This window comes from Hypanus sabinus, chromosome X2 (assembly GCF_030144855.1).
Source record: "Hypanus sabinus isolate sHypSab1 chromosome X2, sHypSab1.hap1, whole genome shotgun sequence".
Lineage (NCBI taxonomy): Eukaryota > Metazoa > Chordata > Chondrichthyes > Myliobatiformes > Dasyatidae > Hypanus > Hypanus sabinus.
Genome location: NC_082739.1, coordinates 9,668,006 through 9,740,094, shown reverse-complemented (window position 1 = coordinate 9,740,094; position 72,089 = coordinate 9,668,006). Strand labels below are relative to the sequence as shown.

The window sequence follows — 72,089 nt, the reverse complement described above, 5'->3', positions numbered from 1 at the left end:
GATGCTTTGGTTATAGGATAAAGCAGGCTACTTGATGTTATGTACGGGATATTGCAATCTAGATTGGTGAGAGCAAAAATAAAATGTTGCAGTTGTTGGAAATGTGAACTAAAACAGAACTCTTGGAGATGCTCAGTAGGTCATTTGTGGAGAATCAGAATCAGGTTTAACATCACCGGCATACTATATGTCATGAAATTTGTTAACCTTGTGGCAGCAGTATAATGAAATGTATGATCGATATAGGAAAAAACCGGAATTACTGTAAGTATATACAGTATGTGTATTTTAAATAGATTAAAATAAATCATGCAAAAACAGAAGTAAAATAAAAAGTAATGAGGTAGTGTTCATGGGTTCAATGTTCATTTAGAAATCGGATAGCTGAGGGGAAGAAGCTGTTCCTGAATCATTGAGTGTTTGCCTTTGGGCTTCTGTACCTTCTTCCTGATGGTAGCAATGGGAAGAGGACATGTCCTGGGTGGTGGGGATCCTTAATGATGGATGCTGCCTTTCTGAGGCTTCTCTCCTTGAATATGTCCTGGATACTGCGGAGGCTAGTGCCCATGGTGGAGCTGACTAATTTGTTGGATTATTTAATGTTTTTATTGCTCTTGGAGCTCTGTCGCATCTTCTTTCTGTCCACCTTGTTAAACCCACCCATCATTTTAAAGACTTTCTATAAGTCACTCCTCAGCATTCTCTTTTCCAAAAGTAAAGTAGACTAGCCTGTTAAATTGTTATTTTTTAGAAGCTGTAAATTCTCAGCTCTGGGTCATCATTGCAGCCATTTATTTGCATTTTCTCTAGCACTTTTTTCCCTATTGTTAGTGGTGTGTGGAGAATAGAATTGTGTCTGACCAAGATGCTATAATAAGTAAAGCACTGAATGTGTTAAGTTTAATTTTGTATAATACTGTTGTGCGTATAAGATGCCTCCAAGCCCTCAGCTAGGGGGGAGAAAACTGATTCCTTAGATATTTTAAGGTTGTAGGACAACGGCAGACATTTTATACTGTGCATAGATTTCTTTGGAGTCTCAAAATGGCTGCTGCAAGAGAGAGTGGGGAATATTTCTTCAAGCTGCCTGCTTCACGTTTAACCTACAGTAAGGGTTTTTATTTGGCAGGTGAATGCACAACTGTTTAACTGAGCCACGTCTACAAGATTATTCAATTAGCAGTTTTCTGTTTTTAAATTGGCTCCAGGCAAATGCCGATTAAAAAAAATCATTTGTGCCAGATTTTTTTTTGCTCTTTGGACAGACTTGTTGAACCATTTATCCTGAAATGCCCCCTTGTTTGTTTAATTCAGTGAATAGTATGTGACGTGAATTTTTTAAAAAGTCTTCACACATTTTAGCTTTCTGTTAGCAGGGACATGAATTCTATTTATCAAATCCCAAGTGACTGCTACATTCTCTCTCACTTGTTTCAGACACACAACACTGTTTGCTTCTTTAAACTTCTCTTGGTTTTCTCCACTACAGTTGTGAATAGGGAGAGTGGATACCGTACCTATTGGCCATTTTGTATCATAGCACCACCATCCTTCTACAATCCATTTCCCCCTAATCTAACCCCTGATCTTTTAGTAGGCAAGTCATTGTCAACTCTTGGGTTTGGGTTAAGGATGAGCAAGATCCCATTCTCACCTGATGTACATGGACTTAGCACTTTACAGCAGGGCTCACTATATAATTAGGAAAAAGGCAAGGCAGCCATTCTCTAATGTCAGGTCACCAAGTCAGGACAAGTTTTATTCAGTAACATGGCCTGCCTTGTACTCAGAAATCGCAAAGTGATGTTTCAAATTCCAAGCAAGTTCATCTCTGAACTCCTAGACCTGGGCCTCAACACTGGATCCTTGACTTCCTGACCACAATGTAGGGGTCAGCAGCAGGACCTCCACCAAGATTACCCTCAACACTGGTGCCCCACAAGGCTGGATCCTCAGCCCCTACTTTACTCCTGATGTCCTCATGACTGTGTGGCCAGATTCTGCTTGAATTCGATATACACGTTTGCAGATGACACCTCCTTAGGGGTCGAATCTCAAACTACCGGAAGGAGATAGAGAGCCTAGTGCATGGTGTCATGACAACAACTTTTCCTTCAATGTCTGCAAAATAATAGAGCTGGTTATTGACTTCAGAAAGGGAGGTGTGTACACACGCGCACACTCTACTATTTATAGGACGTCATAGATGCTGACTTCAAGGTGGTTGAGAGCTTCTATTCACTAGGAGTGAACGTCACCAATGGTCTGTAGTGGTCCAACCACATAGATGCCATGTCCAAGGAAGTACTCTAATGCCTCTACATCTTCACTGGCTAAACAAATTCAGCATGTCCCCTTTGACCCTCACCAGCTTTTATCGACGCACCGCAGAAAGCCAGACATTGCTGCACTGCCTGTCCTTTGTAGAAGAGTTCTTCAAACACCTTTAACCACATGTCCGTCAGACAGGGTCAGCATCGAAGCTGTTGGAGACACTGCAGGACAGGGACTCTTTGGAGGCCAAAGTGTGGTTCCCTGAGCAAGCTGTCCAAATCATCAGGCAGAATACCTCTTCGCCACATCTCACCAACAAGCACCTCACTTGGCTTTTGCTGATGGGGCTCTCACAGAAAAATCTCCTCTGTACAGCCAACACATCACCCCAATGTACTCTGTCCTTTGGACTATGGTGGGGTAGAGATGGTTGGCCACCTCTTTGCAGACTATGGGTTTACTAAGAAGATGTAGAGATGGGTGTAGGGATCCTTCTCTAGCTTCATCCCCAGCAGCTGCATCACAGGACTATGATCTATGGGCTGTTCCTGGGGCACATACTGAGACAGGCTGCTGGAAGGTGATCAAATAAGTGCAAGACCCCTTTGGTCTGCCTGAAACTTGTTGGTCTTCCAGCACAGTGAGATATCCTTGAGGGAATGCAGCCAACTGGCACATTTCAAGCTGCAGGAATATGAGCTGAGCAATACACTGAAGCTCGGTGCAGGCAATGAAAAGGCTGTATGGGGAAGACAGCAGTCAAGGCACCTCCACTGCCAGATGTGGAGATGCAGAGTTGGGTGGGGATGACCCTCAAACAATGAAAGGATGTATCACCCCAGGGAGGGCTGCATATGTGGTAACTGTGCTCTGGTAATTAGTGAAGATAATGACCACGAATGTAAAAATTTTGCATTGTTTCTGTTGTATATGTTATTATGAATAAAGTTTATTTTTGAATTAAATAAAAAAACATATAAAGCACCATGGTTTGGTATGGTAATTGCTTTGCCAGGTTGCAAAAACTACAGAGTTGTGAACACAGCTCAACATATCACCGAGACCAGACTCCCCTCGGACTCTGTCAACACTTCTCGCTGCCAACGTAATCAAAGACCTCACCCACCCTGGGCATTTTCTCTTCTCCCCTCCTATTGGGCAGAAGATACAAAAGCCTGAAAATATGTACCATCAAGCTTAAGGACAGCTTCAATCCCACTGTTACAAGATTATATTGCAGTAAACCACTGGTTCCTAATGAGGTCATAAATGGTGTCAAGTAGGTACAAACCTCCCTTTTCTCTTAATCTGTAGAACAGTACAAAATAACTCAAATATGATCAAACCAAAATTAACTCTTTATATATAGTTAGTTCTTAAACCTGCAGGATTGGAACCAAGAGCATCAAACTAGGCTTGTGCATAGCTGCCAACAGGTTTGATCTGAAGTGGTGTGAAGTGTTTGACAATCAGTTAGCTGTTAGATCCGTTAATGATTCTGGTACTTCTAAAAGTACAAGAATAAACCACCAATAGCAAGTCACCACATAACTGAAGATTACACAGGTTCTGTGAAATTGCTGGAGGGTCTAACATTTGACTTCTGTTCTTTGGAAGGCCGATGACATTCCTAACTTTATGAATTTTGGATTTGATCATTCTAGGTGTTACCACTTGACAGGCAAGGGCCAGGCCACATTTTTGTACCCGTGAAGAACACTGCAACTCTGTTCATCGTATTGTGCTCATTTTGACGTCTGCAGTCCAGCACTGTTACTTTCTTTCTTGCATCTTTCAATTTCAAACAGTTTGTCAAATATACCTTGAAACGTTCTGGTTTGTAATGCAACAAAAAACAGTCTTTTGGCGAACAACAGTAATATCGGCAACCAGGAAAGGAAGCAGGACTGTTTAAGACATTAAAATGGGACTGAAGTAGGGTCACTGTGATGCTGGCTCCTTGACTTTAAGATTATTGGGAATAGGGAAAGCTAGTTTGCTGTTGTATAATGTGAGGAGACAGATGTTGGCAAAGATTGACTTTTTATATTTACATCCAGGATGCCTGTTTTGGCACGATCCTCTTATTGCTGATCGATAACTACCGTTGAAAAGTGGTGGTGAAAAGCCTTTTTGAACTGTTGCAATCCTTTTGGGGGAATTGCATCTGCAGTCCTTTTGGGATGGTGTTCCATGATGAAGACCCCCATGGCGAGGAACGATTCATGATACATTTACAAATTAGGATGGGAACCAACTTTGAGGAGACCTGGTATTCTCAAGTGCTTGCTGACCCTGAGCATTTTGGGGGCTAGAGATCACAGGTGCTATCAGAATAGCTCATGCCAATATCTGCAGTATATTTTGTAGATGATGCAAACTAAAGCCATTGAGCATTGAAGGTGGAGCACATGAATGTCTACAGTGGTGATGAGTTTGTCTTGGATGCTGTTTTGCTGGCCCTTCACTCATCCAGGCAAGCGGGGTGTATTCTGGCCTTCTCCCCAGCTGTGCCCAATCAATGTAGAAAGTCCTCAGAATGTTAAAGGATTATCCAGCCTCTGATCTGCTTTTGAAACCAATGTATTTATGTGACAGGTCTAATTGAATTTCTGGTCACTGCTAAATTGGTAGTGAATAGAATAGAACTTCATTGTTATCTCTCAAGACAACGAGACCGTGGTGCTACTGCAGTCCGTGCAAAAACCGATATTTACAATTAATGTAGTATGGCTTAATTTTATTAAAATATTTACATGCAACAGGTGACTTTGATAGTCCATTAACACTCAAAGGCCATTGGCTAGCATGACTCAGCTGCAGGAAGAAGCTGTTTTTCAGTCTTATTTCTTGGCTAAGATGTGTCTGTATCTCCTCCCTGTATCTTTCTGATATTGCCTTAATGGAAACTCGCTTATGGTTGTATCATTGAATATCATGAGTAGATTGTCACTTTTACCAATTGGCCATCCATGCCTGAATGTTGCTGCAGAGAGGCATAGACTATTTCATTTGATGAGGAGTTGTGAAACAACGTGCACTCATCAGTGAGCATGGCCACTTCTGACCTTTCGATGGTAGAATGATAACTGATGAAGCAGCTGAAGGTGTTTGGGTCTAGTGCTCCATACCATAGAGCTCCTACTGTGATGACCTGAGATTGGGAAGTTTGACCTTTGACAACCATTTGTGCAGGGAATGGCTCCAACCTTTGGAGTGTTTTTCCTTTGACACCCTTTGACTTCAATTTTAACAGGATGTCCTGATGCCAGGCTTAGTGAAATGCTGCTTTGATATCGAGGTACATCACTGTCAGCTCACCTCTAGAATTCAGCCTTTGGCTTATGTTTGGACCAAGGCTGTGATGACATCTGGAGTGATCCTGGCCAACCCCAAAGCGGATATTCGGACAAGCTTATTGGTAAGTAAATGTACTTGATAGCACTGTCAGTAAAGGCTTCCTTCACTTGGATGATCACTAGACTGACAACCAACTAATTGGATTTGACTTGATCTTTGTGACCATACTGTTTTTTAAAATTTTATTTAGAGATTCAGCGTGAAACAGGCCCTTCCGGCCCAATGAGCTGCACCACCCAGCGACCCACTGATTTAACCCTAGCCTACTCGCAGGACAATTTACAATCACCAATTAACTGACTAACTGGTATGTCTTCGGACTGTGGGAGGAAACCCACATAGTCATGGGGAGAACAAACAAACTCCATGCAGTCTGTGTCGGAATTGAACTCTGAACGCTGGAATGCCCTGAGCTGTAATAGCATCATGCTAACTGCTACGCTATTGTGGTGTTTGGGTGTTATTATTGTCAAATATACCAAGATACAGTGAAAAGCTTGCCTTTGCATACTGTTTATACAAATCAAATCATCACACAGTGCATTAAGCTTGAAAAAGGTGTAAAAGCTACCAAAAAAGTGCAGTGCACACAAGCAATGAAGTGTAAGATCATAACGGGGTAGATTGCGAGGCCAAGAGTACATCTGATCATCCAAGAGGTCCTTTCAACAGTGAGATGAAAGCTGTTCATGAACCTGGTGGCATGAGCTTTCGGGTTTTTGTATCTTCTGTCCAATGTGAGAGGGGAGAAGAGAAAATGCCCAGGGTAAGTGGGGTCTTTGATTAGGCTGGCTACTTTACTGAGGCACTGAAAAGGATACACAGAGTCCATGGAGGGGAGGTTTGTTCCTGTCATATGCTGAGCTGACTCCAAATCTCTGCAGATCTTTGTTGTCACATGCAGGGCAGTTGCCATATCAAATTGTTCTGCATCCAGACTGAATACTTTCTATGGTATATATATCAATGAAAGTTGGTAAGAGTTGACAGCGACGTGATGAAGAGGCACTGGTGAGCGTTTTTGCTCAGTGTGGTTGGACCAAGCCAGGCTATTCGCAGCCCTCTCAACCACAACACTGTTGATGGAAACAGGAGCATGTGCACTGCACCCCCACCCCACTTCCTGAAGATAATGACCAGCTCTTACATTGACATTGAGGGAAAATTTTTTGTCATGACACCATGTCACTAAGCTCTGTAGCTCCTTCCTGTTCTTCAACTGATGTTAATTTGTAACATATCTGGTTGATTTTCCATATTTATTATTATATACCAATGTTGTAACTATTTTTTAAAATAGCTGGGGTAGAGATTCAAATGCAAGTCTTCAGTCCCTGAGATGTTGTCTAGCCATGTAGCCTTTATTTTATCCAATGCTTTCAGCCATTTCTTGTGGTCATGTAGAAATGTCAAGTAACGAATGTGAGTTCATTAGACAGGCCAGCTGTAGGTCAGCTGTACCTGGTACCTCAAATGGAGGTTGAACTGCCAGTACTCATGTGATTAATAAGGTTGCAATAACTCTGAGAAAGTACTGGAGTAGAAATTTGTCTTTTGTTTCATGTACCAAATACAGTATACAAGGTGGTAAGTTACGTGTATTGAATTTCAATTCTAAGATCTGGTTCTATTAACTATTTTTAGAGCCATTTTCCAATGTACATACATTATTATTGCTGAGAGCTTAATGAATACACCAAAGGTATAATTTCTACCCCAAATTTAAGTCATAAGGTAATGATTTATTAAAATGTATCCAAGTAAATCCTCTACTGCAAAAGATGTTGATCAATCATGTTCATGTCTTTGGAACTTATCTATAATTGTCTAATCAGCAAATCTCTCATTAGCATTGCTAATAGACTTTAGTTGCAAAGGACTTTATCTATAAATATGCATTATTTATTTTGAAGTTGTTTAATTTGTAACAATCCAACATTGTCCTATAACAAGATGATAACTCCAGTGTCTGGACAGCAACATTAAAGCTGTTAAAGTAGAAGGGCCAGACTACATCTAGGCTTCATAGTGGTAATGACGGATAGTAGATATCCTGTCTGCATTCCAAAGGCAGTCTCTACTGCAGGGGGGCTGTAGGGAATGGATCCACCCAGTGCATATATAAATGTGCTTCTAAAAAAGACATCATCAGGTTGTATCATCATGAAATAAGGGCAATAGGTGTATGGGCTGGAGCTTCTACAAAGAAATGAATTAATTCTTGTTTACTTACAGTTCTTTCATTGAAGAGGTGGACAGCAGGTGGAATTTTCTGCTTCAGCCTAAATCAAGTTCTGGGCTTCTCCCCATCTCTGTGGCCTCCTCTAGTTATGTGACTCATTGCATTCATTGTTTTCTATTGGTTCATCATCAGTAGTCATGCCTCCAAAACTCAAGACTTTCTTCCTCTCTACCCATCTTCTCCTTTGATACTTTTAAAGACTTGTCTACTTGCAAATTTACTGATACCTGTTCCAACACACTTTTCTGTGGCTTGATGTAAAATTTGAATTGATAACTCTCAGAAAGTACAAAGTAAATTTATTATCAAAGTACATATATGTCACCATATACAACCCAGATTCATTTTCTTGCAAGCAATCACAGTAAATATAAGAAATACAGCAGAATCAAAGACTACACCCAACAGGACAGACAAATAACTGGTGTGCAAAAGACAGCAAGCTGTGCAAATAAAAAAAAAGAACAATAAGTAAGCAATAAATACTGAGAACATGAGATGAAGAGTCCTTGAAAGTGAGTCCATAGGTTGTGGGAACATCTCAATGATGGGGTGAGTGAAGTCTTCCCCTTTGGTTCAAGAGCCTGATGACGGGTAATAACTGTTCCTGAACCTGGTGATGTGGGACCTGAGGCTCCTGTACCTTTCAGAAGTACCTAGTGATACGTGACCCCATTAAATGCCTTATACAAATGCAAATTGATGTTTTCCTTGTTGTCCAGCTTTGGTTTGCACCCATATGTTATTTGTTCTTTTATATTTTTAAGTAAATTGCCACTATTGTTAGAATATCATTTGTCCAAATGATTTGTCCACTATCTGAAGTTTACAGTGATGTATTTAACGATGAATAGGGTTGAAGTACTGGAACTGAGCTCAATCTCTTTACCTACCTCATTGTAAGAGAAAAGAGAATCTGAATAAATGGTTCATTTTGAGTTGGCAGTCAATAACTAAAGGAACAATGCTGTAGCCTCAATAATTTGCAATCTGTAGTAATAACATGAAGGGATTAGGGTACTTTAGACTGATGATACAATGGTTGTTAAGTGCTGAGGGGAACAAACATAGGTGGCAAGAGAACATGGATAAGTTAAATGGGTGGGTAAGAAGTTGGTAAAATATAATGTGAAAAACTGATGATATTGCACTTTGGGAGGAGGAATAACAGCAAAATATTTGAATGGACTACAAAATATTGTGGTACAAGGGGGATCTGAATGTCTTAGTACATGATACAGATGAAGTTGCCATGAAGTCTAATGGAATGTTGTTCTTTATAGGATGAAACATGGAGTAAAAGGGAGGGAAGTAGTGATGCACTGGCAAGAACACGCCTGGAGTATTGGCCACTGTTTCATTTCCCATATTTAAGCAAGGATGTGCTTGCTTTGGGAGCATGAGGTTAATTCCTGGGATTAAGGGATTGATGTGTGAATAAAGCCGAGTGGTTTGGATGTGGACTTGTGGAAGTTTAGAAGAATGAGAGGTGTGAAATGTAAAGATACTGAGGAAGTTGACAAGGAGTGGTGCACAGAGGATGTTTCTTCTCATAAGGATAAGAGGAATTTCTTTTCTTAGTGACTGTGGATATTTGGAGATCTGTGTATCAGAGCACTGTGGAAGTGGAATCACTGAATGTACTCAGAACAGTTCAATACAGATTTCCTGTCTGTTCCACTTTGTAACCAGACCAACTGTGCAGTTATAAATGATTCCCAGCAGGCTTCAATGATTCCCATTGGCAGTAAAACTAATCTGTAAATTCCACCTCCGCCCTTATCTCAGTCCCTGGAAAGGATAGACATAACTCCAGAAACAAGCCATTTAGACTTTTGAATCTATTCAGTGAAGATACATCTTATCTGTGAATTAGATCTGCCTTTACTCCATGTGTATATCTTTATTATATCTATATATATCTTTATATCTTTACTCCATATCTTTGAGTAAGAGAAAGGACTCCATTCTATTCTGTCAATAGGAAAGATTATGTTCTATTTTATTTTTCTTTTTGGTTTAATGTGTTAGTAAAAGATGCATGATTTTAGCAAGGCTGCCTATACATGTGCTATTAGCAGGTTTGGATACATGACTTCCTATTTCATCATTAAGTGATTTATCAGTGCATTGAATAATTGTAACTCCAATACAGTTTGTGCAGCAGTATGTCACATGCTGCCAATTTGTGTACTTGTCCATTATCCCTTCTCTCTGTCTTCTGCTGCTAAATCAATTTCCTGACCTAGTCAATAACTGGCCTGCAATTCTGTGAGCTTCACCTTTAGATAACATTCTTGTGTGCAAACTTTATTCAGTGCCTTCTAGAAAATCATATAAATAACATGTATTGACATTCAATACAATGTCAATTCTACTTTTTTAGTCACCTTTTCAAAAAATTCAATCAGGTTCACAAGATATAAACTGCCTTTTCAAATCCATTCTGGTTTCCTCGCTGGCCTGAAGAAGATGTCACTCTATTAGAATTTTCAAACAACTGATGTTAGTTAACTAGTGTAGAATTCCTCAGTTTCCATCTGTCACCTTTCTTAACAGTGTATTGATGTGTCACCTTTTCAATGATCTATTTCTGAGAATTTATCACTGTTTTGTCAGTATTCCTTAATCCTTAATTGCTGTCTGTTTTTTTTTTGGATACATGACCCTGATTCAATATTATCTTAACTTTTGCTTACATGAACACAGATGAAACTATTCAGCCAATCAGGTCCACATTGGCTTCCAGATGGAAAATATCATTAGTCAGACTCCCCTCTCCTCATCTGCAACTTGCTCCCTCTGACATAAACCCGGCAGTTTCCAATTTGCCATAATTTAAAATGCTTATTGACCATGGAGAAAGCTCATATAATCATGGGAAGAGCCCACACAATTCCACCTGGATAGTGTATTGCTCCCTCTTGACTCATTTCCTGCCTCGCCCATATTGTTTCTACATATCCTTTATCCTTATCCATATCTCTGCCTTATCTTTCTTTGCTTATCCTAATTTTGCAAGATAATCCTGACGTATGATAAAGAGCAGGTGTGGAAAAAATGACAGTGAATGTATTGACCTATTCTCACCTATCTCTCCACTTTGAAATCTAATTTCATTGATGGCATTGTGCGCTGATAGCACGAGATAGCACCTGGTGAGTCATAGCTCCGCGAAAGTAAGAAGCGATGCCATGGAAATGACTAACTCCATGCATTTCCTAAACCACAGAAGTCACTAAACGTCCAGAGCACTTTATTTGTGATAAGTCCCGTGAGACACTGGGGGTTCTCCATTGTCCTGTATAAAACTTCTATTTGCACTAACTCTTTTACCCTTTAATAAAACTCCAGTAAAAAGATGCATGGGCACACTTTTTATAGTTGCCATATTCTAATCCAGAGCCTGCCAAAACATGTTTTGCATCACTTGTGCTTGAATTCACTTGGGTGCCTGTTTCATTCCCCCTTTCCACAGTGAGATTAGACTACTCACCGTCCATATTATTTTGTCAGTCTCTCTCTCTCTTTCTCTCTCTCTCTCTCTCTTGTCTCTCTCTGTCTCGTCTCTCATTGCTGTATACTGAACTTGTTCTTTTGTTGTTGAAATAAAAACATCTCATAAATTTACTTAAAGCTTTTTTTTTAAGTTTGTATCGAGAAATTTTGTTCTGTACTGCACATTCACAGCAAAACTTCATTACACACATCAGAACTCTCCCTCACACACAGTGGTAGACCTTGACTTTGGAACTCTGTGAAACAGTCACATTGGCAGCAAGTCTAATATGATTAATATAGAGGACAAAATGGCGGATATATTTCATTAGGGGTTTGAGGAGATTTGGTACGTCACCAAAAACACTTGCAAATTTCTACAGGTTTACCATGGAGAACGTTTTAAATGGCTGCATCACCGGCTGGTATGGGGTGGGGTGGGAGTACTGCACAGGATCGAAGTAAGATGCAGAGAGTTGTAAACTCAGTCAGCTCCATCATGGGCACTAGCCTCCATAGTATCCAGGACATCTTCAAGCAGTGGTGCCTTAAAAACAGGGCGTCCATCATTAAGGACCCCCACCACCCAGGACATATCCTCTTCTCATTGTTACCATCAGGGAGGAGGTACAGGAGCCTGAAGACACATACTCAATGATTCAGGAACAGCTTCTTCCCCTACGCCATCAGATTCCTGAATGAACAATGAACCCATAAACACTACCTCACTACTTTTTAAATTTAATTTCTTTGCACTATTTATTTAATTTAACTATATATAAAAAATATAAAGTGTGCATGTGTATGTATGCATATATATATATAATGTATATTTACTGTAATTCAGTCTTCTCTCTATTATCATGTATTGCATTGTACTGCTGCAAAGTTAACAGATTTTACAACAAATGCTGGTGATATTAAACCTGATTCTGATTCTGGTTCCCCATTTTATCACTTCATTAGGGATAGTGTTGTAATGCTCCTGGATTGACTTGAAGTCTCCAAGAATTCGGCCATTCCCAGGACAACGCTCCAATCAAATCTGGGAGGAAAGTCACAACTAACCACAGGGTGGAGTGCCGCCGGAGGGGTGTGAGGCAGGTGGCTGAGAAGGAGTGCCGGGGCGGGAGAGAGGTGTAGGTGCAGACACACCCAGCAAGGTAATTTGATTCCAAACAGTTGTTTTATTGATTATTACAGAATGTATCTCTGGTGCTCTCTGCTCCTTCCCCTTTTCCCAACCATGATTCCCCTCTCCCTGCTCCCTTCACACTCTCAGTCCACAATAGAAACCTGTATCAGAATCAGGTTTATCATCACTCACATGTCAGTTTTTTTTTCGCAGCAGTGGGGTGCGATACAGTACTGTGCAAAGGTTTTAGGCACCCTAGCTTTTGTATCTATATGTGCCTAAGACTTTTGCACAGTACTGTACATTGAAATAGGCAGTGAAATGCATTGTTTGAGTCAACAACCAACACAATCTAAGGATGTGCTGGGGGCGGCCTGCATTCCAGCGCCAACATAACACGCCCACAATGCTCAGATGAACAACAGCAGCAAAGCAAGGCCCTCCAACCCACACACAGAGTCCTCCAAAACCAAGACAGGCAGCCTCCGGGTCTCCAACCTCCAATTGACTCGCAGACATCGAGCTTCCGACTTCCCCAGTGGACTCACAGTCTCGTAAGTGGGTTGGTGGATAGAGGAGGGCAGTAATAAAAGACTACTGCAAGAGGGTCCAGGAATGGCTGGAAGTATCGACGTTATTTGGCATCACAATGGAGTGGACGTCTGGGAAAAAGTGCAGGGAAGGAGGGGCATGGGGAGAAAGAAGGACTTGCATGGTCATTATTCACAGGAATCAGAATCAGATTTAATATCACCAGCCTATGTTATGAAATTTGTTGAGTTTGCGGCAGCAATACATAATAATAGAGTAAAAAATGTGAATTACAATAAGTATCTGTGTGTGTGTATATGTTTATAATATATAAAGTAGTTAAATTAAGTAGTGCAAAAATAGAAATAAAATAGTAGTGAGGTAGTGTTCATGGGTTCAGTGTCCATTTAAAAATCAGATAGCAGAGGAGAAGAAGTTGTTCCTGAATCACTGAGTGTGTGCCTTCAGTACCATCTGTATCTCCTACCTGATGGCAACAGTGAGAAAAGGGTGTGCCCTGGGTGCTGGAGGTCCTTAATAATGGATGCTTCCTTTCTGAGACACCACTCCTTGAAGATGTCCTGGGTACCTTGTAGGCTAGTATCCAAGATGGAGCCGACTAAATTTACAACCCTCTGCAGCTTCTTTCAGTCCTGTGCAGTAGCCAACCCCACCCCCACCATACCAGGCAGTGATGCAGCCAGTTAGAGTGCTCTCCATCGTCCATCTGGAGAAATTTGCAGATGTCTTTGGTGACATGCCAATTCTCCTCAAATTCCTAATGAAATATAGCCACTGTCGTGCATTTTGTAGTTGCATCGTTTTGCTGGGTCCAGGATAGATCCTCAGAGATATTTTATGTTGCTGGCACGGTATGTCTGTGAAGCAGTCCTAAGACCCATCTCTAGAGAGGCAGAAGCTGTATTTACGCCTTTAACATTGAGTAGCACTGTGAAGTAAAAAAAAATAAATCAACTTAATGAAAATGTCTCAGATTGTACTGATATTATAATGATGATGTGATAAATTTACTGGACAAGCAGTCAGATTTCTGGACTATTGATCCAGAGAGAGGGGTTCAAATCTAACCTTTCCAGCTGAGGAATTTAAATTCAAGGAGTCAAATGAACCTGTAATTGTAAAAAAAAATCTAGCACCAGTGACCATAACCATGACAGCACTAATTTGTTTAAAAAAATCAGTTTCACTTATATCCTTTGGGGAAGGAGCTCTTTCCTCCTTAGCCAATCTAGTCTAATTGGGACTCAAAATCTACCAAATGTGATTGACATTTACCTGCCTGCTCAGTCCGGGGGCAATCTGAAATCAACAATAAATGGTGGCTTTACCAGCAACATTTACATCCCATGACTAGATAAATATACAATTCCTTGAAATCGTAGAAACAAAGAATTATGTACACCTAAATTCATCCGACCATTACTTTATTGCATACGATTCCTTCTCCACATAACTATAGTTATTCTGGCCTCAGAATGAAAAAGGAAGTTACACAAATTTAAATATAATTCTCTGATTGGCCCATATATTTCAAAACGTTCATGTGTCTCAGCTATGCCCATCGGTTCCTGATAAATGACAATTGTGTAGGTTTAATTATTTGTCCATATTTTATGTTAAACCCAGTGTTTTATCAGGAGTGTGGCAAATTTTAAGGACAGTTGTTATGCATCTACCAGATTTAGCATCTTAAGAAAAATTGAATATGCATTCCTTTGTACCACGTTTAGACTGCAAGTTGATTTTATATCTTGGATAGATGTTTACACACCGGAAGTGCAGCGTATCAGTAAAGCAGTCATGAATATTTCATTTAGCTTCTGCTATAATGTATGGAGAAGAGTTTTGAAGAATACACCTCACAGTGCTCTGAACACATCATCAGTGATGTACCCTGGGGTCATTGGGTGATTCGGGTCTTTCAACATCAGACATTCTCACCCAGACGATTTAGCCGTGGTTGATGACTTGCGTTCAGGTAGCATGTGCTGCAGATACCCCCGGACTTGGCCTCAACATCACTGAGCCACTCTGCTGCCTCAGTGATGTTGCCGATGGCTCTCTGCCTCCTTGTACCAGCGACACCCAATATGCTGAGGGAAGAGACTGTTCAGCGAAGCACCAGTAGCCCACTTCAATGGGCTTTCACTTTACCTTCCATCCCTGCCTCCGACAGTCACTCGTACCTGACAAGCCTCCTCTCGTGGCTCTCCTCCAGACACCCCTCCCACGGCACTGTCAGCTCCAGCAGTGCCTCTGACCAGGAGGATGTCTGGTCTCAAGGTGGTCTTGACAATGTATTGTGGGAACTTCAACTGTTTTTCCAGGTCAGTCATGAGTGGGTGCCAGAATCCCTGTGAGTGGCTTTACTCTTGCTTCTGGTTGCTCTCCAGCTCTCACAAAGGTGATGGTTTGATTACAGGGTTGGGCCCGTTTATTGTTACTGATTCTTGTTTCCATGAGGGTCTTTAGTACCTGGTCGTGTCTCCAGTGGTATTGGCCCTCAACAAGAGCTTTCAGGCAGCAGCTCCAAGGTTCCTGTCCTGGAACACATCAGGCAGTGTGGGGCATCAACCTTCCCCCAGCTATGCAGGTTGGAAGGGCTAGACAAGATGTCGTACACCACCGGGACAAGGAAATTGATTCGGTGTAGCTCTACTTGCCCGAGATCAGCCCAGGCCTTTCTCCTTTCCATCGCCTGCTTCCACCAGGTCCAAGCTCCCTGCTGCTATAAATATGCACTTTTTAATACAGGAAATAATATTTTTGGGGTAGTAAGATCATAAGATATAGGAGCAGAATTAGGCTACTTAGCCCAATGATTAAGGGATTAATTAAGGGATAACTGTTGACTAGGAAATGAGAAACAGTTCCAAATAGAGCTCGCTCACCTGAGAGAGCAGACCATTTTATCATTTGGCCGAAGATGGCACCTACAACAATGCAGCACTTCCTCAGTATTGCATGTATCTGTCAGCCAGATCAAATGTGTTCAGTTGATCTTCTCTCATTGAAATGCTGCTTGTCTGCTATAACATATACATATGCCGTATGTCTGCATGTACCCGTGTGTGTGTGTGAGAGAGAAAAATCTTTGTACTTGATACCATCCAATTTGGAACCATTAGCCAAAATATCACCACAGGAATTTTATCCTTAAAAATAATATTGATTATGATTTGTGCATTTTTTAAATAAAGAACTATGTTCCCAGAAAAGCAAAAACTGCTATTATATAACTGATACTTGTACTCAGGAAATTAATATGCTTGAACGATAATATTAAAACTTTGACAGCCTCCTATTCCAGGTTCTATATAGCTATTATGAAACAATTTTAAACCTAAATAATTATAATAATTTGTGTACTTATAATAATTTGGTTAAAGCCCGTAGCTATTGTGCGTTAATGATAGGTTTTAGAGTTTGCTGTCAATCTGACTTCAGGCCTCTTAAGCAAAATGTTTTGGTTGAACAGCATTTTTACTGACTGAACAGCTGTTGGTCTGTTGTCCACTGAACCTACAGGTCAACGATTGATTAATTGGCATTTTGGAATAGACTGCTAACAAGACTTTGCTCTTCTGAGTGGGTTTCATTAGTGTAAATGAAATCTACAGCAGAGAAGCCAGCATTTTGGTCCAGCTGCCACACACTGTTTTGAGCCTATCAGCAAGTACCTTCTCTCCTCCCCTCCCCCCTTTGTGTATTTATTCATCTTCTCTTTAAAGTCCCACAAGCAGCCAAGTACGTTTCCAGCTACTGTGCGATTGCTTCAGGAACAAATTTTCCTTTGCTCTATTTCAAAATGGTCATATTGGAATTATAAACGAAGTGTGGCAGAGGATAACAGGCCTTTGGCTTTGTTTTTCATTAAATTTATTAATTCAGGGGAAAAGTAATCATCACAGGCTGAGCCAGAAATTAATTGCTCATCCCTAATTGTCTTTGAGAAGATGGTGGTCAGGTGTTTTCCTGAATTGCTGCATTCCTTGTTGTGGAGTGGGTGTATCCGCAAGGGAGGTAGTTCTTCAATTTTGACCCAGCCACCACATAGAAACAGTGATATATTTCCAAGCCAGGATGGTATGTGACTTGGAGGGCAACTTCCGTGTTTTTGCTGTAGTGCATCCTGCAGATAGTTCAGACAGCTGGTGCTATGCGTTGGTGGCGGTGTAAGTGAATGTGCACCCAGTGGCCTTCTGTGTTCTGGATGGAGTGCTGTTTAAGCTGCCCCACATTCAGGCGACAGAAGCAAGAGAGTGGAGATCAGGCAGAAAGCTGGAAGGAAAGAATGGAGAAAAAAAAATAACGTTTAGAGGGGTAGGGAGAGCACAGGGCAGAGGAAAAGTGATGTAAAGGACATTGGAACCTGTTAATAAACAGTAGACAAAAATAGAGTTACGATAGAGTGAGGTGAGGAAGAAGATCAATCAAGAGGCAAGAAGAATAATAATAGAAAAATTGAGAGCTACATAAGAAGGAAAGGTTAGATAGATTTTAGAGTAGGTAATAAAGTTGGCAAAACATCATTGGCTGAAGGGCCTGTCCTGTGCTGTACTGTTCTATGATGGAAACCAGAAATGAGTTAAGGGAGGGGTAATCAGAATCAGGTTTAATATCACTGGCACATGTTGTGAAATTTGTTGTCTTTGTGGCAGCAGTACAATTCAATAAATGATAATAGAAAAAATGTGAATTATAGTAAGAGTGTGTGCGTGTGTGTGAGAGAGAAAGTGTCAAGGCCACAGTCCTGGAAGAAATGCGAAATGCAAAACACCCATGAGTATGTCAGGAAGATGGCCTGCTAGAAGAATACCTCAGACAGCACGCAGGGGATATGGAAATGGAAGTGGGTGAAGCAGTGCCAGAGGACCAGAGGCCATGGCAGGACAAGCCACTGCACGGGATGGCTGACACAAGAAAGTCCTACCAATGGCTGGAAATGGCAGGGCTGAGGGACAGCACTGAGGTACTGCTCATGGCTACACAAAAACAGGCGCTGAGCACAAGGGCAGTAGAAGCAGGGGTCTATCACAACAGACAAGACCCACAATGCAGACTGTGCAAGGAATCCACTGAAACCATCCAGCACATAGTAGCAGGGTGCAAGATGCAGGCAGGGGCAGCACACACTGAACGGCACAGCCAAGTTGCAGGAATTATATACAGAAACATCTGCACTGAGTATGGATTGGACACTCCCAAGTCCAGATGGGAAACACCCAAGAAGGTAGTGGAGAAAGACAGAGCTAAGATCCAGTGGGATTTCCAAATACAGACTGATAAACAGGTACAGGCCAACCAACCTTGTCCAGACACAGCAATACTGGACAAGGAACGGAAGAAAGCAACAGTAATAGATGTGGCAATCCCGAATGACAGTAACATCAGCAAGAAAGAATATGAGAAGCTGGAGAAATACCAGGGGTTGAAAGAGCAGATAGAAAGGATGTGGAAGGTTAATGCCAGAGTAATTCTGGTGGCGATAGGAGAACTTGGAGCTGTGACACCTGGGTTGGGAGAGTGTCTCCAACAAATCCCAGGAACAACATTTGAGATCTTGGTCCAGAAGAGCGCACTACAGCAAGGATATCGCGCCGAGCATTCAAACTTCCAGACTTCTGGTAGAGAACCAGAGATTGAGGGGAAAATACACATACACACCACCCATAAGGGCGAGAAAAAAATTTAAAATAAAATAAGTAAATAAACATATATAAAATAGCTAAATTAAGTAAGTAGTGCAAAAGTAAAATTAAGAAAGTAGTGAGGTAGTGTTCATGGGTTCAATGTTCATTCAGATATTGAATGGCAGAGGGGAAGAAACACTGAGTGTATGCCTTCAGGCTTGTCCCCCTCCTCCCTGATGATGACAATGAGAAGAGGGCATGACCTGGGTGATGAGGGTCCTTAATGATGGATTCCTCCTTTTTGAGGCATTGCATCTGGATGCTAGGGAGGCTAGTGCCCATGATAGAGCTGGCAGAGTTTGCAACTTCCTGCAGTTTTTATGATCCTGTGCAGTGCCCCCCCACCACCCCCGATCAGATAGTGACGCAGCCAGTTACAATGCTCTCCATGGTACATCTGTAGAAATTTGTGAGTGTCTTTGGTGACAAACCAAATCTCCTCAAACCCCTAATGAAATATAGACATTGTCGGGCCTTCTTTGTAACAGCATCAATATGTTGGGCCCAGAATAGATCCTCAGTGATTGCTGACACCCAGGAACTTGAAATTGCTCACTCTTTCCACTTCGGATCCCTCCATGAGGACTGGTGTGTGTGTTTCTCAGGCAGAGAAAGAGAGGATAGAGGGATAGTAAGAAGAAAATGGAGAGAGAGAAAAGCAACAGAAAGAGAGACAGAGAAACCAAAATAATGATTGGTTGAAACCAGAGGAAAGATGCAGAAAAAGACAATAGACAGAAATGTAGAAACTGACAAAGAGATGCAAATAGACACCGATAGAGTGCAGGGAGAGGACAGAAGATGCAGAATGTTACTCTGGCATTGTCTTTCATCCAGGAGCTAATCTGGAGTGGGAGGAGGGTGGGCAAGGGATTGCACTTGAGAGCATGCAGAGCATTGCCCCGAAATCTCATTTTCCTAAACCCAGGCATGATGTTGGTTCTCCTGGCTTTGCATTGCCTTCACCTTGGAAATTTGCACCATGCAGGAAATTTACACATGCAGGAAGAGCTCCATTTGTTGCTATGGGTGACACTGTTAATTTTCATGTGTAACTATTGCCATTTCTAGTCAAAGCAGGGAAACAGATTTCAGAGGCAGAGTTTAGCACTCAGATGTTTATTCATTGTGTCTTTTACAAAGCCATAGAATTTATAGCACAAGTACTCCTTCTGAACAAAGTATGTTAGAAATTTTAAACTCTGTCATTTCAAATGGGTGGGAGTGATCAACTGGAATTTCCAGATGGATTGATAGGTTTATGTTAGGCATGGATATTAGGGTGAGAGGACCATGGTTTAGATTCATGAACAAATCAGCCATGATTTAATTGAATGGTAGAAGAGGCTTGAAGGGCTGAATGGTCTCCTCCCATTCTCGTGACCATTGTTAATTGATTAATCTATAGTGGGGCTTGTACTTCACAGGAGTATCTTTGCAGTTCTAATTAACTATCCTCTCAATTTCCTTGGAGTAAGATAGCCTCCCCTTAAATGCAGCCAGGCATTTTCCTACCTTGAAAGCCTGGAGCTGATCGCAAACCCCAGATTTAATTCAGACCAGCATGACCCCACTTGGAAGCAATCAATTGTACTAACAGGGCTTTTTGTCCATACTGGATCCCTGATGGATACAGGAGCTCCAAGGGTCTGTAAATGAGTCTGTTTTGACGGCTGCTTTTAGAGTGTCAGATTTTTATTTGGTCTAGCAGACTGGAAAGGTTGTCACATTGTAAAAACATCAAATATTTGCACTAATCACTGCTTCCCCACCCCCTACCCTCTTCTTTCTTTCAGCAAGTCCAGAGATCTATGGCAGGCAAAACAGTGGGAAGGAGATGAGAAGCCCTGTGGTGGTGCCTCAGCAGGTTGTAGCTGAGCCTGATTTAATTACTCTCCAACACTAACCCAAATGCCTACAGTCCTCATGCCAATTAGGCAGTGAAAGATAAATCTGTCGATAAAGGTGAGAAATTCTACATCTGTCTTTTCACACTTTTCAAAGAGCTTTCTTAATGACAAGCAATTAAATATCAAGCATTCTGCTGGATAACTGCTGGTACTGCAGGGCTATTGTGAGATTTTTGGTGCTCGCTAATTAGTTTTCACACCAGAAGTGTTTCTCTTCACAAAAGTTGCTTAATTTTTCTGCAAACCTTGGGGCATTTCATTTGACATTTGAAAAGTAAATTCCTAATGCTCCACTCTCTTTCCTGAACATAAATAATCACTTGCATCAAATATCATATTTTAAATGTAATAGAGCTTTGCAAGACAATTCAGAGAAACAATTTGACACTAACTGGGGAGGGATTGGGACAGCCTGACCCAAGGTGCTCTCAATGCAGAGGTTCAAGGAGAGAACTCACGGGTTTAGTGCTCAAACATGGCTACCAATAGAATGTTTCTAGGGATGTATTCCATTTGCTACTGCTATCTTATCTGCATGCCCAGTGTTTTTGTCAGAATCTTGAAAGCTATTTGACTGTACAGTGATCATATACTCACTCTGATGCTGAGATACATCCTAGGATGTGCTGGTGCACGTCATCTGTGACGTAAGCTGGGGTCATCCAGGTGTTTTGGGTCTTCCAACATCAGACACTCTCGCCCAGATGACCTAGCCAGGGTTGATTAGGCCCTGGCTTGTATCCCAGCAGCATTGGTCCTGTTAATCCTTAGCCACCTGGAGGTTTGCCCAACAGTTACTGTGATGGTTCTGAAGGCTCTTTTCTTTGCAGCCCCTGTAATGCCACGGAAAAAGTAGGTTCTGCTCAGCAAGCAGCCAGCAAAACCTCTACAGCCCACTTCTATAGGCTCACATTGGACTCTCCACCCCTGACTCTGGCACTGCTCTACCAGCTCCTGGTATTTGTCTTATGTTGAAATGCCTCCTCAACCTGGTCTTCCCAAGGCACTGTCTGTTCTACCATGATTACCTGCGCCAAGGTTTCTGACGGAATGACCACGTCAGGCCTCGGTGATGAGGATGTGATGAAGTCAGGGAACTTTAATTGCTTTCCCAGATTGACTTTCAGATGCCAGTCAGATGCCATGGCAAGCAATACTGCTGGTGATCTGGGCTGAGACTGTGGTTGGTCTCCAGGTTTGACAGAGACTATGGGCTTTCTGGGTTTCTGCTTTCTGAGGAGATATTTTCTGCCACTGCCTTCAGCACCTGGTCATGGCGCCAGTGATAGCGGCCTTCTCCCAGGGCTTTTGGGCAGCTGCTGAGGATATTTTCCAGAGTCCCACTGCCTTCATCATTATCTTGATGCGCTGTGGTTCTGCCTGCCAGATGTTGGACCAAGAGATTTTCTGGTACAGTGCTCTAAACAGAGCAGGTGGTAATGTTGAAAGAAGCTGTTCTTGCGTACTGATCTCTGCAAATTACAGATATCCAATGTGGAGTTTTGATGTCACTTCAGGGCATGCTAAAAGATCTGAATGTGAATTGAAGAGCAGGGAGGGATAAGGCCAACATGAACGCAAAGAAATGAAACAATGGTTTGCAGATGACACTTTATCCCAAAATATTATGCTATTTTCACCTTTAGGGAAATTTATGATCTGGTGCAGTGTGGTTTGTATTTTTCATATGTATGTGAATACGAAGATTTAAAACCAAGAATTAAGTATAGATTTTCATGATTTTTGTCATTCAATAAAGCATCAAAGCATGTACGTCTTCACCAGAGCAAAGTATCATGGGAAGAGTGCCCTGAGGTTGGACAATATGAACAGTGTTTTCTCATTGATGGTTTTTTTTCTTTTCCTGTAACATCCTTACAGGGGAACAATCCATGACGAAGCTATTTCAGGTTTGTTTGCTCCAGTGGATAGTACACTCACCTCTGAGTCCAACGATGGTGGGTTCTCATCCTGTTCCAGATTCTTCAGTATGCAGACTAGTCTGACAATCATTTGCTGAGCACCTTTCTGTTGAGATCTTAATCCCTTGATACACAACATCCACCTGGAGCACAGGTCCCCATGAACATTTGAGGTCATCAGTCAGATCTTGCCTGTGCCAGTGTCCTCTTAATTAGGAAAAGAGCAGGGTAATGCTTATTTCACAATCAACACTTAAAGGAGGTTATCTGGTCATTGTCACTTTGTTGTCCATGGACTCTGACATGTGCAAATAGCCTGCTACGTTTCACACTTTACAACACTGCAGGTCTTTGCTGATTGTGAAGGATATTGGGACATCCTGTAAGGCATTATAGAAATGCAATTTTTCTTCTTTCATAAGCTCTCTGTTCAAAATCATGAAAATTTCTTCAGTATTGTTTTTATTCTATCAGTAATATTTTGATAATTGAAGTGTTTTAAATATTTGCTAGCAACAACCTTGGGCTAGTGATACTGGTTAAATTAGTTAATGGAATTACCTTTTTCACCTGTTGTCAGCATGCCTAAATTTTACCTGTGGCCAAAGATGTGCATCGTTACAATCAGAATCTGTGGGTGTGAATGCAATACAGGAAGAACTTTTGGATTGATTGTTACTTCTCTCAGATAGTTCTCTCAGTGTAATCCTGGAGCAGAAACTGTCTCCTCACCCTTCGTTGCAATGTCCATAGACTATAAAGAACTGTAAAAGCACCTGTGTATCTGGAAGACTTTGTTTCACATTAACAAGCCCTGTCACAAAGTGCTTCATACTTTTGATGTTTGATGTCCAGTAAGTTTTGAAGCCAAGTTCCTGTTGTTATGGAGGCCAGTATATCTGGCCATTTGCTTACAGCTGCTTCTCAGAAACAAGAATTTAATTCAGATTTTTTAACCCTCTGAGAACTATGATACATATATATTGCCCTCCCTTTTTCTCTCTCTTTCTTTCTCTGTCTCTCTCTCTCTCTCTCCCCTTCTCTCCTTCCCTCCCTCTCTCCCCCAGCTCTTGCCTACAGATGTTATACTTGGGTTGAGGCGGCCTGAGTCCACACTGTAGAGTTAAATAACTGGAAGAGCACAGATTGCATTTGCTAATAGTGTTGCCAGTCTATTAGAGGCAATGACTTAAATGGGGGACCAGAGTGTTACATTGACTTTGCATTGCAGGGTGTATTTCATTACTTGCTGGCATATAGATGTTAATGATCGCCCCATGCTGGGCTTACTGGTTTGCAAGGAAGCTTGTTCTGCATTCTGAATGAGCTTTAATAAACCACCATTTCTCGCTCCGTCCCAAATCCCTCTGCCCCCGGCACTGCAACTGGGGGAAAGAGAATAGGAGCCAGATCCGGGAGAGTTCAGAGAACATGCAGGCGTTTATAAGTAATGAGATTTTCAGACAATTGAGAGTGAGGCATCCTGTTTGCTTTTCTTATTTTCCTTCCTGCCTGGTTCCTGTGTCACTGCATGTCCAGCTATTGTCTGCTTGTAGTTTGTCCCCTTTGAATTCCTTTGAACTGACAGACCTGCAGAACTCCATTGTAGGCTGGCCTCCCTGCATTAACCTCCCAAGCCTGACAGTTAATTTGCAAATTGCATTGCACGGTTCAGTTTATTAGAGTCTGGCAACCCAACCCATGCCTGAGACCCATGAGGTATCTGGTTGGGTTGGTTTTGAGAAAGCTTGTAGTTCCGCCGGTTTAGGATGGGTCAGGCTGAACCATGGGGACTCAGAAATAAATCATTGTCTTAACTATTGAGGATGACTTGCATGGCTCGTTTTCTGTGAGTTCTGAATTGGAGTCCATAATTATGCCACACAATGGATGCAATGAGCAGTATGGCTGTGGAGTCCTTTTGCTATTTTCATGTGCTCCTGACCAAGAGACTCCAGGTTCTCAGGACCATCCTCAATATTCCTATCCCAGTATTTCCAGGGTCTATGAGAATGTAACATATTCTCAAACCTCTGTTTTCTTGCTAACTACTTCCAGGACAGAGCTTGGAACAGAGTGCTTGTTTTGAGAATGTTCTGACATTGAAGTGATTGAGAGTAATTAAGGTATCACTGCTGTGTGATATTATCCTGGGAGAGGACGCTGATCTTGATTCACCTATCCTGCCAGTGGATTAGAAAGGATTTTGTGAAGACAGTTTAGGTGGTAACTCTCCAGTGTTTTAAAGAACCAACTGTAAGTTGTACATAAATCTGAAGTTTACAGTACACAAGGATCACTAATGCATAGTAGACTCAAAGCTGTTTAAACACACTTCCTCAGTGGGTCCAAGAATATGCTGATACACTAGAGAAGATGGTGAATTTCATATCAATGTCTGCTTTAACTGAGAGGTAGCTGTGGAAACTCATCTGACTTTTTGCAGGGCCATTATCAGGAGCGCTGGGGTCAGCAATGTGCAATGGGGTCAGATTTGTTTTCCATATGTCTTGTGTAAAGTTCATGATTTCATATGCCTCAGCGGATGAGTCAACATTGACTTGGAGCTCAGCTTCTGACTGTGTGTTAATGCAAGTGTCATCTGCGTGCTGCAGCTCACTGACTGCAGTTGGAGTGACCTAACAGATGCTCTGAGTTGAATAACCGCTTATCCACTCTGTAGCATCACTCCAGGCAGAAAGCCTGTTGAATGTAAGGCGCGTTATTGCAGTGAAAACGAATAAGTGTTGGAGTGCTGATGCAGACTTGCTTAACCCCATTCTGCACAGGAATCATGTCAGTGTACATGCAGCAGTTGTAAAGTAGAGACAAACTTCACAGGGCAGCTTAATCTGAGAAGGTTTCTCCACAGTCCCTCTCAGTTGGTAGTGGTCAATGCCACTCTGTGATTTTTTTTTTTCAAGTGTTCGCTTTGTGGTGAAGCTCATGTTCAATGAGTCTCCTGTTGGACAAAACCCACACTGCATTTTGCAACAGTTTTTTGGCCACTGGAAGGAGATGGGTGGGAAGGACTCTTGAATTGTCTTTCCATGTAACTGAAAGAAAGCGGATGTCAGGATCTGCCTCTTTTCTGAAAGATATTTGCTGGTAGATAAGCCCATAATCTCTTCAGAAATGATAATTACAGGAGGGTGAGCAGGGCATCAAGTACAGTACAGGTACTTCGGACATTCTGTCATTCCTGTTAGATGGGAGTTGGGTCTTTTGTGAATTGTCTGAGAAAAACCTTTCGCTGTTGAAGTCAATAGCTTTGATTTTTCTAGAGGCAATATTTTTGTTGTTGCTTTGGGACTATGGTCTGCTTTCCTCTCCTATCAGATTCCTTCTTCTCCAGCTCTTGACCTTTCCCACCCACCTGGCTTCACCTATCACCTTGTAGCTATCCTCCTTCCTCTCCCCTCACCTTTTTTTATTCTGGCATCTTCCCCCTTCCTTCTCAGCCCTGAAAAGGGGTCTCGGCCCAAAACATTGACTGTTTATTCATTTCCATAGATGTTGCCTGACCTGCAGCATTTTGTGTGTGTTGCTTTGGATTTCCAGCATTTGCAGATTTTTTCATGTTTATGATGGAAATAACAGTAGATTAAGGAGTGGTCAGTTCGGCAGTAGTACCTGTCCTGGTGTAGGTGATGCAAACGTCCTCACAGTCTCCAATACAGACAAAAACAGAATCTATCAAGCCAGTGCCTGGATTAGGGCATGCTGCCAAAAAGATTTTCTGCTTTTCTCTTTGATAAAATAGGTAATAGTTATGACAAGATCATGTAGCATTATCCCATTAGGAAGGTTTTTTTGGAGGTAGCTTTGCCCTCTCCTAATCATATTTTCCAGAAGTTTGTATCCTTTCTGACAAAATTGGCAAGAAGATCAGCTTGTTGGGTGCAGGTCAAGGTTCTCACAAGATCTGATTAGATATTGCTTTTGGCCTCATCTTTGGTTTCCAGAGTTTGGGATGTGTAAGCTGATGAAGGTGAGCAGAGTGCATGATCGAAACATAATAATTATAGGTCTTCAGTCCCGGGTGGGGTTCAGGTTAGACTGGTCACTTGAGTTTGCTCAACGTAATTATGTAACCGAACTGGACACAATATTCTACCTTTCAGCACATCTGAATCATTTTATCCTCAAGCTGCTGATGCTTGCAGTGACAAAAAGACATGAAATGAAATTGTGCTTTGCATGACCTTACTGCATCCCAAAATACTTCACAGCCAAGTCATGCGATCCCTGTAGAAATATATACAAAGCAAGCTCCTACAAATTACAGAGTGATAATCATTAGGTAACTGGTTGGAGTAGTTCTGGTTGAAAGGGCAACTGTTTGTCAGGCCACTGCAAAATATACCTGACTGCAAAAACTCTGCCACAGGATTTTTTTTATATCCACTTAGGAGCAAATGGGGATTTGATTTAATTCCTTCTCCAAATGATGTCTCTTCTGACAGCCCAGTGTCCTTTGAAAGTTTTAAAAACTGATTGGACGTCAAACTGAAGGTTTCCTTGCATGACCCCTCACTGCCAACTGCATTGTCCCACATTCTTCCCTTTGGTTGCACAGAGTCTAGAAGTTCTTGCCAACTAATCTATCATCTATCCAAAATGCCACCTTCAAGATATCCCAAAGTCATACAGCACCCCCTCTCCCTCTTGAACCACCAATATTTTAAAAACTAGTAAAGTAATTGTTCAAGTGGAATAAAAGAATTACATAAATTGCATTTAAAAACACCACCCACCCCCTCAGTTATTCTCCAGGGTTTTATTTGCATGAGTTTCTGGCGGATTAATCTTTAATTCCAGGTGAGTTAGTGGGATGGATCCTGCTCAGGGTTAATCAGGCGATATCAAGAACTTGCTATGGTGACCCCTGCCTGTTTCTGCTCAGAACCCTTTCCCACTTGCCAAGCGAGAGCTGCTGACTTCTCTTTGATGCCTGCACTTTGAAGCCATTGCTCGGGAGAAGTGATGAAGCTCTGGCTGGTTATTCTGCACATCGCAATGCATTACAGTACTCTAAGCAGGGAGTCAGAAAATGATCTCTGCTCTCTACAAGAGGCAAAAAAAGTCATTTTGTTTTTTCTTCAAAATGGCTAAAAATACAGCTGTCACTTGAGCAATTTGGCCTCTCTGCTAATGGTGATCTACAGTCCCTGGGCAATGCAGTCTATGGATATAATGAACAGCAGACTTTGCCAGCAGTATGCATTGATGTTATTTATTAGTCATCCCAAATCTTAAAAACCTCAGAACCGCCCCCCACTCTCATTCCATCACTGCAGTAATGATGATAAATTGCCAACCTGAACCCGCTTTGTAAGTAAAGTTTATGCATAAAACATAACAAGCCCATGGCTGAGGCAGCCGCCGCTCCAGTACATTCCAGGGCTGGATGCATGGCATAGCTTGTTCTCCAGATGCTATGTTTCTTTATCACAGGCTTTCTCATTTTCAGTGCACTCATGTATTCCCCTGAATCTTACCTCTTGAGCCTTCTCTGTTCAAAATGCATCAGATGCACAGTTGTTAAGGAAGCAAGATAGATGCATAGAGGTGAAACATAGATCAGATATGCGTGGGGAACAGGCTAAAAGTGCTGAATGGCATCCGTTATTAAGGACCACCATCACTCAGGACATGTCCTTGTATTGCCACCATCAGGGAGGAGGTACAGGAGCCTGAGGACACACACTCAACAATTCAGGAACAGCTTCACCTCTGCCATCCGATTCCTAAATGGACATTGAACTCATGAACACTACCTCACTACTTATTCATTTCTGTTTTTGCACTACTTATTTTAATGTAACTATTTAATATACATGTATATACTTACTGTAATTCAGTCTTTCCCTATATTTATCATGTATTTCATTGTACAGCTGCCACAAAGTTAACAAATTCTATGACATATGCCATTGATATTAAACCTGATTCTGATTCTATTTTGCTCCTCCCTGCATCTTTATTGTGCTCCAGGCAGCAAAACAATTAACATCCATTTATTCCTGTGACAGAAAATTATCAGACAAGTAGCTTCCCAGAGAGTTGAGCACATAGTCTAGCCTGTTACTCCTGGTATAGTGCAATGGCAGTGCCAATTTCCCCATGAGACATTAAACCTAGGCTCCACTGCTCCCTTAACTGAATATAAATGTTCTGAGGAAAAGCCAGGGTGTTATGACAATCATTAACCCCCAGCAGTTGACCCATCATCATTTCTTTAATATTTGTGAAACCCTGCTGTGCTTAAATTAGCAGACACCTTATCTCACAACAATGACTGCAGTTCAAAAAGTCTTTCACAGGAAAAACCTTCCCCACCAGTGACGAGGAGCACTGCCACAAGAAAGCAGCATCCATCATCAAGACACCCACTATCGAGGCCATGTTCTCTTATTGCTGCCACCAGGAAGGAAGTACAGAAGCCTTAGATCCCACACCACCAGGTTCAGGAATAGTTATTACCCTTCAACCGTCAGGCTCCTGAACCAGCATGGATAACTTCACTCACCTTAACACTGAACTGATCACTGACTACAATCTATGGAATCACTTGCAGGGACTCTACAACTCATGTTCTCAGTATTATTTATTTATTTACTTATTCATTGTTATTATTTTGTATTTGTATAGTTTGCTTTCTTTTGCACGTTGGCTGCTTGTCTTTGTATGTAATTTTTTTCCTTGATTCTATTGTATTTCTTTGTTCTACTGTGAACGCTGGCAAGAAAATGAATCTCAAGGTATCATATATACTTTGATAATAGATTTACTTTGAACTGCGTTCGGGTCCCCCAGGTTGCATCATCATGGCCAGGTCCTGGAATTTTACAAGGTGAGCCCATAAATGAAGCTTGGTGAGCACTGTTTCAATGAGCATAAAGTTTTCTGAGGTTCTCATCTATTTCAATCACAACAGGAAGCACAGTTTGCTGAAGCATAATTACTAGATTGTGTTTGTAGCAAATAGATCCTACCTCAAGACTTAAAAGACTGCGCTTAAACCTTCATCAAATTGCGGAGAATCAAGTCTCACTGGAAGAGCTGGCTAGTGACAATTACAGCTTGAGTGAGAACAATCACTGACATCTGATTCTTTGTCGAGTTCTGATTTCAGAAAGTGAACAAGGAGACCCTCCTGAATTCTAAATACTCCTAATAGAAATGTGCACAAACATCTGTGTGGCTTTAATTGGAATTCTTTCTATGCCCTGATTTACCCATTATAGCTTCAGGACCTGGATTATTTTCTTCCCTGTTGGTCTACATCCTTTACATAAGGTGCTCATCCTTGCTGGGGTCCAGCTGCACCAACCATACTGTTACCACAATTATCATGTTGGTATTTATCCCTGAGTCTGGATGCTATTAAAGTGTAGTTGCCCAAAAATGGACAAGTAACTTAACACTTCAGCACCTCAGAAATTGTAGCAGCATGTTCTTGACCTTCAAGGTCCACCACCTAGAAGGACAAGGACGGTCAGTGTGCAAAAACAAAATCTGTTCTAAGACTCTTCCTTGTCTCAAATCATCCCAACTTGGTAAACTTGCAAATAGCAGAGGTAGTTACACTAATCCCATCCCCACTTCACTTCCGCCTTTTCATTCTTGGCTTGATCTCCAGTGATGAAGGTTTTCTCTAGCCTTGAATTATTCTTTGTCTTAATTCCCTTTACATTGTTAAAATGAAATTTTGTTTGGTAGTGCTCATATGAACTGTCTGGCGACATTTTGCTTGCTTAAGGTTTTTGCTTAATAATTGGAAATAGTTGTTGAACGTGGCACAAGCATGAAAGACTAAATTCCGAATCATGGGTATTGGGTGGCAGTGCAGGATATGAGGCGTATCAAATTAAATGAAAACAGTGCTAAGGTGATCTCTTCCATTCACATTTTAATCTCCATAAGCCGTCCTAAATGCTGATATATGAGTAAAACTGTATGACCTAGTCGGCTGTTTGTAATCGGACTTTGCCTGCCTCGTATAGAACAATACTGTTTTATAAGTTCTGCCTCCTTTCCCTCTTGCTGGCTGCTGTGCCAAGATACCGTGTTCCAAGTGAAAGTAATGAAGCCTCCTTGTGAGCAGTGCTCTTCATCTGACTGGTAGGCATGCCTCTCAAGCTTGGGATAGGAGCCAGCTTTAGAACAGCTGGAGCTGCACTCACACAGTAGAAAATAGTTGACATACAGACTCTATGAGTACTGTCCAAACAGCCACAGACAATGCCTAAAGAAACTATCCTGATCTTTGTCTAGTCACTGCTGTACATCTCCAATTAGTATGATCTGCCATCATCAGTGTCAATAACGCTTAAATAAACACAGGCAAAACAATACATTAAGACCGAAAGTGTGATTAAATTTTACTAGGCTTTGGTCAGAACATGCCTTGTTTATTGTATATTGTATACTGGTTTGGTTGCCGAGCCACAAGATAGCTATAACGAGTGTTGTAGACATTGAGGAATAAAGTCAGAGCTTAGTTTATGGGATTTGATCTGCTTAGGGAAACCAGCAGAGACACTAATCACCCAAGGACTTAAACTGGCACTATTAGAACTTAAGGTATAGGAGCAGAATTAGGCCATTTGGCCCACCGAGTCTGCTCTGCCATTCCATCATGTCTGATTTATTATCCCTCTCAATCCCATTCTCCTGCCTTCACCCATAACATTTAACACTCTTTCTAATCAAGAGCCTATCAATCTCTGTTTTTAATACAGAAATTCTGGTTAATTGGAACAGTTGTTTATTTGGGACAACTCTTTAAGAACAAGACATTTCGAGAAAATAGTCAGGATTCCCTTCGTTTACTTGGGACAGGAAACTTATCAGTCACGTACACATCGTGTGGCCACTGGACACTATACCGTGTTTAGAACGAACAGTTTTTAAATAGTACCATTTGCGTGTGCTTGTGTTCAAAAGGCAATGATTTTTGTCGCTGATAGCTGGCAAGTAATAAGCAGTAAGACAATTCAGAACTGATTTGCTCACTGTGGTTTCAAGCATTCAGGCTTGGAGATGCTGGAAGCAGCTGGGAGTGAAATGGAAATGATTCCACTACCTCAACAAGTTAGGAACTTTGAGCAGTTTGAAGGTAGCAACATTCATCTTGAATGTTACAACAGAAATGAAAATTCGGAGGATTCAATCATCGAAAGCATTGTATGAAGGCATACCACTATCACCACTAGGTGTTTGGGCTGATTGTGTTCATTTACAGTCAACCAAAAGAACACGGCAGTGTCCACAGGATTAATTCCTCTGTCAATAACTATTAGGAACAAATACAGTTTTATTGTACTGTAGTAGTTTTGGTAGTGTTCCAATTTGTTCTTTTTTTAAAAATACCTTTTTAACTATTTGCATGAAACTTCAGCTAACTGGGGCAAAATATATTGGTCCTGATGTGTCCCAATTAACAGGAATCCACTGTATACTTAATGACTTGGTCTCCACAGCTGTCTGTGGCAATGATTTCCATAGATTCACTACCCTTTGCCTAATGAAATTATTCTGGTTGGCTGTTACAATTTCCTAATTATTTTTACTTTTATTGTTTCCATATTTTGTCTTATCATTGAAATAAAGAGTTAGATTTCTGTAATGCCCATGATCACCTCAAAGAACTTCACAGCCAATGAAGGAAGAAGTGCACCACCCAGTTTAGGCACAAAAAGCTCCCACAAATGGTAAAGTGACCATGGCCAACTAATTTACCATTTTATTTCCGAAATGATTGAGGAATAAATAAAAGACTATCTGGATTTGAGTGGAGAGCTGGTGGGTTGGGCATAGTGAGATTAACCCTTTTTAAAATAGTGCTAGGAGATCTTTCACTTTTTATCTGTTGGCTCCACAGTTTAACTATTAATATGAAAGGTGAATCCACCATGAGATTAGGTAGTTAGACAATGAAAAGACGGTAGCCTGCAGCCGTGGAAGTATGTGTGATACACTGAGATCTGATTGACATCAGAAATTCGGCATTAGAAATTCTTGTCCACACTGGACCCCAATGATGGCAGCTTTTGCGATTGACACCCTTAAAATTTAGGTTGCTATAATCTGCCTCTGAAGAAAGGATTGCAGTCTGCTTACAAATCACCACTAACATTGCTTTTTTCCAATGACCTTCATGTTGTTGTGTAAAAGCTGGTTGCTGCAATCAGCTTGCTCTCTTATTTAAAAGAGTCAATAAATGAGCTTGTAACTTTGGGACCTAGACTGCTGTCAATATTTCCCATGTTACTTATGATCCATTGTTTCCTCTGGTTTTATGTTCAACTGTGTAGTCCTGTGGAATTTCCTTAATGACCAGCTCTGTTATAATATAAGAGTCCATAATGATTTTATTTATATTACTTATTTATATTATTCACAAAAGCCATGGCAGCTTTACAATATGCTACTTCTATCTGGGCAAAAGGAGAGAAGTTAGGGGTGGCAAGGACAATGTATCAGTTATCATAATGTCGGTTAATTGGTCACATGGGTCTAATAGGCAACATGAGCTCGTTGGGCCAGAAGGGCCTGTTACTATGCTGAATAAATTACTGAAACCCAATCCAATTTAACCTTATCAGCTACGTTATGAACCCCAGTTTGAACACCTGGGATGGTACATAACGTACTGGGAATCTGTACGTTATGAATCCTAATTTCAACACCTGGCATGGTACATGATGTACTGGGAATCTGTGACTTTGTTTCTTGTATTGTCACGCGATGACCTATCCCAACAGTATAAAAGCAGCCACGCAGATTGCTCAGGAGACGCACCCACTTTGATGAAGAGTCGTTAGTGAGCGAAGAGTGCAAGCTTCGATCGAACCCAGAAGGTAGTCGATAACGCTGCGCGTTTTGGAGGCGACTGACATTTCGTAATCCAAACATGGGTTTTTGGCACCCACTTTGGTAAACCCCTGCAAAGTCTCGGGTGTGTGGTGACCAGTCCTAGAAGAGAGACTTCTGTCAGTTACGTGGTAAAATTCTCACATTTTGTAGACTCTTCGAAAGAGACCACATCGTGAATACAAACGTACGGTGGCCGCTTTGTGAGAGCGTTCGCGAGGTACTGTGTGTCTGCCAAACCGCCCTCGGAAAGGTATGGTGGCCGTTTTGGCGTATCTCTGCGGGACTCGCTTCTTCGCTGTATTTTGAATCTCCGTCTTCAAGATTCTCACTTCGCTACACTTAGAAACTAAAAGTCTCTCAATCCCCCCCGTGAATCCCTTGAAACTTTCTGAACTGACATTCTGAGACTCTGCTCCAATAAGACTTAAGAATTGTTCGTAACTTTAACCGTTTGGGAGCTATAGACGCATAGTGCTGTTAACTTCGTTTTAAGTTAGTCGCTTGTTTAATTTTCCGAGTTTCTGCTTGAGTGTTAATGAATTCTGTTTTGTAATAATTCCCTGACTCCGTTCCACATCTATAATTACCGTTTCCACGTAACCGCTATTATCAACTAAAGGTTAAGTAGAAGCAACAACACACACAAATGCTGGTGGAACACAGCAGGCCAGACAGCATCTATAGGGAGAAGCACTGTCGACGTTTCGGGCCGAGACCCTTATAGAATGATTATATCCATAAAAGCATAGTGTGGACATAGTTTTTGTAAGGAGGTTGATTCATTCATTTGTTAAGTGCCATGTCGTATGACGTGAACCGATCACTGTTTTTCCATTACCATGATTGTTGGCAATGTTTTCTACAGAGGCGGTTTGTCATTGCCGCTTTCTGGGCAGTGTCTTTACAAGCTGAGTGACCCCAGACATCACACAGAGATTGTCTGCCTGGGTCCAGTGGTCGCATAACCAGGTCTTATGATATGCACCAACCGCTAGAGGAAAAATAGGCATGTAGAATCTATAATCGGTAATGTGAACTGGTTTGTGGAAAGAAATTAAAAATGAGTATAGTTTATAATTCGGTAGAGCTATTGTGGGCTGAGTGAGGAGATGAAATGAGTGGATAGGGTACCTGAAAAAATACTGTGGACATTTCTAGTGAGCAGCAAATTACTGAAAAGAAAGTCCATTTAGAGTGTGTTCAATCTGTAGGCGGAGAACACACAATTAACTAGAGTTAATGAAGGGTGAGGTGTGCATGGGAGGAGTAGTGTAGATGAGAAAGTTAGTCATTAATTGCAAATATTTTATATTTTGCTGTATCGTATCTAAGAATAACAGAAAAAAATAAAAAAATGATAGAACTCCAAACGTTGCTTCTGTTTGAATTTTGCCTGTGGTCTTTTCAAAGTTCTGATTCTCTGGAGAAGATGATGAATGAATTGGATTTTCTCTTTCATTTGTGTGGTGTGAAATCCAATTTCCCGGCAGAGTGGGCCGACCATGATTGACTCTAATTTCAACTATTATATTTTGTGAGATTTGTAGGCAGTTTTCTCTGGTTATCCAAACGGATTGACACCTGAAAGCTGGAAAAGCAACCAAATTCTCAAAACGGTCTGATACTGCTGAGTGGAGGAGAAGGGCTAAAGTTTTAACCAGATTGTTTTAATTGGCATTTTCCTAGCACACTGAGGTTGTAAAGAATTAGTTCCATGGAGGGAGATTTTTTTGCCCTTGTTGCTGATGGGAAAACAGCCAGGATCTTTGTTGAGAATATTATGACAGAGGTGATTCTCTGAGGAAAGACTTAACTCAGTTACTGTGCTGAAAAATATTAGCTCCTCTAAAGCTCTGCTGCTTATATGTAACTATCAGATTATAGGCAGGGAAGTAGTTGATAATCTATCCAGTAGATCAGGGTGGCCAACCTTTTACATTCCATGCGTCAATTTTTTCCACACACGAGTTCAGATGCGCCATACAACTCTTGTACCCCCATTTATTTCTTGTAAAAATATGTAAATATAGACATGTTTAGCATTTTTACATGATATATCAATTTAATATAAAAACAAGATAAACATTACTTACCTTAATGAAACTTTTAACAAATATATTTTGTCTTTTGATTTCTTCCTTTTTCTTAATCGAATATTCTTTTTTATTAGCACTGGGGTGCAATGCGCCACTTCTAATCATCCAATGCACCATAGGTTGGCCATCCCTGTGGTGGCTGCTGGATTCTGATAGGTCTAGATAGTGGACATGGAGAGGATGTTTTCATTAATGGGGTAGTCTAGGATCAGAGGGCACAGCCTCAGAATAAAGGGGTGTCTAAACTGAGACAAGCATTCTCTTCAGCGACAGGGTGGCAAATCTGAAATTTGCCACAAAGGCTGAAAAGGCCAAGACTTTGGGTGTATTTAAGATAGAGATTTTAGGTTCTTGATTGGAGAGGTGTTAAGGTTTACAGAGAAAAGCTGGGAGAATGAGGTTGAGAAAAAGAGCAGCTGCGATTGAAAGGCAGAGCAGACAATGGACCAAATGGCCCAACTCTGCTCCTACACCTTATGGTCTTTTAATTGGCTTCTTTGGGTAGGAACAGGGAAATTTACCAGAGGTTGGAGGTAGATGTTGGATGTTGAGAACTAGGAATCTGATCGCCCATCCCATTGCATCTGTCAGAACTAGTTTACTACTGGCATTTAATGTCAGGGGTCAAGGATATAATCTAGCCTTCTCAGTAATGTATCAGAGGGCATTTTGCATTCATGAGACTCCCATTCCCAGCAGTTTGAGGAGATGGGGTTGGATGGGAAGAGAGACGCAGGCAGAAAAATACATCAGGCAATCCCTGTCTTTGTAACATCAGTCAGAGAAAAGAATCATATTGAAGCAGGTTCTTGCCTTTTAGATAAGGAGATTGGAAGACCAAAGTTAAGCTTATTTTTTTCAAATATCTCATTGCTGTCATTGTAAAGTATAGCAACCAAATTCTCACAGTCAATAAAGGGGTATATCGACAGGACTGCTTATTTTAGTGATGTTGTGTTGTGCTAAATATCCAGGATGAGAGAGAGAGAGAGAGCAAGGAGAGCTCCTCTGCCTTCCTTCAAAATAGTGTCCAGGGACCTTTTGCATTTTCCTGAGAGGACAGTTAGTATATCTGCTTGAGGTAAGATCAGAAAGACGATATGTCTGAATATTACTAGAATCGCCAGTCTATACTTTGTGAAAATGCCATGGAACCCGTGTCCCAGTGGCGTTCAGTCACAACTATTATTTCAGTGAGCTTTTAAACCCACCCCCTGTTCTCTCCCTTTGTTTGCTCTGCCTTCCTTCTCATTCTCGTTATATTATGTATATCAAAACAGAATGAAATGTAATATCTGTTATCTTTGTACCTAGACATGGAAGTGACTGTACCTGAAACAGCATCACCTCCTTCAAGAAGTGTTGTTCCTTTGATAGGCTGTTCTCTGATCCCAGCCGTTTCTAGTCTTGGACCCAGTGCATGCACAGACAACATTGCAACGCACAGCCGAATGCAATATTGATATATTGCCTTTTGCCGCTGGGGTAGACCGGTGTGTACACAGCAGGATTATACTTTGATGGCTGTATGACAGCTCGATGACATTGCACGGAGTACCAGTTCTTTCGGGAGCGAAGAATATTTGCAGTCAGGTAAAGATAACCAAAGGTATCTTCAAACTAATCAGAGCAATAAGCTGATGTGAAGCTGCAGTATGTCACTGTTCACAGATAAAGCTCAGACAGAGGAGAAAGAAAAGCAGCACTGTCTAGAGCATTTCTGATCCAAGTTCTATTGCAAATTGCTTACAGCAAAAAAAAATCAGCTCCAAAAGCCCGATTGAATCCATGACGTTTAAGATGCACCGCCCTGTTCTCAATTTCTGTCATTTAACTGCATCATCATATCCCTTATTCTATCACATATATTACATACATGCAGTTTCCCCTTAAAGGTATTATGGTACTTGTCTCTCATTCTCACCTCCCTTGAGACATACCTTCCATTTGTATTTTATTAATGAATGCTGTGTGCTTTGTTCCTTGTTTCTCATATTGCTTACGTGTCAGTCCAATACAACCTTTCATAATCTTAATGACCTGTATTGTTAGCCTGACCCAACACCAGATTTCTATCTAAAGAGCTTGAGCATGATTTCTCAACATGGGTTTAATCTGATAGGTATAATACTTTTGCATCTTTTCCAGTGCCTCTGTATTTCTTACTTAATGTTACCAAGGCAAGATTATTCTAAATACATTCTTAGATAAAAACTAGTAATTGGAGGGGCAATTCTTTCTCTCTCAAATGGAGCAGTTCTGTTCTTTGGTGAATTTCATTGTGACCCCTTAAGTTTAGCTGTTTTAAGTGAATATTATACATTTTCCCATTTGCTATCTTCATAAGAATTTCTTAATGGATTAGGGTACCTGGGCTCTTGATCCATTTGACAAGACCTTACCTCATCAAATACTTGTTTGATTATCTTGGTCTTTACCCAGACGGTGCTGACTTTGTGCTTCTTTAGTGGCAGATCTGTGAGAGAAAAAGAATAAGTTTGCATTTATACAGCATCTTTCATGACCTTAGCTCAATCTGTGCAGCCAATTAAGCTGTAGCTGTCATGATGTGGGGAAGCATGGCAAGCAGTTTGTACATAGCAGAGTCCATCAAACAGCATTGTGGTAATGACCAGATCAACTACTTTTTAGAGATGTTGATTGAGTGATAAATATAAACCAGAACACTTGATATAACTCCTCTGTTCTTCCACGTAATGCCGCAGGATCATATATGTCCGAGTGAGAAGGCACACAGGACCTTGGTGTAATGTAACGTGAAGGGGCATTTCATATTGCAGTGCGATTGACGGAGTGGGTTTGACCCCATACATTTCTGCTTTAAGAGCCAGGACTGTTAACCACAGACCCTTGGTTAGCACCCATTCAAATGTTCCTCGTCCTTGTTAACAAATACCAGAATGTTATTCATCTTTGGAGGGCAATGCAGATAAACATCAGCGTGCATAGACTTCTCATCAGTAGTTATCAGATGTTGCTGAAGAGAAGAAGCCCAATCTAATTTTTTTTTTGCTGCTGCTGCAGCCCAGAAGGCCAAAATTGTAGCAATGATAGCACAGACCAACAATAATAAATTGCATTTATATAGCACCATTAAAGACATTAAAATCTACCAAAGTACTGTATAGGAGGCATTATCAGACAAAATGACTTCAAGCTTCATAAAATGATGTCAAAACAGATTTCAAAGTGGAAGGTTTAATGAAGCAGATTAGAAGGGAGACTGGTTGAGTAGTTTTAGGTGGCAAAATCAAGAGCATGTGGCACCTATAGATGAAAGCAGGAGTGGAGCAGAGTGGTGTTCCAGAAGAATCTTGGGTCTGTAAATGGTCACAGGGTTAGGAAGATTAGAAGCATTTATGATCCAAATTTCACATCAGACAAGTTAAGGAGGTATTTACACAGGTAATCGGAAACATTGAGTGAAAATCATGTCCACTCTCCGTGATCTATAAGTTTAATCTTTTTATACAAAAAAAACCTCTTCACTGCTAGCTTCATTATTCATCCTTACTGTGATGAGCAGCCAGAATTTTACTTGCTTTAACAAGCCTGGAACTTTAAAGTCGACAAGGCCCAACATTACGTTATGTGACAAATTTTTAAATTCTTTTTAATTGTGAACTCTATTTCCTTTTTCAGAAATTGGGGAAGTTTTGAAAGAGCAGAACAAAGAGGTGAGTGCTTCTTGCAGTCTATAAATTCACTCAAGGCTGATTTGTTGAGTGAACAGCTTGGTGGGGGGGGGGGGGAGATCAGGGATTTCTTTTGCTTCATTTACAGTACTATGCAAAAGTCTTAGGCATCCTAGGTTTTTTCATTTTGTTTCAGATGGTATGGCCTGCACAAAGCCATGATCTCAACATTATCGAGGCTGACTCTGAATACCTGGAGAGGCAGAAGCAAGTGAGACAGCCAAATTCTGCAGAAGAATTGTGGCAAGTTCTCCAAGATGCTTGGAACAATCTACCAGTCGATTTTCTTATAAAACTGCACGACAGTGTACCTAAGAGAATTGATGCAGTTTTAAAGGCAAAGGGTGGTCATACTGAATATTGATTTGATTTAGATTTTTTATTGCTCTTTCTAGTAAATTTTTTTATATTTAGAAACTTTTCATTATTTTGAAAGCAACTTACCTTAACAGAATTTTGTTACGTGTCTAAGACTTTTGCGCAGTACTGTATACATGTGTATAATCTATTTAGCCACTTGGCTGACATTTTTATTCCTTTGTGGATGATGCCATTGCTGGCAAGACCATCATTTACTCCCTACCTTTAACTAAACTTGACAAGATAGTGATGTACCACCTTTAACAGCTGCAGACCTTCTGGTGAAGGTCCCTCCTCGGAAGTTCTAGGATTTCAACAAAATGACAGTATATTTCCAAGGCAGTTTAATGTGTGACATAGATGAAGACTTGTAGGTACTGCTGAGCCTTATGGGTGGTAACAGGCTGCATTTTAGTAGTATGATTAAAATGTCATGCATTCATAAGGAAGGTCACTGAGCATCAAAGACCTGTCAGTTGACTGAAAAGAAGGAAGGCAATGGAAATTTGTAGGAAGATAATTTTACATTCAAACAAGCTGGTAATTTTACAAGCTTCATCTTGGGAGACAAGGTTCCATATTGAAGTGCATAAGGAGGTAAATTAAAGTTTGGGTGAATAGATGAGTTTAAAGAAATGTCCGTAGGGTTGGTGGGAAAGAGAGTTCGAGAATCAGAGATTCAGGGAAAAAATTATAAAGGTTTGGGCTCAGAAAGTAGAAGCATGGTTGCCAATGGTGGAATGTTGGAAATGAGAGAGATGGAGGGATGCAGATATCTCGGGGATTTATACAATTGAAAGTAGATCCAGATGTAGGAAAGGAATTCAGAATAGGGAATTGAAGGTGAAACTTTGGAGCAGCAGCCATTTTCACACTGCCAGTCATCTCTCTGAATAAAATTCCACTAATGATGACATTGTGCTGTGGTCCAAGGAACCATAGGTAAGGAATAAATTACCATTTGGGAAGAGTTCAACCATTTTGCCTACTGAAGTATAATTGCAAATACCAGTTTTATAGCTATAGATCATGTAGGGTGTTTTAGTGACCGTAATGCTAGATAAGAGCTCCACTGGGTTCAGGTATGTGTATATATGTTATTTTATATGGTATTGTATACAAATGGTATTGTGCATTGTAGTAGAAGGAACCTTGGCTCATAACCACAAATCTCCCGATAGGTAGTTATGGTGTTTTTAAAAACACACATTAAATTAATTTTTTTCTGTAAGAAATTTACTCTAAGCTTTTGGGCGTGGTGTTAGCATGGTATGAAATACAATGTAGTTCTAGTTACCATATTACATGCAACATGGGGTGGCTGGGGAACCCACAGAGGCAATTTATGGGATATAACTTTATTGCTTCTTAGCCGTTGGTGTTTAGGGCTGCAATGAAGGTCTTCCATCTCCAGCAGTGTTCAGGGATTCCTTCGTCGTGTCAGTAGCATGGTTTTCACCACTGTCAGTCATACAAGTCCCAGGTGGAGACTCAGGGATACTGTCACACTCAGATGTTGTAAGATTCTTCATTACTGTTTCTGTAACAATTTTGTTTGACCAGTAAAAGTTGTTGGACCTGAGCTGAACCTAGAGGACCGGTGGACCACTTAGTCTGGTCTGTACTTTTTGACCTGGCATGGGTGACCCTACCAAGAGCCAAAGCAATATGACCTGTCTCCAGCCAACATAGCTCTCCAGGTCAATGAGGCACACAAGCCTCCAAACCACAGCAAGGTTGTGGTCCTCTTGAAGGTTATAGGATATAACTAGACTGGGGGGAAAAAAAGTTACAAGGAATCTTGGCCAGGCTGGGATTGGGCTTTGGAGTAAAAGAGAAGATTTTAAAAGGAGCTGGAAGGCAATAATGGGCCTTATCGGAGGGATCAGTAACTAAGGGGGAGGGGGTAGGCTTAAGGTAATTGCAAGACATATTGAGGGTGCAGTTGCTTTTTATCATGCCAAGTTTGAGGCCATAAACTTGGTACCTGAAGGAAGAATGGAGATAGAATTTTCAAGGTAACTAAAAAAAGAACCAGAATTAGCTGTTGAAATGCAATAACACCTGCTGGGGACTATGAACTGGGAAGTAGGATGAGGCTGGATCATCCGAGAATAATGTCTGTTCTTTTGTATTGTCAGGAATTTCAGTTGTTTTTCTTCATCACAGTGGCAGCAAGTCAACTGCGGTGAATGAATGAATGTCGTAGCATCAACAAAGTCATACTACACACAGCCCAAAATAATTGTAGCAACCCTTTGAACAAACAGATCAATTCAATTAATCCAATTCCATCTACTGTCCTATAACAAAGTTTTGCCTCAGTTATTTCAACCTTTTTTGAATATTACTGAATCTGCTACCACCACCTTTTCAGGAGATTCATTCCAGGCCACAAGTAACAAACTGTTTCCTTGTGTTGTTTTGATTTATTTTCAAATTGCCATAAGTTCCTGGCTTTTTGTGAACAGTTGCTCTTCATTTACCAAATCATTTCTGGTGCTTAACATATCCAATAAGGGGAATTATCCCAGCTTTGAGTGATTGACTGCCACCACCCAGGTCTTATTGCACATGAAATGCCAGAAATGTTATATTGTTTACTTTTTAAACATGTGTCATAAGTGCATCTTATTTTTAAAAACTTATTTGCGGTAATAGCACTTTATGGGCTATGTGTGAGTTACACGTACAGTGTTGTGCACCTTGGTCTAGCCAAATGTTGTTTCATTTGGCAGTACACACATGTACAGTTGAATGACAATAAACTAAACTCAAATCTTAACTCTCCTCAACACTTGTCCCAAACAAGTGAAACCCCTTTTTGCCGAGCATCTCTGAAGATACTGCTCGTTAGCCCCTTGCTAACAGCCACTGGACTCCACAGTGAGAAAGCCACCTTTCTCAGGCTCTGTACGTCTAGGGTGTATACGACTTTGGTCCCGCTGAACCTGTGAGGTTGTGATGTCTCGCCCACCCAAACCCGTTTGTTTAAATGTTGTGTACTACCCCCACCCACCCCATCGTCCATTGGCAAAAAATAGCAGATCATACACTGTATACAATTATATACTTAAGAATGTTAACTTAAGCAAACAGTTCTGTAAGGAAAGAAAAAAAACAAAAGAATTACAATTCAACAGTCACGTGCACGGTGGAGCTCAAATCTTCCAGAAACCATTGTGTCCAATATGCACTCACTGCACCAACTCCTATTCACCACTCCCTGGTAAAAGTTCCCCTCTTGGGCTCCATGTGATTGCATGTTTCTGCTGGATCAAATCCTACAGCCAGTTCTCTCAAGCTCCTTCTCTCTTCAGCCCCTGCTGAAAAAGACCTTGACCCACACCAGTGTCTGTCACAAAAGCGGCTCCCCCAGCCTCCCCCAGAACCTTCTCCCAGTTCCACCCTCATCATTGGATGACACACACATTCCTAAGCATCCCTGATCTTTAACAGTAACCCAAACAGTGCCAGCAGAACACATTGCTTCTACAGAAAAACCATTACATGAAATACCCTGCAACCTTGGCAGTAAAATCTTTCCCAGGGCATTACACAAGCATAAAATTCAAATATATCGTGCTCTCCCTGAGTAGATGGCAATCAGGCATTCCTGCCTCAGTAGCTTTCTAACATTTTAGACAAGGAGCATAAAAGAGAAATGGAAAAGAAAAGACAATTTTGAACCTGCAGGGTGGGTTTCAATAGTCATAAACAGGCTAGAGAACAGAGTTGCAATAGTTCAGGAACTAGAAGAGCAGTCTTGATGGACTGACTATCCTAACTCTATCATAGAGATAAGAATGATTGGAAAAGCTATAATGTTCTCATTGTTGGCAAAAAATGGTATGGAAAGATTTAATAGAGCAGACCATGAATTGACACTTCGGAACATGAATGGGAATTGAATTGTTTGGCCACCAGGCAGTCCACTTGTGGCAGATGGTGTTTAAATTCTTGACGAAATGAATTAATAAGAATATATGTGGATACATTTGCAGGATGACAGAAAAGGGTAGTGAAGTCACAAAGATCTTTCAATAAGATGACACAGGTTTGGTAGCCTCCTTTGGTGCTGCTCAATCCTGTGATTTCCAGCACATTTAGTGTTACTTTTCCAAGCCCTGAGACCACGTTTGATGCTCAATTTGACAATGATGCATCTCACATTCATCATTGGCCATTACAAACAGCAAACCTGGATCCAGCCCAGGTAGATGGTTTTGTCTAGCCTATAGAGACTCTTTTTTTTCTTGGTGGGGAGGGGAGTGAACATAACTCCCAGAGAACATCCTGAAAGCTCGATTATGATAGATTATTGTAAGTGGAGCCTTTGCAGGGAAACTGGAGAATTCTCTGTTGACTCCTGCAGTGATCCAGATGGCTTGACTTTACCTTCAGAATGTAGCTTAAAATAATATTTCATTGATGTATGTTAACAAATAGGTCAGTCTGTGCTGCAGCCAGATCTGGGCCCCTCGGGGGAGAAAGCTGACTTGGTTTCTCAAGTGTGCAGCGCTGTGAAATTAGAGCTTCTGTCTATTCCTTTGGGAACAGTACATCTGCAAAGTGGGGCAGATCTGCTGTCCAACTTTTTTTATTCTTCAGCAAAGATCCTGCCTTTGGTCGTATCATTTCTGGTGGGGAAGTTGCCTGAAGCTGGCTGATGCTTTACCAAAGCTGGAGAGACTGGTAGCTTCTGAGGTTATGTTGCTAATCCACAGCGAGCCAAAAAGAAATCAGAAACTTGTACTTTTCTAGGGCCTGTCACAGTCTTGAAGCACCTTAAAGCAACAGACTTTAGGACTCTAAGGTATTAGAAGCAGAATTAGGTAATTTGAGTCTGCTCCACCATTCAATCATGACTGACTTTATTTTCAACCATATTATTCTATCCTCTGCCTTTATCCCTTAACCCCTCTACCAATCGAGTAGATTCAAAGTACATTTACTATCAAAGTATGTATGTATCTTTAGTGACATGTTGCACTTCATGGTTTTGTATGCTTGAAGCATGTTGTTAACCGGCTGCAGGTAGTTTGAAACATTGAAAATTACCTAGGGTTACCCATTGCCCTCTATTTTTCTAAGCTCCATGTACCTATCCAGGAGTCTCTTAAAATACCCTATCGCATCTGCCTCCACCACAGTCGCCGACAGCACATTCCACACACTCACCACTCTCTGCGTTTTTAAAAAACAAACAAACACAACAACAACTTACCCCTGATATCTCCTCTGTAGCTACTTCCAAGCACCTTAAAACTGTGCCCTCTTGTGCTAGCCATTTCAGCCCTGGGAAAAAGCCTCGACTATCCACGTGATCAATGCCTCTCATCATCTTATACACCTCTATCAGGTCACCTCTCATCCTCTGTCATTCCAAGGAGAAAAGGCCAAGTTCACTCAACCTATTCTCATAAGGTGCGCTTCCTAATCCAGGCACCATCCTTGTAAATCTCCTCTGCACCCTTTCTATGGTTTCCACATCCTTCCTGTAGTCATGTGACCAGAACAGAGCACAGTACTCCAAGTGGGGTCTGACCAGGGTCCTATAAAGCTGCAACATTACCTCCTGGCTCTTGAACTCAATCCCACGGTTGATGAAGGCCAATGCACCGTATGCCTTAACCACAGAGTCAACCTGCATAGCAGCTTTGAGTGTCCTATGGACTTGGACCCTAAGAACCCTCTGATCCTCCACACTGCCAGAGTCTTACCATTAATATTATATTCTGCCATCATATTTGACCTACCAAAATGAACCACCTCACACTTATCTGGGTTGAACTCCATCTGCCACTTTTGAGCCTAGTTTTGCATCCTATCAATGTTCTGCTGTAACCTCTGACAGCCCTCCACACTATCCACAACACCCCCAACCTTTGTGTCATCAGCAAATTTACTAACCCATCCCTCCACTTCCTCATCCAGGTCATTTATAAAAATCACAAAGAGAAGGGGTCCCAGAACTGATCCCTGAAGCACACCACTGGTGATCGAACTCCATGCAGATTATGACCTGTCTACAACCACTCTTTGCCTTGTGTAGGCAAGCCAATTTTGGCTCCACAAAGCAAGGTCAACTTGGATCTCATGCCTCCTTCCTTTCTCAATAAGCCTTGCATGGGGTACCTTATCAAATGCCTTGCTGAAATCCATATATGCTACATCTACGGCTCTATCCTCATCAATGTGTTTAGACACGTCCTCAAAAAATTCAACAAGGCTCGTAAGGTACGACCTGCCCTTGACAAAGCCATGCTGACTATTTCTCATCATATTATGCCTTTTTAAATGTACATAAGTCCTGCCTCTCAGGATCTTCTTCATCAACTTACCAACCACTGAGGTGAGACTCACTGGTCTATAATTTTCTGGGTATCTCTACTCTCTTGAATAAGGGAACAACATCCTCAATCCTCCGGAACCTCTCCCTTCCCCATTGATGATGCAAAGATTATCACCAGAGGCTCAGCAATCTCCTCCCTCGCCTCCTACAGTGGCCTGGGGTACATCTCGTCTGGTCCCGGTAACTTATCCAACTTTACGCTTTCCAAAAGCTCTAGCACACCTTCTTTCTTAATATCTACATGTCCAATCTTTTCGGTCTGCTGTAAGTCAGCACTACAATCACTGAGATCCTCTTCCATAGTGAATACTGAAGCAAAGTATTCATTAAGTATCTCTGCTATCTCCTCCGGTTCCATACACACTTTTTCATTGTCGCACTTGATTGGTCCTATTCTCTCATGTCTTATCATCTTGCTCTTCACATACTTGTAGAATGCCTTGGGGTTTCCTTAATCCTGCTCAACAAGGCTTTCTCATGGCCCCTTCTGGCTTTCCTAATTTCATTCTTAAATTCCTTCCTGTTAAGTAATAATAGAGATCTAGAAGATTATTAGGCTATCATGCCTTCTCATTAACATGACAATTCATGCAGTCATCTCCACTCTGCCTGGTTACAGCACTGGCATGTTAGGGAGGTCAGGGAAATGAGATAGAGGAATATGGGGAGCTAATTTGCAGGAACATTGGGAAAGACCAGGTAGTTGTGAAATGAAAAGCAAAAAATATTGGAAACGTAGCAGATCATTCAGCATCAATGTAATAATGGATTTAATCGGATACCTTTTTCAAAGACCCATCAAAAACAGCGATATATATGCCCTGCCTTCTATGCTCAGAGTTTGTGGCTTCTCCAAGAGAGGTTATTCATTGGGATGAAATGGCACAGGGGTGAATGACTTGGGTGTAAGTATCTCCAATTCATTTCACATAGGATCTGTAGAAAACATTCCTCCCAACAGCCACTGGTGTACATGTCCCCTGGGTGAACTCACCTTATCATCCTACTTTCCAATGCTTTTCCCTCTTGCTTGATGTTCATCAACCCAAAGAGAGCTCCCAGGAGTTCAGCACAATATGTTTTCGCAGAGGCGATTCTCTAAGAAGAGATGGAACATCTTACTGAAAACCATCATGTAAAGGATTGTCAGGAATATAAATCTGACATTATAAATCCTTGGGCATGACAGAGAGGCCCTGATGGGACGAGTGTTACGACACCACTATCAGAGGATGTAGGAGCTTTATAACACTGCTGTCAAAGAATGAGAGGTGTACTTATTACCATGAGATTGTGGCCTCCCAGAGCATGGACTGGCATCAAGAGGACAGTGACCCCTCAGTTAGACTTACTTTTCTATAGCTTTCCCTGACTTCAGAACATCCAAGGCTGGTTTACACTCAATGATATACTTATAAAGTGTTGACGCTGTTGTGCACACAAAAAAGCAGCATTTGACAAAGAGCAAATAACCTGTTTTTTTTTGTGGCAAGGTGCTGGGATTTGGTGAGAGATAAATAGTAGCCAGGATAGCCAATATGCTTTGAATAACTACATTGAGTGAGCATCAGTTTAATATTTCATTTAGGACAAGATCTGACAAACGGTGCAGTACTCCTTCAGTACTGTACTGAAGTATCCTGGGACATGGGCTCAGATTTCCCAGAATGCAGTCTGCTCACAGCCTTCTGACTCGAGAGGCATGGCTGCAAACACACAACTGTTGAGGGTAAGTTTAGTATGGGGAAGCTCAGGAGGAAAACCATAATGATGCTGCACTCCTTCAAAGGTGTGAAGCAGAAGCATTCGAATCACCTAGAATCTTTTCTCCATATTACTTAGGAAATTGATTTGCATTGCAGGTGTCTATTGCTATGGAAACATAAATATCCTTTTCTGATTGCTTTGCAAACCACCAGTCTTCCAAACTGAGCTGATGGCTACAAAAGTAGGTATCTTTCTCTTTTTGAGAAAGCACCAATACTGGAGGGGTGTTCAGTTACAAATAAGGCACATCAGATCAATCAGGCCTCACTAGGAGCAATCAGGAAATCAACTCTAAAGTGCTAAAGTGGCTGAGAGAGCAGATGATAAACTGTCCCTTGTCTGATGCACTGACAGTAGTTAGAAATAGAGTGAGATGTGTTAGATAACCCAAAGTTGTGGAGATTGATGACTGATTTTCCAACTACCTGAAAGAACGGTGGGTCATCAGAGAGATCCCAAAGTTAGCGAATAACATGTATCTAGAAAAAAACAGTTTTCTTGTTGACAGTTTGTGGAACTAATGGGAAGTGCAAGATTTCAGCCAGCAGGCAAGAATGTTTATTGGGTTAAAATATTTGTTTAGCTGAAGAATAGATATAAGGCTCAAAATGGTCTGGGATGTTACCAGCTGTCATGTTTTAATTGTAACTGCAATATAAATTCAAGATCAAGAAGAGATTTGATGGACAGGTTTAACTCGTAAGGGGTTTCGATGAATTGAGTCTCGACTCGGGGTCTGAAAGGCCAATAACAAGGCCACAGAATTAGGGCGATTGCCATTTGAACCGACAAGCATTTTTCTTCATGCTGTAACAAATTGCATTTGTAGAGCATTTTTAACATTGCAAAACATCCAAAAGTGCTTTATGGAAGTATCGTCACAGGTTATAGGACAGGAATGTATTGCATAAAAAATGATGGAAGCAAATGCAACTGTAGCTTTCAAAAAGAAATCGGTTAATATCACAGTGATAATAGGAAGGAAGCAGACAATGAGTCTGAGCTTCTCTTTGAAAGAGCAGCCTCCAAGCCTGCAGATAAAAATCCTATGCTCTACTGCTCTATGACTTTATGAGCGGAGACAGTAATTACTTTACCATTGGCCTACATTGATTCCTTGCTAGTTGTAGCTCAATTTTAAAATTCTTCTCCTTGTTGCATTCTTTTATGACCTTCCTGTCCTTTATCTCTCCAATCACCTCCATCCCTAAAACAAGCCCCAGTTCACCCACTCTCAGTTCTCTGTGCTCCTTCAATACTGGCATCCTGAAAATTTAATAGCTTCATCACTCAATCACTCAGTGGGCAAGGTTTGGAATTCTTTCCCCAAATCTGCATGTTTACCTTTCTAGACATCTTTTAAGATGCTTCATAAAGTCTGTTTCATTGACCAAGCTTTCCATCTGTCCTAATTTCTCCTTGTATGAGTCATCATCATTTTTTCTTTTGTCAATACTGGAGCAGATCCTGATATTGTGCTGTGTTGAGGGTGCTATACAAGTACAAACTGTTGTTGCTTAAGCACTTTGGAATATTTTATTATGTTAAAGGTGCTAAATAACTGAAAGCTGTTGATCTGCATATATTATAACTTTAAAGGAAATATTTTTATTCTTATACTGACATATGTTGCCTCGACAACAGCAGGGCAGGCTACACAAATTTTGCACATTTTTAAAAATTTGCATGTTTGTAATCCTATTAGTTAGGCGCCTGAGGGAAAAACCTCTAACCACAAGAGTGAATATGAAAGCTAAATATCCATTTTCAGGCCACACTTCAGGAAAGATGTCAAGATCTAGAAGAGGGTGCACAAGATATTTTGTACGTTATCAGGGAGGAGGGAGTTCGTTCTATTGGAGAGACTGGTGATTTCCTTGCACCAAGAAGGTTAAAGGTGCATCCAGAAAGTTGAATGTGTTAAATAGAATGATCAAAATTATGATGAGTTTGAACACAATAGACGGAAAGGAGCAGATTCCATTGGCAGATTTGGTAACTAATGGATGCTGACTTTGAGAATTTGGCAAAAGGCCCAGAGGTAGGGTGCAAAAGAATAAATTAGATACTGTAAGATGTTATTATTCTAGAATATGCTAACTGATATGGTAGTGGAAGCGTATTCACTAGTAATTTTTCAAAAGGAATTGTTTCCTTACATAAAATTGGAAAAGTGCAGGAAAACAAAAGCTTTGGGAATGGGATTAATATGTTAGCTCTCTCACAGGTAGGATGGGCTAAATTGCTATTTCAGTGCAGTACAATTCAGTTACAATATCTACTTCACTCCAATAAAACTTCACAGACTTTTGAACTTTGTGCAATACCGAACATGACATGGTGCGCACAAGAACAGCACTGTGGAAAGAAGCAACTGCAGCTTCTTAAAATAACATGGGTTATTTTGGTGGACCCCAGCATGGCCAGCCACTGGAGGAATGGCCAAGAGAACAGAAAACAGTGAATGTCCGGACTCTAAGGTATATATTACAGGACACAGCTGGAACTTAGAGACACCATAGGAGGGGTCACAGAGGGACAGGGTGTCCTCAGCTGACAGTTATCTGCATATCTCCAGTTAATGCATTTATGCAGCCATGAACATAATTGCTCCACTATTGGTATTGTGCTTTCAGCTGCCTGGGCTAGTAACTTTGGAATCCAAAGCTTTCCTCCTCTAAGATGCTGCTTAATTTCTTCTACTCTATTGGTTGTCAGCTTCTGTGGCTTAATGTCATGTTTTGTCTGATAGTACAGGGCAAATTTTTTTGAAAATGTTGCTTCCTGGGAATTTTTTTTTGTTTATGATAAACCGTTTGAAGCTGAACACTAATATTTTTAGCCTACTTCTATTACGTAGGAATTTGGAGAAACAAGAAATTAACTATTGAATATAATGTGTTTAATTGGATAATGGTGCTGATGCTTTACAATAATTCAACTCAGCTAAAAATGTTTTGTTGATGATTTTCATTTGTACTCGATGTCTGAGGTTTCTGGCTTAAGTGTCCAACAATAATCAGCCAGCATTGATGGATTCCAGTTTCCCTGATACTGTTTATCCATGACCGTAATGTCCTGGTGAAACCTTTCACCATGCTCGTCAATAGCAGCGCAAGATTTGCAAGGAAGAAGTCTAAATGGGAATGCAAAAAATGAATCATTAGTGACATGTTGCACTTTACGGTTCTGCATGCTTGAAGCATGTTGTCAACCAGCTACACGTAGTTTGGTGTTCTGTAGTTGCCAAGAAAATTTTCAACACAATCCTTAAATGCCTCCCATGCCACTTTCTTTGGTCCCATGAGAAGTTCTTCAAATTGCTTGTCATTGATAACCTGTTTGATTTGTGGACCAACAAAAATGCCTTCCTTAATCTTGGCATCAGTTACGGTTAATTCAAGTTAGACTTGAATTATGAAATGAAGTAACAAATACAGGTGATTAAAAATATAGTCAATAAGGAAATGTCATGTTAATTTTCATGATCAGCAGCCCAAAATCCATAAGATACTCCCAGAAGTATTCAGGAAATAAAATCTTTGTTGTCCAGTGTACAACAAATTATGAGCTGGCTTAGGGTATTTTAATACACTAAAGGTACCTTATAAATTGGTTTTGGAGCACAGGAATCCTGTAGTTTTTTTTTGAATGTGAGTAAAGGAGTCAAGAACTGCTGGATTTAAGGTTGGTTGAAGGTTAGAAGACAGTCCAGGTGAGGTCACAAAAAGATTAAATAAGCATTTTAGCTTTGATGCTTGCGAAGTATATTGTAGGGAGAGACCATAGAAGAGCAATGTCCACAAGATCTGTCTTGTTGACAGATCGGGGGAAGCTGAGCTCAGGGTCACACAGTTCACTGAGCTCTTGCACTTCTGAACCTAACGCAAGTTGACAGCTGTGGAGGTTGATGGAGCCCAGACCTCTGAGTGCAAGGTGTTCCTGGGGCCCTAAGCGGGTGTGATAGCATTTATTACATGTAAGATTTGGCATTTCTAACCATCTTTCATGAATGGATGACATCCCAGTTAATTGCTTTTCAATGTTGTAATTATTATTTATACAGCAAGGTTTCATAAACAGTAATATTATGGAGATCGGGCAGGGAATAAATATTGTCCAACAAAACAGGCCTCTTCACAAAACAAGCATCATCTTTCAGAGAGTTTCAGTTTAGTGTGTGGTACCTGAAAGGCAGCACCTTTGACAATAGTCAGGATGGGCCTTGTGTTCACACTGGAACCATGACTCCAGACTGAGAGAGAGATAGGTGCTATTCACTGAGATACAGCTGAGTCCCCTGGATGAATAGTTGTCTGTGTGATCTTCTTTAGAGACACTTTTTCCTGTGAGTCTGTACTTCAGCAAGAGATGGTGCTCACAGATGTAAAAGAAAACTGAGCAGACACAACAATCCAGTGAGGCTCACTAACCTTTCCTGCCATTTACCCGTTTCATTAAGTTCACACAAATAGATTTGCTAGAACCAGGCAGGGGCACATGATTAGGTTATTCACCCTCTTGAGCCTGTGCCACCATTCAGTCAATTCATGGCACATCTCTGTAATCTGCACAGCCACAGAGGTAATCATATTAAAAGCTTAAAAAATTCTATGAGGGCAGATGGGTCAATGTGGCAGACTTTCTGTAATTTGGCCTAAGCATCTTGGAGCCAATATCTCAGTATCAAGGACTTAAGATGCATCTGCCCTTTTTTCTCCACTGCACTCCACAGTAAGTGCTCAATCAACACAATAGATCATTTCCATCCTCAGTCCTGACAGTGGTATTAAATGAGTTGGCAGATTGATCGACCAAGTCAATGTCTTTCAGGAATGTTCAGGAGAAACAAAACCTGTTTAATTGTCGTGTTCATTCCTCAAGGTTACCAAGAGGGAGGTGAAATCTGCAAGCGGCTGAAAGGAATGATCAGATAGCAGACCATATATTTGGGTGGCAAAGGTCTTTCTTTAGAAAATTCCTTTTGGCATTATGGGATGGCCTTTGTGACAAGCTATTGAAATTCACTGTCTGTGTCTGACCTGCTCAGGCTTCTGTCTCTAATGAATGAGAGGCATGAAGACAGCAAGTGCTTTTGGGTTAGTCTCCAGCATAAATCATGCATTTTCCCACAAAAAAACACTGAGCATTTTTACTTAAAGATCTGTTCAGTATTCATAGGTACTGGAGTTTCAGGCATATATTTTAAATCAAAATTTGCATTGGACAATATTTTTAAATTCAATCCTTTAACAGCCACACAGTTCTGATGTTGTTTAAATTAAAACTGGTATGAAACTGCAGCAAGGGATGTTTTAAATGAATTAAAATTTACCTTAAAATAAATTCACTTTCTTCAGTCATTATTATGAAAAAGGAATAGACACATTTCTGGAAGGCCCCTCGTGACTTTAGGATATCTCCAAGCAGCTCATGACCAATGAAATATTTTATTAAGTTTTACCGGCATGTTGTAGCAAATAGTGTAACTGATGTGTGTGCAGCAAGATCCCACAAACAGCACACATAATCAAGAACTTTCCTGGAACTGAAACTATGCTTCATTATTGTGTATGAAATTAAAACTATGATTTAACTTGAATTAAGACATTTTTTAGTTAAACCATTATTTTTGAAAAAATTGTGAGTTTTTTAGCACTAGAAATTGTGGGGAAATTTGGATAAAATACCCAGTGTTAATGGAGAGTAGAAAAGGCAGAATATAAAAAGAGTGTTTGGATCTGAACCTGACTCATTTGTTCAGTTTTGCTCTCTGGTTTATACCTCAGCAGCTTTATTTTGTAAAGTACTTCTTAAGTGCATCAGCAAACAAAATGATGCTGGGCCAACAGCCATATAAACATGGTCAAATAAGAGGATTTTGATGGTTTTAAGGGAGGGGGAGTGGTGGAGTATTTTGGGGGTGGGAGTAGAACCTGCAGAGCTTGCAGCTGAGACTGTTGAATGTTGATGACTAAAATTTGTGATGCAAAAACAACCCGACTTAGATGAGTGCAGAGTGGCTGGAGGCATGGAAAACTGGAGGATATCACAGTAATTGGTGCCAATGAGAGAAAACTTTGGTCACCAAATTATACCTGAGGATGCTGAGGAATTCTATTGTATTGTATCCTTATTTAACACCCATTTGTCAAAAGCTCAGGAAATTTATGTTTGTGTTCAAACAAAATACAGTTCTGTTGTTTCAGTTTGATGCCACTTGGCCAACAACAGAAGGTGAAGAATTGAAGGAAATCAGATTTTGCTTATGTGTGATGATATAAATATGGCTGATGACCTTTTTACTTGCTCCTCGTGGCAAAGCAAATACAGAAAAAGGGCATGGATGTGTGGTGGTGAGAGTGAGGCAGAAGGGGAAGGATGGTGGAGGAACAGAGAATGAATGTGTGATAGAGAAGGCATGAAATAGTTGTCATTGTATAAAGTATGAGACTGTTTGCTTGTGAGTGTGTTTTGTTAATACATTAATGAGAAAACGTGAACATGTGTATGAGACGGAGGTGCAATGTGTGTGACTGAGAGGAATGTATGTACGACTAACATGCAAGCATGAGATAATTTACGTGACAGGATGCGAGTATGAGTCTGTTTATAGTGGGTAGAGTACCAAATTGAGACCGTTTGTGAATATTAGTGTGAGGTTGAGAAATGAAACTGAGAATAAGAAAACAAGTATGCTGAGGAAGATGAGATCAAGTCTTGAGTGTGAAACAGAGAAAGTAAGGGTTAGTTTGTGCAAAAAAACATTAAAGTAGGAAATGGGGAACAATGAGATCTGAAAGGAATAAGTGAAAGTGGAATTTAAATAAACAGAAAATGCTGGAAGCATTCAGCAAGTCAGGCAACATCAGTGGAAGTTGGAACAATTAACGTTTTGGCTCTGGAACTCTTCATCAGAACCGAGAAATACAGGCTTGGTTTAGGTAGCAGGGTATGGGTGTGTAAAACAAAGTGAGTACCTTTCATCTGAAGATCTGGAGGTGACAAATGAGTTTGTTCCAGTACATGAGAGGGACATCTGCTGGAGATAGATGAAGGTGTACTGGTCACACAGGGAAGGCTCCTGGGGCACCTGTGCTGGACTAGGTAGTTCCTGGTGTATTTGGTTCACACAGTTATGTGTGGGATTCCCATTAAAAAGCAGGATGTAGATGATATGCCCTCTGGAGGCTCTCCACTCTTTTGTGCTAGTTGCAGCGCAGAAAATAAGAGGAATGATATTTGCTGGTTGACAAGGAGTGGGGGAGGATGCAGGGTTGTGTGCAGCCGACGCAAAGTTGGAAAACCTAGTTGCTGGAGAACCGAGATAACCGTGTTTGCTTATGGCTAAAGGAGTAGACCCGCTGAATACCAGCGGCAGACAGTTAGGGTCCCAGAGCATTGAGACCCTTGTCTGCGGCTCTTCTACGTGATGTCCCTCGCCCAGCGAGAACAGCTTTTCACTTCCGCATTTTATCAGTGATTCAAATGCAAATTGCGGGGTCAGGAGATGAGGCAGTTCTCACATAAACTTGATTCTTCGGATGAATGCAGTGCCTGTTAGCCATTATCCACCGGAGAGAGAGCAAGGGGCAGAAGCCGCGAGACTCGCCCAGCAAGAAAATTACAAGAGCCAGCTGAGGCTATGGTACAACGTGGAAACAACGTGGTACTACAGATGGTCTGATTCGAAAGGTTTCCCCTCCGGCATTTGAGCACTATTTTTTTAACGTGCATATGTCAAAATGTTTGAGAAAAAGAGACTAGTTAAACCAGATTTAAAGATTAATGTTCCTTAAATCCTGTTGGCGAAAACGGTGTGGTGTGTCAAAACGCCCTCATTCCACCTCCACACTTCCAGCAACGGCAGGACGATAAATCAGCCGCTCAAAACGCACTCCTGCCAGTACATTGACCTTTACTCCTCGTTTGCTCAGTTGACCCTCTGTATTCCGCAGTGATGCGGTCGGTACTGCAGCAGTTGAAACTTGGTCCGGCCTCCTTACCGCGAAATCATTGTAGGTCCACCGAGAAAGGAGCGCGCGAGTTCAGTTGCTATAGACTTTTCCGGTTTATTTTTCTCTAGCGATCGCAGATTGCACCGTGCCTGTGAAAAATAAAATAATCCAATTCTGGGAAGAGGGGAACAGAGGAATGTGGGAGAAGGTGATGGAGGAGGAGAAGCGGAGGTGTGGTCAGCGCTAGAGGTGTAAGTCTGGCACCGAGTTTGAGAGAAACAGACATAAAATAGTACAGAACAACGAAATAAAACAGATCGGGTTTAAAAATCCGTAAAGGACGGTGACGTAGTCAGAAATAGTCAGGCACATAGGAGAATAGATAAAGGAAGAGGGGAAGAAAGAAAAATAAAGCGAGGTAACTGGGGAGGGCTGATTTCAAGTTTTTGGGAGCAGAAGCAGCGGGAAGGCCCAGGAGAATGGAGGCGCAGAGGAATGCGAAGACGCGCTGGGCAGAAATATACAGAGATGGAGAAACGCATGAAGACAAACGGAGGTCAGAGAGAGAGAGAAAGAGTTAGACCGAGAGACGCAGATGGGCAGAGAAAGACACAAAGACAAACGTGAAGAGAGACAAATTGAAGAGTGGTGAAATAGAGACGGGGCCGAGTGACAAGCAATCGACTCTCGCATTAATAAGACTCCCATTCCCATGCATCAAGACAAAGAAAGGTTGAAGTGTGTTTGAAGGAAAATGCTGTGTTTGTGCTTAGGCTTCTGCTGCCAGTCTGCGTTTCTGCCACATTGCTTTGTATGTCGTTGCTATTAGCAGTCCGGCACGAAATGCAGCAGACTAAATAGGGGAAATTTGAACTCTTGGTGCTAAGTGAAAATACAGTCGGGAGAGTCGCCGACATGCAGTTCTGCTTTTATATATAGTTTGCTTCTTCAGACACATTTTTTTTAAAAAAAAAAGCTGATCTGGCACAGTGGTCACTTCAACCCTGTCCCCGCTGACCTCTCCATGGGGGTCCCGAGAACGGTGATTGTGCAGAGGGTGGGGTGAGTGTGGGAAGGTTTCTGGGGAGGTTATTGATGGGGTTATCAAGGAACTTGACATTGATGTTGAGAGGGATAAAAATAAATTACACCCAGATGGATTTTTTTCTTACATTCCCTTGCAAGTTTCATTTTCGCGACTGTTAGACGACCCCAGGGGGGTTTGAACGGTGGGAGGTGGAGCTTCAGATTAAATAAATCGGCACTCGGGGAGGGGCGGGCTGATTTTAACTTCCTCTCTCCCTGCTCTACAGTCCTTTTAGAGTCTCCCTTTAATTTTTTTTCTCCCTCCACATTGCAGAATTCCTGTTTTCTTTCAAGCACGTCTCTTTGTTTAACCTCCAGTACCGCCCGCCCCCAACACAATCCCCCCCCCCTTTTTTTTTGCTTTCGCTTGAATGTTTAATTTCTGGTGTCAGGTTCATGGCTGGAGCTAGTCAGCGAATTAATAAAGTACAGAAATGCAAAGCTTTTTCTTATTGCATTTCATCGATCTCATTGCGGCGCCTTTAATTGAAGGCAGGGCCTTGATGGATGAGTTCGCTGAGCACCGGGGAGTTGTTTGCAAAGGGGAGTGGAGAAAGAGAATGAGACAGTCAGTAGAGAAGAGGGTGAGGGAGGAAAGCGGAATGAGCAGATAAAAGGGGAGAGGGATATATTTCTTGAAACTAATGAAAGCTTTGTGTGGAATGATTTCTTTTTGTTATTGTCTATTTACTCTGTATGCACAGGATTACTGCAAATAATCCTGACAAATTTATCTATTCTAATCCTTCATTGCACTTTTGTATGCTTCTGTACGCTTGTATTTGACTTTGTATGTGTGTATATCTCTGTATATTTGTGTCTGTATCTCGTGTTACTGTATCTGCCTTTGTGCTTGTTACGTGTATTTCTGTGTGTTTTTGTGTGTGTTTGAAACATCTACAGCCCCAGCTTTTTGGACTGAGCATATGGAATATCATTACAATGGAGGGAACAACTCTTGGGAAAACAGCCCTGTTGATTTCACATTAAATAGTATTTAGCAGCATTGTGTAGGATACAGGTAACCCACAGACTTGCTTTAGTTTATAACAGTATGTTACTGCTTGCAAGATTTGGTGATGAGTGATATTCATAATTTCAAACCTTTTTTGTAAATTATGCCAAGGGATGAAAGATTTTGGGAGAGCCGTTCAGCACTGGCCACACAAGGACTGCATTGAGTATGTTCATGTAAATTATAAACCTACCTCACTTGGGCTGCATCTTGAGCAGCACTTAAAGCTTGACCACCAGCCAGCTGTTCAATTAGAATGCTCTCAGACATATCAAAAAAACATTCCTGGTGTAGCCCTGTCATTAGCCTTGCTCTATTGACCGGGGAGCTTGCAGATATCTCATCATTCAACACTGATTCAATCTGCCTAGCTCATGCTTTCTATACTCTCCTAATTTGCCTCCATTCCCCTTCCCTGACCTAAATCTTTACCCCTTCTATATTTCTCTACACTATTCCTCTCTTCTGGTTCTCTCCTGTTTACCCGATGCTCCTGGATTTTCGCTCCCCTCCTTACTTCCATTTCCTACCGTGTTCTCTCACCCCTTCCACATTCCCTCTTGCAGCAGTCCCTCCTTTTTTCCTTATTTCCAATCCCCACTCTATTTCCTCACATTACCCCCATTACCTCACCCCTTTCAAATTTCCACTTCCCTACCCATTCCATTTCTCCACCACTTTCGCTTCCTTCATTAGTGTACCTATCCAAATTCCTCTCCCTACCGATATTTTCTCTCCCTTATGTCACCACTTTTCCCCAATCTTATTCCATATCCCTTCTTGTCTTGTACATTGACATCTCATAATTAACCTCAAGAAAAGTCCAAGTCACTGAAAGTCTGGTGGTGGTCTGTATGTAATTCAGGTGCTGCATTATTTTCACTTCTTGTGCTGGGACATTGTGCTTTTGCTGACTAATTGTTGGATGTGCTAGCGGGGACAAGCTGCTGAATTCCAGATGTGTGCAGATGGATGCTTGAACTTGAGGCTGAAAGTCTTCCAACTAACACATGTGATAAGCATTTCAAAACAGCATTCAAAGGAACGACAGAGAGAGAGACAGAGGCAGAAAGAGTGTACGTAAAGTTAGTATGCATTTGTCCAGATTCAAAGCTGTTGGAAACGACTAGTGATTTGAATCCTTTTGTTTGTATTTTTGAGAGAGCACTGGGGAAGTTTCCCCGTAGGACTGTACATTTATATGACAAAAAAAACAACTCTACCAAAGGTGAGAGCCATTGCAATCATAGAACAAATCCATCTCTGTAATAAATGCCTTTGTCCAACCTTGTGAGGGCAGTCTCGCTCTGGAATGTGAGTGTCACAGTGGGAGGGGAGGCACAGGGTTGAGCTGCTGCATAGTCAAAGCCCCTGTCGTCCCTTTTGTTTCACTTCCTTTTCTTTTCTCCCTTGCGACTCTCAAGTGCCATCCTTGTCAGTGGTCCGGAGAGGGAGGTTGGAGGGGGTGCTGAGAGAGTGTCTATATGTGAGTCGTGTGTAGTGAGTGTGTGTGTGTGTGTGTGTGTATTTGAGAATGCGAGTATGCGTGTGTATCTGAATGTGTGCGCGCATTGTATACATTCATGTGTGAAGGTATATGTGGGTCTGCATGTACATTATAGAAAAAGATTTGAGTCTGTGGTGCGATCACCCCACACTGTTATGATAAATAGACAGCTAATGCATTCTTTTTAGGAATGAATATGAAAGCTCAGTTTGTGTCTTGTCTGAAAGATTTGCTGCTTTGCCGCATTAAAATGCGATCTGTTCGGTAGAAGGTCCTTGCATCTGTCAGCGACAACGGGAGTTCTTCAGAGAAACTGTCTTAAGTACATGGGTGAGGGACTTGGGAGGAGGGCAAGAGTAATTGCCATCGCAGAAGTACTTTTGAACTGGATGCCAAAGATCGCAAGTACTCTTAAAATGTTTGTGGATGCAGCTTAAGCTAGAAATTTCATGGTGTTTATGTGCCAGATCTTTTAATTCTGCCCAGATTCCGCAGTTGTCTGGGCGAAAACTGTGGAAAGTCAGCTCCAAAGATATTTGTCGTTCGAATGTGAGTTTGCGTCTGCGGACGACTCTATGTATGAAGAGGGAGAGAGAGAGAGAAGGAAGGGTGTTTACACCTCAAAGAGCTGAATTTTTTAAGGCAAAATAAAGTTTGATTAAATGTTTGTTCACTACTGATCCCACTAATTTACCTGTATGTACGTGGCTCAGTGTGTGTGCGTGTGTGTACACTAGAGAGTGTAGGGGAACCAGAGATGGATGCCCAAGAATGCGCATCTTGACAATGAATTCACATAATGGGGTTGTGGGAAAATGCAACTCTGGAAGTCAATTGATATATTCTTGTTAGGCCAGTCTACTAAAGGATTACAGATCCAAGGAGGGTAAATGGAATTGGAATACCTAACCATGATCTTATTGAAGGGCACAGTATGTTTAAGGGACTGAATGCGTTCTTCTGTTCTTAAGTTTCTTTAAATTTATATGCAATTAAAAAAATTAGTTTTGATATTTAAAGTGTATTTGTCAAGATGAATTTTCAGTCATGTACCTGCTCAATCACTATTTCTGCTAACTTTACACCTCGCTCCACCCTCTGTCAGCTAATCTGCTGGTGACACCCTTATCCATGCTGTTTTTTTCACTTCACTATTTCAGTAGTCTTCTGGCAAACTTTATACATCTTTCATCAATGTTACAGAAACATCAACTCATCTGCTGACATGTTTTAATTTGCACCATCATCTCAGTGCTTTATGACACACTGGTTCCATGTCAATGAATGCCTCAGCTTTAAAATTCTCAAACCCTCTTTGTTAGATCCCTTTGACGGTCTCACCCTCCACATCTCAGCATCCTCAAACCCACAGACCAAGATCCTTAATTTGCTAGAACCTTGGCTACATAGGCCCTATGCTCTAGAATTCTCTTCCTAAACCTTTCCATGTCGCAAACCTTTATTCCTCCTCAAAAGTTAACTCTTTACTCCACGTTTGTTCCTTAAGGTTACTTTATAATTGCTTAGTGGTTTAGTATTTTCTCTGTGAAGAGCTTTTTATTGTGTTAATGATGCTACATATAGAAGTTGCTCCAAGATGTAATTTTTTTCCATGAAAATGTCAGTAATCTTAATTAAATTCTGATTCATGGATTGCTGCATTTTAGTGGCATTTGGGAGAGATATAACTTATTTTTAACAAACCGCTTTGACAATTTGTCCGTTAGGTGTGTTCATTGGATCAACTTTCAGTGTAGTTTGGAGGTTAGGTTGGAAAAATGTCAAGAAATGTTTATTAAGTGTGGGTAAACTAATCCTGTAGGTCAATGAGGCTGGTGCAGGTTTTGAAGTGTACTGTCAGCGTAGAACTGGGAAGAAACTTCAACAAAAGGGCATCTTATTGAATTAAATGATCAACCATATTTTAAAACATTATCTGTTACAATCCTGTTCACATTGTTGCAATCTTTCTGTATATGTAGGCATGATCACATTGCAAGAAAACAGATGATTATACGGTATATTTGAAGAGGTGTGTGTATGTGTATGGTTTGTACCTATTATGTGTGCACACATTTGTGCTCACAAGTGCTGACATACACAAGGGAAATTTGCTTTTGTGTAGGAATATAGGCAGAAACTTCTGCACCCATACACTTCTTAAAGAGAAAATCATGCCTAACTTAAGATCTGGTTCACAAGTGCTGACATACACAAGGGAAATTTGCTTTTGTGACAGAGTATGTGTTTGGAGCAGCTGTGTACCCAGGGTGTAATATGTACATCTGTACACATGGTGGGGCAAAATGGTGTTTGCATGAATTGATGCATGTGCGCACATATAGAAATACATGTTTGAGTGTGTCACAGGAGCAGTAAAGTGTGTGTGCAAAAATTGAGGTTTGTGTAAAGCTATTTTGTAATTGTAACTGAGGGCGACAGTGTAAAATAGTTGCTATTTGACTAGAGCCTGGTGCATGGCCATCAGTTTTCATTTTTTTTGACTTCACGTTGTCTGTTTCAAACAGTCATCCAAAGTAGAAATGATTCCATAAGTGCCTGAGTGTGCATGGTTGAATTGAACAAGAATATACATGGAAAACATTCATGGCAACCAGCAAGTATTAGAAAAATAATATACCTCTCTTTTGGGAAAGATGGGGCATTTTTCTGGAGAAAGATCTTAATGATGTTACACTTGAGGACAAAATTGTGGTCACTGTTTCTTCTCTCTCATACTCTTGTGCTTTTAACAAGTTGTAGGGAAATTCTGCTGGTGTTCATAGCTCATCTGTGCCAGGTAACTGATGCTGGGTAATTTAAGATGAGTGTGAATACCCACTCTTCACTTTGTCAGTGGTAGATCAGATGACCCTGCATCATTGTTTAAAGCTGAAGTAGGAAGAGAAATGGCCCTCAAATTTTTGTGTTTTTTTTCAGGATCTTGTTAGGTTCAGATTAACTGCTTGTGTGTTAGTGCTGAAGCCAGTTCTTAAAGTTTTTCCAGAAGATACCTTGTTGGCTGGAAAGCTCTTCAGGATATCCCAGCATTTTCAACAGCATGATGTCAATCTAAGTTCCTTTTTTTCTGTGTGAAATGAAAACCTTTACATCAAGACTGGGTTTTTCTTTAGCTCAGTTATTAGCCTGCTCACCTTTGTTATAGGCTCAAGTCACACTCTTGGAAACTGAATCCACAAGCCACACTGACTCTGAGGCATGCATTTCCAGGCAGGTGTTTAAATGTTGGAGATGCTGCTTTTCAGATGATTAATTAAACTATGGCACTACCTGCTTCATCAGCCAGAGGCTGAAGAATCCACTGTATCATATAGAAATGGAATTGTCCAGCTCTCCCTGGCATCCTGGCCAAAATTTTCCCAAAAAACAATTCTTCCTGTGCACAATTTAGTTGGCACATTCTGTACGACAATAGAGATTGTGGCTCAGTAAAGTACTTCATTGGCTGTCAAAAATAATACATAATGAACTGAGGTTTTAAAAGGTGATAGATAAATGTACATGGAAAATAATGTATATGCTAGAAATCCAAGCAGCATACCTGAGGCCTCCCGTCCCATGATCCTTTCCCTTCTCCAGCTCTGTATCACTTTTGCCAATCACCTTTCCAGCTCTTAGCTTCATCCCACCTCCTCCGGTCTTCACCTATCATTTCACATTTCCCTTCCCCCCCCCCCCCCACTACTTTCAAATCTCTTAGTATCTTTCCCTTCAGTTAGTCCTGACGAAGGGTCTTGGCCCGAAACGTTGACAGTGTTTCTCCTTATAGATGCTGCCTGACCTGCTGTGTTCCACCAGCTTTTTGTGTGTGTTGTTTGAATTTCCAGCATCTGCAGATTTCCTCGTGCTTGCTCTTTAAATTTCATGACATATGCGAGTAATGATAATCCTGATTCTAATATGTGTCTCTATTGTGGACTGTGGAAGGGGGCAGGGAGAGGGTAATCATGGTTGAGAAAAGGAGAGGCGATGGAGCGGGAAGCACCAGAGAGGCATTCTGTAATAATCAATAAACCAGTTGCTTGGAATCAAATTACCTTACCTGGTGTCTCAGGGCTGAGTGTGTCTGCACCTGCCCCACTTCCCACCTTGGCACTCCTTCTCTGCCATCTGCCCCACACTCATCCCGCAATGCCCCATCCTCACCATTCCCAACATCCTTTGCTCCCACAAAGTATTCGCTCTCTGCTCCAGTTGATAAATACAGTACTGTAGAAAAGTCTTAGGCACCTGCACTATATTATAGCCAGGGGTAGTATGAAGACAAGCTCCCACTACCTATTAAATGCTCCCAATGGCATACACTTCAGTTAAACTCTGACAATCATGTCCAGCTCCTGCCCTTCATGTGTGACTATTTCCATTGACAGAAGGGGCAAAGGCAGGTTACTGACACCTTAAAACCAGTTGTTTTGGGCAGATGGAGCTTGTCAACCGTGTTTGGCAGCTCATCTAGGAGAAGGAAAACTCTGATTTCAAACCTCCACTGCCTTGTGGCTACACCCACTCATGGGGAAGGCTTCAGGAGTAAACCCCGAGGGAGAAATCTGAAGTCTGAGTCCCTAAGGCAGCCCTACATTGAGTTTAATGTTGACTGGCAACTCCTGCAACACTGCTGGTAATAAACTGTATTGGTTTCTGCCGTTCTTTTGGATGCAATATCCATGGTCAACCCTGACAGATGGAGGCCTCGCTCACTTAAGACTTTTGCAAAGTACTGTATGTCTAAAATCTGTTGTTTTGCAGCAGCAGTACAGTGCAATATATAAAAATTACAATAATAATATATTAAAATAAGTAAATAGTGTAAAAAGAGAACAAAATAGTGAAGTGACATTCATGGACCATTCAGAAATCTGATGGTGGAGGGGAAGAAGCTGTTCTTAAAATGTTGAGTGTGCATCTTCTGTACCCCCTCCGGTTTTCTCCTATCATTTTGCATTTCCCCTCTTTCCCCCCCCCCCCCCGCCCACTACTTTCAAATCTCTTAGTATCTTTCCTTTCAGTTAGTCCTGACGAAGGGTTTTGGCCCGAAACGTTGACAGTGCTTCTCCTTATAGATGCTGCCTGGCCTGCTGTGTTCTACCAGCATTTTGTGTGTGTTGCTCTTGACCATGTCTGCATACTTTACTGCAAAGGCAATGGTTGATAATCAGGCAACACACAAAACTCCATCAGTTAAGCTAAAGCAATTAATTCAATTAGAAGTCCAATCACAAAAATGAGAAAATCTGCAGGTGCTGGAAATCCAAGCAACACACACAGAATTCTGGAGGAACTCAGCAGGTCAGGCAGCATCTATGGGGAAAAAAAGTACAGTCGATGTTTTCAGCTGAAACCCTTTAGGAGGACCGACCGGTATGTACTTTTTTCCATAGATGCTGCCTGGCCTGCTGAGTTCCTCCAGCATTTTGTGTGGGCTGTTTCATGCTTGTTTTGGACAGGAATCACTGGTTTCATCTCTAAACTGTAAAGTTGTACAGTGTGGGAATGTGACTACTTTTAAGCTTGGAAAGACAGCTTTTATAAATCTTCATCATTCAACATGAATCCTTCGAGCAGATTGTTGAAAAGTTGACCTTCAACTTGTAACGTCTGTCAAGTTTATTTGTTCAGTGTTTTAAGTAGTTCTCTAAGTCTTAGCTAAATGTTGCACATAATCAGAGCCACCCAAGGCTCTGAAACACCATCGTGGGAATTTGCTGCAATTAGTTTAGTAGGGGCCCTTTGGGACATCAAAGAGTAAGACATGAAGGAATCAACTGAAATTTCATCACATTGTGGTCTGCAGCTCAGTCCGTCCAGATGTTGAATTATTGCTTGAATTTCAACCTGATGTAGGTACCATTTTACTACTTCAGGTAAGCTAATGAAATCAGTATAATATAACCCTGCCCAAATTGACCAGAATTCATAACTGTGACCTCTAATTTTCTGTAGCAGTGTTGTGTAATATTCCATGTTTTCTTGGAGTAGCCAAATTTGAATTGTCACCTCTGGTGAGCTGCCTAATGTGGTAATTGATTTATCAACTTGAAGGACCATTACAGAAATAAGAATCAACCAAGCTCTGTCGGACCATCATTGTGCATCATTAATTCTGAACAACCTATGTTAACCATCTGGGTTTTGAGGACATTTTGGTGGCATTCATTGTCAATTCGTGTGGCCAAGTGGTTAGGGTGTTCAACTAGCAACCTGAAGGTTGTGAGCTCGAGCCCAGCCGAGGCAGCGTGTGTGTCCTTGAGCAAGGCACTTAACCACACAATGCTTCAGTCTACCCAGCTGAAAATGGGTACCGGCAAAAAATGCTGGGGATCAACCTCGCGATAGACTGGCGTCCTATCCGGCGGGGGGTGGGGGTCTCGTACTCTCAGCCGCTTCACGCCACTGAATCCAGCATAAGCGCCATCCTGATGAGCCACAAAGGCTCGGGACAGGACTTTGAGTTGCCAATTCTGGCTGGCTGTGGTGTTGGAGAAGGACAGTTTAAGTGGGTGACATGGCCCTACAGGTGAGAGGTCCAATGACAAAACCTTCAAGACTGGCAGCCCTAAACCAGAACAAGGAAGCTTATTAAACTCTTCAAGGTTCTAAGGATGTGATTGGAGAGAACATTAGCTAGTTAGAACATTAGGAGAGATATTTAATTGTTTAATGTTCCAAGATCACCATGAATTCTTGCTCATTCTCAATTTTCATTGTTGTAGCATTTAGCAGCCAAGTCTTCAGCTACTTAGACGCTGTGCTCTGGAGTTTCTTCCTCAAATCTTATTCACCTTTTGAATATTAATCCTTTCTGACTAAGCCAATGTAATATCTCCGTAAGTGACTTGATATCATTTTGTTGTCTTTCTTTACTCCAGTACTGCCTTGCGACATTGTCACTACCTTAAGGATGCTATGTATATAAATGCAGTTTGCTTTTGAGATAAGGTATGGGATGGGTCACATTTCTCAGTTACAACGAAAACAAGGAATTAATTTTCTAAAACTGAATAAACCACTTGCAAGCTGGAAGGCATATCTCATTGAGAGGGGTCTGAAGCAGTTATGAATTAGATGAACGCAAGATAAAGAATGAATGTGGGGAATTAAAAACACAAACAAGAAATATTGATTCAGATTGTTCCAAGAAGAGTATGAATTTATATGAAACAAAATAATCACTTTAGTCAGAGAACTGAAATAAGTATGCGTTTTGCGTTGGGGTTGGGCCTTTGCTTGTGCATGTTCTTTTCTTACTACTTTATACATAACTGTATACTAATGTGTGTGCATGTACGCACATCCTGTACATGAAGATAAATTGCTGTTAATTTAGCTGTATTGTGTCACTCAGCATTGATAGTGTTCTTATAATTTACTGTGTTCTTGCCTGTGGTCTGCCCTACTGGAGTAACTCTGCTATGTGGCTTGACATGTATGTGGATCTGTGCATGTATTTGATCCACATATGCCAGTACACATACGTGCTTGTCTGCTTATACCTGGCTCTGTTTAATTGGGAAATGTTGAATCTCCTTATTGAAGACAGCACCAAGAGTGAAATGAGCTGGAAAGAAGATGGGTAAATTAAAGTTAATAATTAGAGGCATTAGGCTTGAGTTGTAAGTGTGAGTGGAAGTGGGAACATGTAGGTAGTTCCAGTTTTGAAATTATTTGAGTGCATGAGCAAGAATAGGAGATGCTGAGTTACGGAAAGGTAAATAGTTCAGGCACTCAATAGTCTAATACCTGCAATTGAGCAGGCACCTGGAAATCAGTGTGTTCTTAATGATAACTATCAGACCATTAAATGTAAATGCTGTGGAAAAGTTCACAAATATGTATTTGGGCAACTATTGCCCCATTTGTTCACCACCTTTATCGTCCTTCATATATCCTGAGTTTTTCCCCCACTGTGGAGATGAGACTTTTACATACAGAATAACTAAAATCTGCCAGTGGGTTACAGGTTAGAACTCAGTTTATACTTATAACAGATGTCTGTGAGCATTCAAAGGCTTATTGCATTGAAAAGTGATTTTTCAGTTTGGAATATAATTGAGATGTGAGACCGGTTTATACATACAGAATAATAGATCTGTTGTGATGGAGAAACAAATCCCATGCAACTAATGAAGAATACAGGAAAAGACTCTTCAATCCTTCCAACCTGAGCTGTACAAGTTTTGTACATCACAATATATACTTGCACGCAAGCCATGTAGTCACTTGGGAGAATTTTTGTTTTTAAATGTGAAATTGAGGGAAAAAGTTAATCATTTTTGGCTCCCTAAGACAATGGCGATTAGTTTGGGAGATCCTTTTGAGCCAGATTACCTCTTCCTTCTGGCTTGAGGAGACCTCCATTTCAGCCAGAACACATCAAGCTCTTGCATGAAGGAATTCAACAAAATCTTTATGCCAAGGATCTACTGCTCCCTTGAAAAACAGGACCTCAACAGTCACCATAGGATGAGTTATAGATTGCTTTAGACTGAGAGGCTCTAGTCCTTCCTCAACTATCCAGTTAAAATAATGTGTTTTAAACAAATGTAGCACAACTGTTTATAAAATTTATGATTAACTTGCTTTTAAATTCATTGCTCAACATTAAGATATGGGAGGCAGCTTGCGATCCTTCAGTTAAGGGCCATTGACATTAATTATTGGGCTGGGCTCTTCCGATACAACAGTCAGAATGTGACATAATGTAAATACTATACAGTATAATTTGATTTCTGGATGCTGCTTGTAAAAAGAAGTCCTTTTCTAGATGTTGGCAATGCTAATAAGGCTGTCATTTATTGCTTACCCTGTGGCAATAGGCGCCTTCAATAGTATTGAGAGGGAGGGACATATAAGATTCTGGTTTGAGAACAATAATGTATGTCCAATTGGTGTGTGGTTCAGGGGAAATCACAGAGGCCTTGTGCTTCAATATTTTTCCTGCTCTTTAATTAACAAATAACATATCTTATTTCTAGTTTTATATACTTTTTGTTTTTGAATATTGCATTGTTGTGAACCTTGGCACCTTCAATATTTCCATTAAGTTGAGCCTAAACTATCTGTGGATCCAGAGATATTAAAATAGCTTTAAAGATTGAGTGCAAAGAGCTGAATATGGAGCTTAAGGAAGACCTGTAATTATAAAGCATTTTCCCCACAAACTGAGGAGATTGCAAAGCACCCACTGCCAAGGTATGGGCAGTTCATTCTAGGAGGTAAGAAGTCATGTCAGAAAACCTGTAGGAGTGTTCCAGTCATTGTTGGCAACTCACTTTGCCCTTTGACCTTACGAGAAATAACTGAGATGACGACTGTGAAACGTTTCTCATGCTTATTTTTTATATGCACTTTCTCTATCTTTTCCATTCTTTGTCACTTCCACCTCTTCTGCCACTTCCCTTCAGCTTTGTATAACAAAGGCAATCATGCTGTGCACTGCTGAGCCCTTGGACTTTTGAGTTCAGAAGGACAACAAGGCCATGCTTTGAACTCTCACTCCCTAATCAGAGTTGCCAATTATGGTTTTACGAATTCTTAATCATTTGCTTAAATTTAAATGAGAAAATATATCTTTGTTAAATGTCTCTGTGATATTGGTTCTGGCAGCAGAGTTTCAGAGGCTAACATTTAATTCCTGGGCTCTGGGAAAATATTTCGAAATTTGGTATCCTTATCAAGTACTGAAGATCATAATGATAATTTAAAGCAGAGTGACTTTTGCTGAGTACAAAGCTTTTAGATTAGATATATTTCATGGCATTTTGTTCTTCCTTCCATGTATTTGTCAGGTCTTTAGGTTCAGTAATGCAAGTTTAGTGTATATAGCTCCTATATAACAGCACCCCTACATCCACAGTTCTATCTAGTGCATACTTTATTTTCATTGTAGTTATGACTCCAACTGCCTAAGCACCAAAGTTGAGAATTCTCCCTTATAATTCACCTTTTTAAAGGTGCTCCTTAAAGTCTTCCTCTTAGACCAAGCCATTGCTCACCTGTTCTAAAAGCTCACATAATCAGTGTTTCAGTAGAGAAGGTGAGATTGGCTGGAGGTTGAGTGGAATTGTGTTCGTGGCAAGCCTTTGAAACAGATTTGCTATTTATTCAACCTTATTTATTTTCAAATTAATTTCCAATGGAAATTAATTTAAATCTGCTGTTCTTTTGGGTGATGTGTTGCAAAACACAACCATCCTTTGCATCTGTTAAAAACACTCATAAACGCCTCTGATAGGAAGACTGCTCTACACGGTTTGGTGTAATACTTCACTTACTTCACTTTTATGAAATGCCTTGGGACTTTATTGTAAAGATAAAAACACCAGCTAAATGCAAACTACATGATCTAGATTCCATTTTTTAATCATGCAACATTGATTTTACCTGGGACATATTGTACCAATTTCCAAGTGATATCATGGCAGTCTCAAAACTGGATCGTGCTCCTCTCACATAACTGTGCCTGACCTTTCCCTGGTGTCAGGCACATTCCTGACAATGTCGTTATATACTAATTCCACCCATACCAACATAAATTGGAGCTCAAGGTTTAAAACTCTGACTCTCATGTAGTGGTCTCAGCAGATGGAGCAGCTCACCACAGTAGTTTTTAAAAATCCCTTTAGTTGTTTCAAGAGACACTGTTAACATCAGGAGACTTGACTGGGCAGTTTCAGAAGTGACTGTGTGCTACTCACATCATAAACATGATAAAGTCTACAGAGGCTGGAAATCCAAAGCCTCACACATAAAATGCTGGAGGAACTCAACAGGTCAGGCAGCATCTGTAGAAATGAATGAACAGTCGACTTTCAGACCAAGATCCCTCTTCAGGACTAAAAAGGAAGGGGGTTGACACCAGAGTAAAATGGTGGGGCAGGGAGGGAATGTGAGGCCAAGTGGTTGGGAAAGGTAAAGGGCTGGAGGGGAAGGAATATGATAGGAGAGGAGATTGTAGCATAGGAGAAAGGAAAGGAGGAGGGAGGTGATAGGCAGATGAGAAGAGGTAAAAGGAATATTACCAGAAGTTTGAGAAATTGATGTTCATGCCATCAGGTTGGAGGCTACCCAGATGGAATATGAGGTGGTGTTCCTCCAACCTCCACATCTTAGAATCAGAGGAGGCGGTGAACCAACATGTTTTAATGGGAATGGAAATTAAAATGTTTGGACACCGTTAAGTTCTGCTTTTGGCACATGGAGCAGAGGTGCTCGACAGAGCTGTCCCTCAATTTATGACAGCTCTCACCACTGTTGAGGAGGTAGCATTGGGAGCACTGGACACAATGCTACTTAGATGCCTCCCAAACTCCAAATACTCATTCTATATGTTCCCAAGTATTGCCACCTAGCCACTCCATTACTGGAGAGATTGTTTTGACCATTTGTGAGGCCTCAAAGACCGTGGGAAGGAAGCAAAGACTTACCATTCGGCACATTCCTCAAGAGGTTTCAGAGGCATATGCATTCACAGGCTCAGGCTATCCAAGGTGTCATTGCTGAGAAATGTGACATTTTCTGGCCTTCATGGATTGTTCTATCCTTGGAGGTTGAGATGACATTGACCGCTAACCTCCATTCCACAGGATCTTTCCAAATAGCTACAACTGTCCCCTCCAGGTCTCCCAATGTACTGCATCAGCAAGATCACCGACACACCATATTCACAGACATTGATTTCATTGAGGATCATCTTGGGCACTGGGATTTGACAGCAGTTGTAGTTTCTCACCAGTGCAGATTACCATTGACTGCTCTCATGTAACATGGGGGCTTCTTTTAATTAAAAACAAATATTTTCTTACCTTAATGAGGTACTGGTTCCGGATCATGAGAAGCTGTCTTTAAAGATGCATGCTTTGTTCTCTGAAGCAGGCATAGCTCGTTCCAGTTGAGGCAGTCTGCACAGTTGAACAAAATCACCACCCAACATTATTCTTGGGGACAAATGGTCCCTCTGTTTCCCGTGATCATACCCAGTGCCTTTCCAACCACAGCGACTGACCACAGGCAGCACAAGTGTCACACAACCACATCGAAAACGGAGATCCAGAATGCTGCCATTTGGAAGACCCTGGAGAGCATTACGAGGAAGAGGAGCAGGAGGAAGAAAACTACTGACTATATATCGCTGCATAAGACAATAAGACTATGATATAGGAGCAGAATTACGCCATTTAGTCCATTCAGTCTCCAAAGTCATTTCATTGTGGCTGATCCATTTTCTCTCTCAGCCCCAATCTACCTGTATCCCTTCATGCCCTGAACAATCAAGAATCTATCAAACTCTGCCTTAAATATTCATAAAGACTCTGGCTACACAGCTGCAAATTTCACAGATTCATCATTCTCTGGCTAAAGAAATTCCTCCTCATCTCTGTTCTAATATGATTCCCCTCTATTCTGACTGTCCCTAGACTCTCTTAGACTAGACTCCTAGAGAATCCTAGGCTCTCCCACCATAGGAAACATCCTCTCCACAATCACTCTATTAAAGCCTTTCACCATTTGGTGTGTTTCAATGAGGTCACGCCTCATTCTTTATGAGTTCTAGTGAATACAGGTCCAGAGCCATCGAATGCTCTTCATATGACAAACAGTTCAGACCTGGAATCATTTTGTGAAGCTATAGTACCTAAGATGAGCAGCTGAGCAGTGGAGGAAGCATTGTTGGCACAATCTCTAAAGGACTCTCAGCAGAAAGAAAGGTGCTACCTGTAAGGAGCCTGCAAAGTCAAGTCT

At 41.2% G+C, this 72,089-nt stretch overlaps 1 long non-coding RNA gene across 1 annotated transcript; it reads right to left on the bottom strand.

The window, feature by feature from the left end:
* Positions 1-26,899: 26,899 nt before the first annotated feature.
* LOC132385135 (uncharacterized) lies at positions 26,900-47,097 on the bottom strand. Its single transcript, XR_009509090.1, has 4 exons — positions 46,992-47,097; positions 37,969-38,042; positions 35,564-35,724; positions 26,900-33,569 (listed from the first exon to the last, which is right to left on the bottom strand). It is a non-coding gene; the product is annotated as an uncharacterized LOC132385135 (long non-coding RNA).
* Between the last annotated feature and the right edge of the window lie 24,992 nt (positions 47,098-72,089).